Raw genomic sequence first — 72,089 nt, 5'->3', positions numbered from 1 at the left:
TTTGTACCCATTGAAGTTTAGATCTGGAGATTTTATGGCCTTGTTCAGCTAGTGCCTTTAGGAGAATGAGGGCATCTATAAGTGCTCCCTGCTTAGTTTGAATACAAAGTAAAAGGTCATCAATATAATGGACAAGCATGGAGACCTGGGTAAAGGCTATGGTTTCTAAGTTGGCTCTGAGGACTTGGGAAAATGTTGAGGGAGATTAACAATATCTCCTGAGGTATTCGAGTCCATGTTAATTGTCTCCCTTTAATAGAAATGCAAAAAGAAATTGTGAGTCGGGGTGCAATGGGATTGAAAATAAAAGCTAAACAGAGCTCAGTTATCGTAAACCACGCTGCATCAGCAGGAATTGAGGTGAAAATAATAGCTTGGTTTTAAGGGGGCGTCAGATTGGGAACACAGAAATCCAGAAGATCTTCTGGAGGGTCAGAAACAGGGAGCTGGGCATAAAGTGGAGTATAAAAAGGAAGAGAAGGGGTATTTACATCAGATTTGGTTTTTAATTTTTGTTCCAACTTCTATCTTTCATTTTATTAAGGGATTCCCTAAGGATAGCTGGTATGCTTTTTTTGTGTTCTTTTTTCAACTTAGTCCTCCCATAAGTACCAATGTGACAGCTGTTTATGATGAGAGCTCTCCAACATTTTTTTCAAATACAGAAGTTTTTCCAATTCAAAAAATTTGGCCATTGATGAGTAGGCTCTCCTTTAGCATATTTATTCCAATAGTGACTCAATTCAATAAGTCTTTTTATGGAAAGACCTAGAGGAAATTTTCCAGGCTTAGAATAAATCTTTACGATGGATGCAAGATGAGTTCCTGGAGAGGGTACAGACAATGAGTCCTCATAATCCAAACGTTCACTCCCAAAGTTAGTCTAAGAAAGCAAAGGCCTTCACTACCCGGGCGGTAAGGATGGTGTAGTAAAAACAGTGTCTCCAATCTCTCACAAAAAATGTGAGATGCCTCGAATTACAGACGAACTAATCTATGACACCAGGCAGGCACTACTGGAATGGGACCTTACCAGTACTGACAAGCAACAAATGATGATGTGACAAGAGCCCCTTATGGACTGGGACCCCTTATGACAAACACCCCTATGACCTGGCACGCTGGACAAAGAGAGTGCTGCTTATGACGCCATGTCTCAGAACCCCAGTCTATTCAACTGTCAACCAGATGCACCCCGATAAGTGCACCTTACAGATAATGGAGACCATAGAGACTGTTCTCACTAGTCACAAAGCCAAGCTCTCAGGACGCAAAATGAGATGGAAGGAAAAATCTCATCCAGTTTACATAGGGAACAAAGTCAGCAAAGTTTGTCTAAACAGACGCCATTCTGGTGAGAACGGTTAACTCACCCAGTCTGTGAGGCCAGCTCAAACAGCAAGATTATAAAGGGTTAATGCCTGCATTTTTCTCTATGATTCTTCCTCCTAATGACAAACAATACAACAGACAGAGACAAAGAAAAACAGTGACCGTCTCTGAAAGGAGAGAATCCATAGAAACCTAGAGTACTCATTTCCCAAACACCAGAGTTGGTAGGTCCAAGGAATCAGTTCCACAAATATTTTCTCCTGTTAATCTAAGTTTAGAAAGAAAGAAAAGGGACTCTCATGACTTTCCATTCCACCGGAGACCCAGGTAAGAACTCTTACATTCTGCCAGCCTTTGTCAGAGGTTTCAGGATTTCTCAGCTGCAGCACCTCAGGGGGGAGCCTGGTCCAGCCGATATCCTGCCCACTATGCCAACTGCTGGGGAAGGGGAACTTCCCCCACCCCCCACCCCTCTTGAGTTATTTTGGTTGGTCTAATAATTCAATTGACACAAGACAGGTTAACAGGAAGGAAAAAAAACCAGTTTAATTCATACACACGGAGGTGACATGGAAATGGGACTCCCAAGGTGAACAAGCTGGGTGTTTCGTATAAAATTTTTAGACAAAGAAACAATTATTTGTGAAGATTTAGCAAAAGGACTTGTGCTTGAAGCAGCAGACTAATAAAGAAACAACAAAGTTTGTTTATCCAGCTTTCTTAGCGTTCAATTCCCTAACTCTGGTAATAAGGATGCTTTCTATCTTCCTGGTACAGGGAGGATAGATTCACATGGGAGATTTAGTTTCCGCTTTCAGGGGCAAAGGGGTGGGGATTGGGGGTGTCAGAGTGTTTTATTAATTTTTTTTTCCACCAGCTATTTCTCAAGTAACTTTACTTCAAAATAATTAATATGCCATTATGGCATATCTTGGGCAGCCTGCTCTAAGGCCCAACAATTGCAAATATTTTCTCTCAGTCTGAGTGGTGAGTTTTCATTTTCTTCAGAGCATCTTACAATGAGTAGACTTTCTTTGGTAAGTTCAATTTACTTTTATTTTCTTTTATGGTTTGTTCTTTTTGTATCCTAAAATCTCTGCCTATCTCAGCCTCACTGTGGCAGACTGTAATTTCCAAATACAGCTGCAACAATATTTCTTATCCACGTGCTCTTCTACAATATGATCTTGCCACGCCTTCCATTTCCCTTAAATGCTTGAGAGAATTCACTGATGAGACCATCGGGGCCTCCAGCTTCTTGTGTGGAAAGTTTTTTTAAAAATTATTATTAGAAATTCAATTTATCTAATGGGCATAGGAATATTTATTTATTTATTCATTTTAAAAAAAATACATATTAGTGTATATATGTCAATCCCAATCTCCCAATTCATCACACCACTACCACCCCCCCGCCACTTCCCCGCCTTGGTGTCCATATGTTTGTTCTCTACATCTGTGTCTCTATTTCTGCCCTGCAAACCGGTTCATCTGTACCATTTTTCTAGGTTCCACATATGTGCATTAATATATGATATTTGTTTTTCTCTTTCTGACTTACTTCACTCTGTGTGACAGTCTCTAGATCCATCCACATCTCTACAAATGACCCAATTTCATTCCTTTTTATGGCTGAGTAATATTCCATTGTATATATGTACCACATATTCTTTATCCATTCGTCTGTAGATGGGCATTTAGGTTGCTTCCACGACCTGGCTATTGTAAACAGTGCTGCAATGAACATTGGGGTGCATGTGTCTTTTTGAATTATGGTTTTCTCTGGGTATATGCCCAGTAGTGGGATTGCTGGGTCATATGGTAATTCTATTTTTAGTTTTTTAAGGGACCTCCATACTGTTCTCCATAGTGGCTGTATCAATTTACATTCTGACCAACAGTGCAAGAGGGTTCCCTTTTCTCCACACCCTCTGCAGCATGTGTTGTTGGTAGATTTTCTGATGATGCCCATTCTAACAGGTGTGAGGTGATACCTCGTTGTAGTTTTGATTTGCATTTCTCTAATAATTAGTGATGCTGAGCAGCTTTTCATGTGCTTCTTGGCCATCTGTATGTCTTCTTTGGAGAAATGTCTATTTAGGTCTTCTGCCCATTTTTTGATTGGATTGTTTGTTTTTTTAATATTGAGCTGCATGAGCTGTTTATATATTTTGGAGATTAATCCTTTGTTTATTCACTTGCAAATATTTTCACCCATTCTGAGGGTCACCTTTTCGTCTTGTTTGTAGTTTCCTTTGCTTTGCAAAAGATTTTAAGTTTCATTAGGTCCCATTTCTTTATTTTTGTTCTTATTTCCATTACTCTAGGAGGTGGATCAAAAAAGATCTTGCTGTGATTTATGTCAAAGAGTGTTTTCCTCTAAGAGTTTTATAGTGTCTGGTCCTACATTTAGGTCTCTAATCCATTTTGAGTGTATTTTTGTGCATGGTGTTAGAGAGTGATCTAATTTCATTCTTTTACATGTAGCTGTCCAGTTTTCCCAGCATCATTTACTGAAGAGACTGTCTTTTCTCCATTGTATATTCTTCTCTCCTTTGTCATAGATTAGTTGACCATAGGTGTGTGGCTTTACCTCTGGGCTTTCTATCCTGTTCCATTGATCTATATTTCTGTTTTTGTGCCAGTACCATATTGTCTTGATTACTGTATCTCTGTAGTATAGTCTGAAGTCAGGGACTCTGATTCCTCCAGCTCCACTTTTTTTCCCACAAAACTGCTTTGGCTATTCAGGGTGTTTTGTGTCTCCATGCAAATTTTAAGATTTTTTGTTCTAGTTCTGTAAAAAATGCCATTGGTAATTTGATAGGGATTGCATTGAATCTGTAGATTGCTTTGGGTAGTAAAGTCATTTTCACAATATTGATCCTTCCAATCCAAGGATATGGCATATCTCTCCATCTGTTTGTGTCATCTTTGATTTCTTTCATCAGTGTCTTACAGTTTTCTGAGTACAGGCCTTTTACCTCCTTAGGTAGGTTTATTTCTAGGTATTTTATTCTTTTTGTTGCAATGGTGAATGGGATTGTTTCCTTAATTTCTCTTTCTGATATTTTGTTGTTAGTGTATAGGACTGCAAGAGATTTCTGTGCATTAATTTTGAATCCTGCAACTTCACCAAATTCAGTGATTAGCTCTAGTAGTTTTCTGGCGGCATCTTTAGGATTCTGTATGTATAGTATGTCATCTGCAAACAGTGATAGCTTTACTTCTCTTTCAATTTGTATTCCTTTTATTTCTTTTTCTTCTCTGATTGCGGTGGCTAGGACTTCCAAAACTATGTTGAATAATAGTGGTGAGAGTGGCCATCCTTATCTTGTTCCTGATCTTAGAGGAAATGCTTTCAGTTTTTCACTATTGAGAATGATGTTTGCTGTGGGTTTGTTTTATATGGCCTTTATTATGTTGAGGTGGGTTCCCTATATGCCCAGTTTCTGGAGAGTTTTTATCATAAATTGGTGTTCAATTTTGTCAAAAGTTTTTTCTGCATCTATTGAGATGATCATATGGTTTTTCTTCTTCAATTTGTTAATATGGTGTATCACATTGATTGATTTGCATACATTGAAGAAGGCTTGTATCCCTGGGATAAATCCCAATTGATCATGGTGTATGATCCATTTAATGTGTTGTTGGATTCTGTTTGCTAGTATTTTATTGAGGATTTTTGCATCTATATTCATCAGTGATATTGGTCTGTAATTTTCTTTTTTTGTAGTATCTTTGTCTGGTTTTGGTATCAGGGTGATGGTGGCCTCAAAGAATGAGTTTGGGAGTGTTCCTTCCTCTGTCATTTTTTGGCAGAGTTTGAGAAGGATGGGTGTTAGCTCTTCTCTAAATGTTTGATAGAATTCACCTGTGAAGACACCTGGTCCTGGACTTTTGTTTGTTGGAAGATTTTTAATCACAGTTTCAATTTCATTACTTGTGATTGGTCTGTTCATATTTTCTATTTCTTCCTGGTTCAGTCTTGGAAGGTTATGCTTTTCTAAGAATTTGTCCATTTCTTCCAGGTTGTCCATTTTATTGGCATAAAGTTGCTTGTAGTAGTCGGGCATAGGGATATTTAAATTTTCTGTTTCTTCTTGAGTCAGTTTAGGTAAGTTTTGTTTTCCAAGGAATGTTCATTTCATTTAAGTTGGTGAATTTATTGGCATAGATTATTCCATAGTAAACCATTTTAATTTTTTCATAGTCTGAGAATCCTTATTGACCTCCATCCTTTGTTCCTGATATTGGTAATTTGTGTTTTCTCTCTTTTTATTTTCTTGACGAATCTTATAAAAGGTTTATTGTTTTTATTAAACTTTTCACAGAACCAACTTTTGGCTCTGTTCGTTTTCTTTATGGTTTGACTATTGTCTGTTTATTGATCTTCACCCTTATCTTTATTATTTCCTTCCTTCTACTTACTTTGACTTTGATTTACCCATATAATTCTTATTTCTTAAGTTGGAAACTTAAATCATTGATTTTTAAACCCTTGTTGCTTTTCTGATGTAAACATTTAAACCTGTACACTTCCCTCTAAATGCTGCTTAGATGCATCTCACTGATTTTGCTGTTTTATAATTTCAGCCTTTATCATTCAGCTTTATTTTCTAATATATTTTCTAATTCCTCTTGTGTTTTCTTTTTTGACCCCTAATTTATTAAGAATTATCTTGTTTAATTTCCAAATACTTGGGGATTTTCTTTTTTTTAATTTATTTTAATTTTTTTAAAATATTATTTTGATGTCAACAATTTATAAAGTCTTTATTGAATTTGTTACAATATTGCTTCTGTTTTATGTTTTGGTTTTTTGGCCACAAGGAATGTGGGATTGTAGCTCCCTGACCAGGGATTAAACCCGTACCCCCTGCATTGGAAGGTGAAGTCTTAACCACTGGACCACCAGGGAAGTTCCCATTTGGGGATTTTCTAGTTATCATGTTGTTACTGATTTCTAACTTACTTATGTTATAGTTAGAGAACATACTCATAAGATTTCAGTCTTTCAAAATGTATTGAGACTTACATTATGCTCCAGCATCTGGTCTGTCCTGTTGAACACTCTGTGTGCACTTGAAAAGGACGTGCAGTTGTTGGATGTGATGTTCTATACATGAGTTTCTATCTAGTTGAACTTTTTTTTTTTTGGCCATGCTGCACAGCATGTGGGCTTTTAGTTCCCCCACCAGGGATTGAACCTGTGCCCCCTGCAGTGGAAGCATGGAGTCTTAACCACTGGACCACCAGGGAAGTCCCTAGTTGAACTTTTCTTGTACTGCAGTTTTGCAGGCAATGAGTTCTCTCAGCTGTCATTTGTTTTATCATTTACTTTTAAATGACTGTAATTTATCCTCATTTTTGAGGGGTATATTCACAGAATAGAAAATTGTGGATTATCAGGGTTTTCTTTCAGCCATCTGAAGATGTTATTCCACTATCTTCTGACCTCCATTGTTTTTCATGAGAAGTCAGCCACCATTCATTTCATTGCTCTCCTGTGTATAATGTGTCTTTTATCTGGCTACTTTTAAGATTTTCTATTTATATTTGGTTTTCAACAGTTTGACTATGATGGACCTGGGTATGGTTTTCTTTTTATTTATCCTGCTTGGAGGCTCACTGAACTTCAAGGATCTGTAGGTTGATGTTTTCATGAAATTTTGGGAAAATGTGGCCATTATTTCTTCATGTACTTTTTTTTTTCTGCTGCATTCTCTCTTCTCTTTTCTTTCTGAGATCTCTGCTTTTAACTATGTTAGTTATGGCAAGTAGATCTGGGGGGGTGGGGAGAACAGCTAGTAATTACAGTTTTCACATTCCAGGCAGCAGGAAAAGAAAGCAAAGAGAACTAGAGGCACAACTCATTTGCTTCTGCTCATACTCCCTTGGCCAGTTCCCTGGACAGCTGGGAATCCAAATAAAATTCTCTACCTAAAGAAAGAAGTGATTTTGATGATATCCCTGATGGAGTAACTGATATCAGATTCCCATCACCACCACCATAAACAACTATAAAACTAGACAAAATGTATGAGGCAGCTGTTTTCAGGCATTGGACAACAGGCAGTACCAGACTGCAATCCTGGACAGAAAGAAAACACATGCAGTGAATCCCACATTGGCCCTGGCTTTCTTCCTGGGGGTACCTCCTGGGCCCAGTGCAGGGAGACGCAGTTTATACAGAGCTAAGCAATCTGGCTGAGCTGAAGAGGGTAGAAATTCAGGGATGCTGAATTGGCTAAAATTTTCAGGGCAAGGTAACAAAGATGAGGGAGCTGCATGGGGAGAAGGGTGCTAGAACATTTACATGGGGGTTCTCCAGCGGCCCTTGACTGAGGGCTTGGCTGAGCACGTGCAGGTAGGACACCATGAGGCCTAGAAGAACATGGCTGCTACGGGGCTGCAAGCTGAATGGGAGTATCAGAGATTGCACGGTGTTGACAGATGGGGGAGTTCTAACCAATCCATGGTTAGGAGTGAGGACCATGCCCTAGAGTAAAAACAATTCCTTAGGACTAAGGACTAAGCCAAAACAGACCAAGCCTGAGAGTCCATAAGATCCATTAGTAATTTAACTGCCTTTCAGAACAAAAGGGGCAGAGTCAGAAGCCAGTAAATTAAAGGACAGAATTTTCCTGTGTAAAAACCATGCCTAAAGAAGGACTTTGACTGGTGACTTGCACATGGCACTGACAGGAAACAAATGGACTAGAAGCCTATTAACTCTTGGAGGGAATTTTATTGCCAAAAAATCCACAAGTGTGGCCTGAAAAAGCAGGTGATCGTTTTGACTCCTAAAGTAACTCCTAGGCCCCCAAAAGTCACCAGAGGAAACAGGCTGTGAAATCTACAAGCCCCCCCCAAAAGGGCATACTCTTCAGTGCCCACTTGGGATGACGCCATGGAGGATAACAGATAAGAAATAACCTTCCTGAAAATTAGCCTATCCCCTCTGGGGGGGGTCAATGGACAAGTGGCTACCAGATGGAGAAACTAAGGCACTAACTCCACTGCCAGGGAAGGGAGTGTTTATCATTCCGGTGTGGTAGGATTTGATAATTGCTCTGAACTAGAGACTGCTGTGTGTTTTCCATCCTTCCCTTTTCTGAGTGGAAGGTTTAATTTGGTATTCTGTTCTTTCTCCATAGGTGCATGTTGGGTATGTGTGTGATTGGAGAGAGATAGGTAACTTTTCTCTTTGTTTACAGGTCACCAACAATAAAGAGTCGCACCTGGACCTGCAGGAGAGAACCCTGCAGCACCCAGAGATCCTGAATTTTGAGCTGGAGGAGGGCAAGTACATTCTGTGGGTGAGATATATGGATATTTGGGTGGCTGCTCAGATGAAGACTTTCACAACCTTCCTTGCAACTGGGTGCAGCAAAGTGACCTAATCCTGGACAACAGCATGTGAGCAGATGTGATGTGTAGGACTCCCAGGTCATGCCCCTAAAGGGAATGGGGAGGGGTGTGCCTTCAATGTGTTGTTTTTCCTCTTCCCACTCGCTGGAATGCAGGATACCAGGAGCTAGAACAGATGTCTCAGACAGTGAGCTAGAAATCACATGTTGAGAACAGGAGGGCAACAAGATAGGCGCTTCAGTCCAGACCCCCCCAAGCTGCCATATCAGATCTGCACTGCCCACCTAGACTTTCATCCAACAGAGAAACCAGCTTCTATCTTTTTAAGGCACCATATTTTAGGATCTTTTTATTGCATTATCTTACCCACTATTTTAACTCAAATACTTCTCTTGCTGCTAATTCTCTGAGATAGCACTTGGGTGTATAGGAGGTGGGGTTTGTATGGTCTCGTGGTGAAGGTGTGGAAGGGGCCCTAAGTTTCTGAGCATAGGTACTTGTTGCCTCTGATTTTTGTAGCCATGTTTCTTGTTGGTCACTATGCACACACCTTGCTGAGGTTTGTGGCTTACATCTCGCTGACGTTTGTTGCTTACATCTCTGACTAATAAACTTGAAGTCTATCTTAGCTTCCTCAGAGTCCAGTGGTCCTTTCAATGGACTCTTCTCCACTTCAGTCCTACTGTTGCCCCGTGAGGCTTGGCTGCAACTCCAATTTGGCTCCCAGACTGGAAGACCTCTCAGTCCTCACCTATAGGGTCAGCTCTTCCTTCCCAAGGATATGCAGGAAATTCTGGACACCTTTCATGCCAGTGAATGCCAGGAAAGACTTTGGGTAGCTAAATGCTGCCCTTCTCTCTGCTTAAACAGAGAGAAGAATTGCTTCAGGACGGGTACGTGGTGAGGCTTCTCTTCCCAGAACCCCAAACGAAAATGGGATCAGAGACCTCTCTTCTGCTTTTGATGTCTCCTTCCATCTACCTGTCTACAACTCTGGGACAGTCAGGATGCACAGCTCTCACCTCCTCTTCTGCTTCTTCTCCCCTCCTTTTCCACCCATAATCCTCCCTGGAGAAGGGCTGGCTATTTTTCCCACTTCTACTTGGTAGTAGTTCTCCCTGCATAGACATTTATGATGAAGTCCACCCAGGTTGGTCCTTGATTTATTAAAGGGTAAGCTTCAGGATAAAATCATCCTTTCTCCTTTCTCTGCAAAGGCTGGCATCTGAGACCCCTGTCTTGCTAATGGGGTGAAGGAAGTCAGCTTTGAGACCCAGTTTCTCAAGGGCCTCTCTGCCCCAGGCAGTCCCTGCCCCTCTTTTTCTGGGCTATGAGTTTCATGGCTCAGCCTTGGAGGAGAGAAGCTGAAAGAGAGAGTGATTTATGGGGAAAATTAAAATACATGAGTTTAATATTGTTCCTGTTGCATATTTTATCTCATTTCATCACTCATATTTTCACTTTGTTTATGGTGTCTTTCAAGGACAAGGCTTTTTAATATTTATGGTGTCAAATCTGTTAGCTTTCTTTTAATGGCTTCTGGGTTTGGTGCCCAGCATAGGAAATCTTTCTTCACTCTAAAACCGAACAGAACTTTTAATGGCTGCAAAATATGCCATGTGAAAACATGCAAATGTGTCCTAATTTATTTACAGATGAATACTTAGTCTGCTTCTGCTTTTAAGATATCATAAATAATGTAATGAACATCTTTGTAAATACATTTTTTTCTTCTGTGATTTAAATCACTTCTTTAGGATAGATTCTCAGGAGGTTCATGGGTCTTTTTCACTATTTTAAAAGACTTAACAACAGTTAAATATTTACCTTTTATAAAGCTGCACAGGCAAACTAAATGCCAAATTCCCTTCTTTTGCATAGAATTGCAGCTGCTGGGTGGTGACATTTACATTTCATGTTGATTAGAAGATGTGGTAGTTGCTAGTGACTTTAATAAAAGAATGAGAAAAGCAATTATTAGTCAACAAATGCCGTTGGTTTGATATACTAAATCTTATCAAAGATAGGGGAAAACATTAAAAAGTGTTTCTTATTTTGCAGAGTCCAGAGAAGAAAAAAGATCATCTCAAAGATATACATTTAATTCCAAGTAATCAGCTTCTAGATTTCATAGTCACACAAATAAACTGATCAGCACCATCCCTGCCATCATCACATCACCCCTTCCACAGGCCCAGCTTCGCTCTAAGGGAGCCCACGCGACTCCCCCGCACCACAGCCTGAGCTGTGCTGTAGAGGCTTCATCACCCCCCCAACACACACACACACACACACACACACACACACACACGAGAAAAGAGAGTGCCAGAGATATGGGGTAGGTTTCTGAACCTGAGTCCAGTATCTTAGGAGATGCAGTACAGCACAGTAGCCAAGAAATTAGGTTCTAGAGTCAGACATTCTGGGTTAAAAGCCCCAGTACCCTGCATCTTACCAGCTGTTGGCCTTGGGCAAGTTTATTTAACTCCCTGAGGTTTACTTTCTTCTTCTATAGAAGGGAGGCAATGAGAGCACTTACCTCGGATGATAAAACGAAGTGATGGATATGAAAGAATAAATTACAAGATGACGTATAAATGGAAGGGGTTATCCATTCATAGCATTAACGTCTCCAGGCTCAGTGAGCCCATATGATACAAGCAATATAACAGCCACTAAGAACATTTTTCTTTAACGCTTCAATTCAAACTTACTCCTAGAGTTTGCCGTAACCAAATTTACCTCAGTAGGACCTTGTCCTGTGTGCTCACACAGGTGATCACACATTTATTGGGGGTCTTTGCAAAGCTTTAGCAGGACAAAGGTGAGCTCAGAGGCCAAGTTTCAGGGGCTGCGGGCCCCCTCCCCATGCAGTGTGTAAATAGATGCTCCAGGAGGTTAGATGAGCAACTAATCCAGTTGAGGGAAATCTGTGAACTTCTGCCTGAGTTCTCTTTTTAAAATAAGTAACTTCTGTGGTTTTAAGAGACTATTTTTTCTTGCAATAGGAGTATATGTTTATTGATGAAAATTCAGAAAATAGAGATAAGCAAAAAGCAGAAAATATCATTTGTAATCCCCTCTCCTAGGGAAAAAGAGTTGGTGTATTTTTTTGCATCTTTTTTTCCCTGTGTGTATATATGCATTTATGTTTTGTGTAAGACACACACTTTTTAAAAAACCAAAATGGGGGACTTCCCTGGCAGTCCAGTGGTTAAGACTCCATTCCAGTGCCAAGGACATGGGTTCGATCCCTGGTCGGGGAACTAAGATCCCACATGTTGCACGGCAAGGCCAAAAAAAAAAAAAAAAAAGCAAAACAAAATGGGGTTCATCCCATATAGACTATTTTCTCACTTTACCATAAACCTAAATATTTCTCCATGTCAACACACAATTCCTTACACCCTTGCCGCTCAGTGTGGTCCTGATGCACAGGCATCACAGGGAAGCTAGTGAGAAATGCAGAATCCAAGCCCCACCTCAGACCTGCTGAGTCAGAACCCGCAGCTGAATAAGCTCTCAGCAGAGGATGTGCCCCACACAGATTGAGGAGCATCATCTGATAGCACAGTGTTTAAAGGCCACAGTCTCCCATAGGATGGCCGAACCATGATCTATTTCACCTCTCACTGGTGGGGATTTTCCCCTGTGACAAGATCATTTCCCCTATGATCCCTGGAGGATCTTGGGCTCCCCAAAGCTGTCCTTGACCTTCTTCCCATCCTCCCTCTAGCAGGGTGCTCTTCCTTTGCTGTGGGTCCCCCCCACTTCCCAGGGGGCCCTCTTGGCCCCCTCAGAGGCCACCCCTAGGAGACTCCTGACAGCTGGGGAAGCACATCCTTGCACGTTCTCCATGGGCTGAACGCACACTGCCCACTTCTGTCATCACCTTCCTCCGCCTGGAACCCAGCCTGGGGTCCCAGACTTCCCTCAGGTCCCAGGCTTCGAGCAGAGCCCTTGGCAAAAGCAATGCCCACTCCCCTGCGGGGCAGACAGCCCAGGCTTGGCAGTGCCTCAGCCCCTCCTGAAATTCCTTTCAACCTGCTACTCTCACAATCCCTTCTCACTCCTGTAACCTCCAGCTCACTCTGAACCGCCCCCTAATTGCCACCCGAGCCTCCTCCCCATGCCCCCCACCCCCCACCCCCCGTCTCCCTATCCCACCCTCAACCCCTCCCTTCCTCTGGTCCCCTCTCTGGTCCGGAAACCTCCTCTCAGCCCCTCCTCTCCACCCCACAGTGTTCCTCTCCTCTGCCATTCCCCGCATCCCTAGAAACAGCCTCCCACTTCTCACCCGTCCCCTCACTCCTCCCTTTCCAACTTCCTCAATTTTCACCTCTCCCCCAAATTCCAGGCCTGTCCCTGGGAAAGGAGAAGCTCCTCTGGTCCCACCCTGCCTGTGTGTGGTCCGAGGTGGGGTGGAGGTCGCTCCCGCTCCCAGGGTGGGGAGGATGGCCCTGCCCAGTCCGCCCACCCGGCCTGGGGAGAGTGAATGGAGCCCTGTGTGCCCCTGCTCTGTGGGAGGATGTCAATGGCCAGTGTGTGACGGGGTGAAAAGAGGCCAGTGACAGCTGTGAGGCAGCTCTGAAAATCACCCGGCCCACCAGCCCGGGGGTGAGCCAGATGCGACTCGTCGGGCAAGAAAGAATGACAGTGAAAAGTAAACTATGACCCCGACCACCTCGCTGGGCTTCCGTGAGGGCTGGGATCCCCGGATCAGAGCCACCTTCCCCAGGGCGCCGAGAACCAGAGTCCCCGAGACCCAAAGGAGAACCAAAGGCGTATGGTCTGAGCTGCACCTGCCACGGGGCCGCAGGGAGAGACGATGGGTCCCACGGCGCCCTCCACAGTAAAGCTTTTTCCCTTTATACACGTTTGATAAGTAATTGGGGGAGATATTTTCAAAACAATACAGATAAGCTTCTATTTTCACCAATCAAAATAGTAAGGACTTTTTTTTTCTAACGAGAATATTTAGCGCTGACAAAGATACAAAGAAACTTAGTCAACCTTGCACTGCTGGGGGTGGGGAAGTGAATGGGCTCAACTCTCCGCAAAACGTAATAATATCCAGTACTAAGAGTCTTTGAATGCTCACACAGTTTGATACTGTAACTCCACAGGTGAAAATGTATCAGAAGGAATAATCCCAAATATTCCCCAAAGCACAGACGTTCTTTGTGCTGAAAAATGAGAAAGAGCTTATTAAAATTGGAATCAACATATTGGGAATTAGGTAGGTATATTATGATACATCTACAAGTTGGAATATCATTCTGTCATTAACAACATTTATGAAGAGCTTTTGATAACATGAGGAAATGTCTTCCCAAGAGAAAGAAACAGAATATAAATTCATATATACAGGATAATCACAAGTATACAAAATAAACATAGAAGACTAGGAGAAAATCAATTAAATGGGAGTGGGTGATTTTCCCCTTTACCTTTTACTGCTTGATGAATTATCTCAGAGATACATTGATGTATAGAGAATAATGTAGCCACACTGAGCATTAGAAATGCAACATTCTTCCTGATGCAGCCTGTCAGGGACTCTCCTTATTCCCCATCCTCACCCTCACCCCTGAGGCAAAACTCTCTATCCTTTTATTACACGTGAACAGATTCCTGAACATTATATAACACCGTTTTAAATATTTCAAACCTTCTTACATGGTAAAGTACTACTTGTATACTTCTGTGACTTGCTTTTTTCAGTCAACATGATTCTTTGGGGATTTATCCATCCTGACTCATTGTTGATAAAGCCAAATCTGGTTCACTCAGTAAATGAGTTAATAAGGAACTTAGAACAGGGTCTGGCACATGGTGCTACATGAGTTTTGGCGGGTTTTGATAAACAAAAATTTATTTCCCCTGCAGTATACTATTGTGTTAATATTTTATTGCATTTATTTATCCACTCTCCTACTGATGAAAAAATCAGACTGTTTGCATTTTGTCCTGATTACAAAACAATGCTGCTATGGACATTCTAGTCCATGTCTCCTTGTGCACGTGTGTGAGAGTGTGTCAGTTTCTATAGAGTACACTTCTAGAATTGGGGCTGCTGTGTTGCTAAGGATGCCTAGCTGCAACATGGCAAGTTACTGCCAACGGACGTGTTATTGTGTTTCCAATCCCCATCAACACTTGCTACGGTCAGATTTGTTCATTTTTTCCCCCAATTTCATGGGTTTGTAGTATATTTCTTTATGGTCTTAATTTGCATTTCCCTGATAACTATGAGATTAGAGGTTAGGTATCTGTGCATACATTTACTGGTTATTTGTACTTTTTATTCTGTAACCTCCTGTTCATCACCTTTTCCTATCTTTCTATTGGTTGTTGTAATTTTCTTCTTGATTTATAAGAATTCTTATATATTTTGGATATTAATGCTTTGTCAGCTGGAAATGTTGCAAATATTATCGTTCACATCGTGGCTTGCCGTAACTTTTTATGTTGTTTTAAGGCACAGAAAATTTAAATGTTAACATAGCCTTACTTACTTATTTATTTATCGTTTGTGCTTTGGGTGACTTGGTTAAAATACCTTTTCTTACTCCAAGGTCGTAAGTCTCCCTATATTTTCTTCTCAAAGTTTTAAAATTTTGTTGTTTTATATTTGGTCTTACATACATCCGCCTGGATTTGATTCTTTGTGAAGGTAGTTATGGAGGGAATCTTCTTTCTCATATGGATAACAATTGTCCTAGAATCATTTATTCCAGTCATCTGCAAAGCCAGCTTTGCCATAAATCAAATTTCCCCAATGTGTTGGTCTGTTTTAGGGCTCTGTATTTTGTTCCATTGGTGTATTTGTCTTCCCTGAGCAATACCACACTCTTTTACTGTAACTTGATAAATAAGTTGATTTCTGTATAAGCATGTATTCCCACATTTTTTCAAGACTATCTTGATGATTTGGGGCCCTTTACATTTTCATACACATTTTAGAATTAGCTTGTTTTACTAAATTCTTGTTGGTCTTCATTTTTAAAGTCTTTCATATTTTCCACTCTTTTTAAAAATGAAGCATTTAATATCTACAAAAATATACAAACATGTATATATATGGTATAAAAAATAATAAATACCTGTGTACCCATCAGCCAGCTTAAGAAACAGAGTATTGCCAGCATTTTAGAAGTCCCCTACGTACCCTCTCCTTCTCAAGGAATTTTTATTCTAAATTTTGTGTTTGTCATTCTCTTCCTCATTATTATAGTTTTACAACATAATGAAATGTTGTTAAGTTTTGTATGTTTCTGAGGTTTATATAACTGTTATAACGTAAAGAAAAATACAAATGTGTAGAATACAAATTAATGACAGTTTTATTTCCTTCTTTTAAATTTGTATTTCTTTGTTTTGCTTTATTATACTGTCTAGGACTTCAAATAATAGGTTAAATAGAAGTGGTGTAATTGGGAATTTCCATTGAGCCACCAGGGAAGTCCCAAGAAATATACTTTTGATTGGGAAAGCCCAGTAGCACTTCCAAATTGATAAAGAGAAAGGAAGAAATAAATAATAATGGGAATAAGCTAGAAAAAAGGAAAAAGATGAAAATTTAAAATAAATATTAAAAATAAAATAAGATGGGGCTTCCCTGGTGGCGCAGTGGTTGAGAGTCCGCCTGCCGATGCAGGGGGCACTGGTTCGTGTCCCGGTCCGGGAAGATCCCACATGCCGCGGAGCTGCTGGGCCCATGCGCCATGGCCGCTGAGCCTGCGCGTCCGGAGCCTGTGCTCCGCAACGGGAGAGGCCACAACAGTGAGAGGCCCGCGTACCGCAAAAAAAAAAATAAAATAAAATAAAATAAAATAAGATGGAAAAAATAAAATCAAGTATATCAACTGTGGCACTAAATGTGAATGAGCTGAATTTCCACATAAAATATAGAAATTGTCAAATTGAACAACCAAATCCAAATATATAATGTTTATAGGAAGCACACCTAAGACGAAGCGATAGAGAAAGGCTGATGATTAAAGAAATTCTAGACAAATGAAAACAAAAAGAAAGAAGAAATGACAACATACATGATCTGAAATTTAAGATAAAAAGTATTAAATAAGATAGAGATAATGTGTAATGACAAAAGGCACATTTTAACAAGAAGGCATTCTTCATAAACCTCTAAAACTAAACATCTTGGCAGCCAAATATATAATGCAAAAACTGTTAGAAATACAAGAAGAACCTCATTTTAAAACATGCATGCATGGGCTTCCCTGGTGGCACAGTGGTTAAGAAACTGCCTGCCGATACAGGGGACACGGGTTCGAGCCCTGATCTGGGAAGATCCCACATGCTGTGGAACAACTAAGCCCGTGCACCACAACTACTGATCCTGTGCCCTAGAGACCACGAGCCACAACTGCTGAGCCCACGTGCCTACAGTCCTGCTCTGAAACAAAGAGAAGCCACAGCAATGAGAAGCCCATGCACTGCAACGAAGAGTAGCCCCCGCTCACCTCACCGCAACTAGAGAAAGCCCACGCACAGCAACAAAGACCCAACGCAGCCATAAATAAATAAATAAATAATTTTTTTTTAAAATGCATGCATAATTACAGTAACAGATTCCAATATAAATCTTTCAAAATCTGACAGATCTAGAAGATAAAAATTTAGCCAGGACATAGAGGATCTGAGTATTAAATTCAACCAGCTCAATTTAATAGATGTGTATAGAACTTTGAAACCTACAAATACAGAATATGCTTTTTTTTACCTTATGTCAATAAAACATATATATATTTCAATGTCATGTATATTTCTATATCATACATATACATATATATCCATCATGTACTTGGCCACAAATAAAACTTGACAAATTCAAAAAAGTGAAGATTTTTGTAGGATATATTCTTCTGATCAATGTATTAGAATACAAATGAGTAATAAATAGAAGACCCCCAAACTATTAACTACTTAGAATAAAAATAGCCTCTAAATCCATACAGAAATCAAAATAGAAACCAAAAGCTATCCAGAAAGTAATGAAACTTACGTTTTGGTATGTTAAACCTATATCCCAGGGAAAATTAGTTTTAAATGCATTCAAGAAAATTGAAATTAAAGGAATCAAGAACTCCTCTTAGGAAATTAAAAATGAACAACAAAAAGTCCAGCCAAAGGGATTAATAAAAGTAAAAGCCAACAATAGTGAAATATACAAATAGCGGAAAGAATAAATAAATCCTAAATCTAATTTTTATATTGTGGTAAAATATACATAATATCTATCATTTTTAACAATTCATAAGTATACAATTCCATGGCATTAAATACATTCACAATGTTGTATAACCATCACCACTATCTATATTCAAAACTTTTTCATCATCCTCAGCAAAATCTTTATACCCATTAAACAGTAACTGCCCCTTCTTCCCTCCCCCCCAGCCCCTGGTAACATCTCTCCTACTTTCTGTCTCTATGAATTTGCCTACTCTAGGTACCTCAGATAAGTGGAATCATACAGTATTGGTCCTTTTGTGTCTCGCTTATTGCACTAAGCATAATGTTTTCAAGATACATCCATGTTGTATCATGTATAAAAATTCATTTCTTTTTTATGGTTGAATAATATTCTATTGTATGCCTATTCCACACTTTCTTTATCCATATTTTGGTTATCTGTTGACAGACACTTGGGTTGTTTCCACCTTTTGCCTATTGTGAATAATTCTGCTGTGAACATTGGTGTACAAATATCTGAGCCTCTGTTTTCAAATCTTTTGAATGTATACATAGGTGTGGAATTTCTGGGTCATGTGGTAATTCTACGCCAAATCTAATTTTTTTGTGAGATCAACAGATACCTCATGCCCACCGTTAAGACGGGAGAGATCAAATACAAACAATAGTAGAAATTAGAAAAGCCATATAACTCCAGATACAAAAGAGAGAAAAATAATCATAAGACAATATTATAAACAATTCTAAAACAACCAACTCGAAAATCTAGAGAAAATTGTTGAATTCCTGGAAAAATACAAATCGACACCAAAAGAAACAGAAAATTTAAACAGATCAGTTACTACAGAAGAGACTGGAAAAGTAAAAATAATACAGTATAGGAACAGAAGGACACTTCTTAACTATGATAAAGAATATTTATCAAAAATCAGTAGCAAATATCTTACTTAAACAGTGAAACCTTCAAGCTATTTCCATTAATAGTAAGCACAAGGAAGGGATACTCACCATGATCATTATTAGTTAAGCTTACTTTAAAGGCTCTATAGCATTATTAAAACAAAATGAAATTATAAGAACAAATTCTGACAGCAGAAAAAATTATCTATACTTGCGGATGATGTGATTGTATACTGAGAAGGACCCAAGGGACTGTAGTAAAAAGAAAAAAAAAATCTATCAGAGAAGAAATAAATAAACAAGGTGTTTACGGACTGTAATAACTACTCTGCAGGAAATAAACAGAGTAATGGTAAAGAGTAGCTATAGGCAAACGGCCCTACTCTAGACACTGTCCAGAAAAGACTCTTTTGTAGGGAGGCTCCTGAAGCTGGACCTGGGCAATGAGAAGAAAGAGCTTGGGGTGGCATTCCAGCCAGGGGGAACAGTGTGTACACCGGGAGTTTGTGGAACTGCAGGAAGGTCACTAGGGCAGCAGCAGGGAGGGAGGGGTGGTGTGAGATAGGGTGGGGTGGGGGTAGGAGCCTGTCGGCAAGAGCAAGGAGATTGACTTTTACTGTAAGTGCCATGAGAAGACATTGAAGGACTTCAAGCAGGGGAGAGATAAAGGTTTTTAAAATCTGATTTATATCAGTGTGAGTTGATGGATGTTCACTAAACTTATTGTAATCATTTCATGATGTATGTAAGTCAAATCATTATGCTGTACACCTTAAACTTATGCAATCCTGCATGTCAATTATATCTCAATAAAATGGGAAGAAAAAAAATTTTTTTATCTGATTTATGTTTTTAAAAGAACATTTTATCTGCTTTGTAGAGAAGAAGGCAAGACGAGCAAAGGGAGACCAATCAGAAAGCTATTGCTGTAGTCCAGGTGGGAAATCACCATGGTTTCACTTAGGGAATGGCAGTGGGTGAAGAGAGGAATGGGTGGACGTGAGATGTATTTTGGAGCTGGACTCAGGCTAGACAGATGGAGGGATGTTAGCTTTTCCCTGGTACATCTTCACTGACCTCTTTGTTTTCAAACTCTGTCATTTTGTTTTAGTTATGTGTTTTATCAACAGAAAATAGGTAGATGGGTTGTGGTAGGTTTTTACTGGGGGATATTTTTAAATATTGGGATTTAATCCATCTGAAGTAATTATGATCTCTGCTATGTAACTTCTACTTTTTCTTTTGTATTTTTTAGTTCCAGGATTTCCCTTTCCCCTGGTATTTTGTCCCTGATTCTCGAAGGGTTGCCTGAGTTTTCTTGATTTCTCCTTTTTTAAAGCTTTAACGATTTGGAAGTTTAACATCCTATTTTTAGTCTTGTGGTCTAGTAACTGTTCAAAGTCTCGAGTCACGTTAAGTATTAACCTTACCCCTCTGTTCGTCTCCACCATCCAACCCCCGCCCAGTTCCTTTTCCCTTTCTTTAGCATCCTCATAAACATTTGTGATCACTTCGAATTCTTTTTAGTAGTGAGTTTCCACAAGAACATGTGACGACGCTGCCTGGCATATACATATTCATTTCTCCTTTCTAGTCTCTCAAGGGGAATGAAGACCTGAAAGAGTGTAGGCAGAAGGCCTCCCCGCCTCCCCGGGTGGAGGCTGCCACCGCACCGTCCTCACTGCCCCCACCCCACCGCCCCAGCCCCGGGTCCGCACCCCCGCAGGGTTACCTGGCGCCCGGCTCTCTGCAGGCTGTGGGTGGGCGAAACACCCGGGTCTGGCGCTCTCGGTCCGTGTCTCCCCGCAGTCAGAGTACCGGGACCTCGGGAAATTCAGATCTTTCCCACTAGGGGGCAGTAGCGCGCTTCCCAGAAGAGACCGCCCGGGGGGCGTTTGGTTCTCGGTCCCCTCTCCAGAGTTCCACGACCGGTTAGACTGGTTCCGCCCAGTGTGGGAGATGCGGGGTGAAGGAGCTCACAGACCCCGCAGGCCAGGCAAAGTCGGGGAGGACGCGGAGACCAGGCACACCCCCTCCCCCCAACAACCCCCACCCCCACCTCACCCCCCGCCCCACGACATACACACAGGCATCTGAAGGCCCGAGTGGAGGAGGCGGGGGCGCGGGGCGACCCGCGGAAGAAGCCTGGTTAGGGATCAAGCCAAGAGCACGCGGTGGTTCTTAACTTGGAGGGCAGCAGGGGTACCTAGTCCAGTTTGGGACCAAAACTCTTCTCACCCCAGCCTCAAAGCAGTTCTCCCAGTGTTGCCACCATGCCAGAATCCCCACCATTAGAATCACTCCAATTATTACGGAAGACCCCAGTCAAATGCTCATGTGTTAAGAACTGTTACCCAAGGACAACTCATTAATCCCTTGGGACACAATGACACGTTAGCACAGATTAATTTTGCACTGAAGTGGGATTGGGGCAAGGAGATCTTTAGGCTGTAGGTCATTGGGGATGTTGTTATTATCTCAAGGATTGCAACGATGGTCATTGTTTATTTCACTTGTTCCTTGCCAGGCACCTGAGAGCTTTGTCCCATTATCCCTTCTAATAAAACAACATCTTGAGATCACTTGGTCTGCTGGGTTTTTCCGCTGTAAAGTTACTATTTTTCCCTTTGTAATTAATGAATATGTGGGGGGAGATACTTTGAGACTGCAATATTCTGTTTATCCTCAAATTTCCCCCCACTTCTCAGTGTCCTTGGACTGCCTCTGGGACACCTCTTCACGCTGGCATTGACGGTTTTTGCTCTTGGCTCACAGTTTCCTTTCACCCCAATCCTGCCTGAGTAAATCACTGTATTTGCATCTCCCTCCCCGTCAACTCCCATTCTCTGCTTAATGCCTTTCACCCTGCACCTGGCATTGGTACTCCCAAGTGTTTTTGACTTCCAGGCTCCTGGACCCCTCTGCGGGCCTCTTCTTCTTTCATCTAACTCCTCTCCTTTCCTTCCCTCCCCCCCCCGTCCCCCTCCCCCAGTGGATTCTTCCTTGGTAGCTCCTTCTCTGTTGAATTCCCACATCCTTCAAACTCTGCAAATAATATCTCTTGTCATTTTCTGGGAATAACCAAGCCTGGAGCCTGAACTACATTGTTGGGCTGTACCCGCCAGGCCTACAAGCCCTGTGCTTGCCCAGCTTCAAGACGGAAGAAAGAGCCCAGAGTCAGCGACAGAAACATCAATGGTTTAGTGGATGGGGGAGCTTACATGTCTGAAGCCAGGTCTGGGAGCGACACCCTACCCTGTGGGGTGGAGGGAAGGCAGGACATGGCGGCAGCTTCACTCCCGGAGGCAAGGAGAGATTACCAGTTATGGGGGAATTGACGTCAGGTTGTCTCAACAGTTACCAGGAAAACTAGCAGAGGGGCACGCCCCTTACTGCCCCTTTGATAAGCTATCAGGTGGAGATGTTCTGATCTAAAGTTAGAACAATCATTAGCTGGGTCAGAAGCAAGTATGTAGGAAGGTCAGTCAGGTGAACAGGGTGTAGGTGAAGCAAGTGCTGGTCAGCAAAAGAACAACCATCTTGGGTGGCCTGATCATTCGCTAACTTCCTAATTCTTCCTCTGTGTTTTCCAAACATCTCCACCTCCACAAAGCATCCTTTCCTCCTTTCATCCAATCTCAGACAACTAGGAAAGGCCTTTGGGGCCAGCTGGAGCTCTGAGACCTCCTGGTAAAGTAGAAAGAACACCAGCTTTGGAGAAAGTCAGATCTGATTTGGATCCTAGTGCAACCATTTACTAACTATACGACCACTGTTTTTTTTTTTTTCCTTTGAACTTTCTGAGCATCAGTGAACATTTCAGCCATGTCTGGATAGAAATACTAATTGTTAAAGATTTTAAGAATTGATATTTATGTGTGACAGGGACTTCCCTAGTGGCGCAATTGTTAAGAATCTACCTGCCAATGCAGGGGACACAGGTTTGATCTGTGGTCTGAGAAGATCCCACATGGCTTGGAGCAGCTAAGCCCCTGTGCCACAACTACTGAGCCTGCGCTCTAGAGCCCACAAGCCACAACTACTGAAGCCCCCGCGCCTAGAGCCCATGCTCCGAAACAAGAGAAGCCACCACAATGAGAAGCCCATGCACTGCAACGAAGAGTAGCCCCTGCTCGCTGCAACTAGAGAAAGCCCGTGCGCAGCAACGAAGACCCAATGCAGCCATAAATAAATAAATAAATAAATAAATTTAAAAAAAATTGACGTGTGACAAGTTCCTGAAACAAACTCTGACATGTAATGCTCAGTAAATGGTAACTATTATAATTATTCATGGTAGGGGTCCCTGCTCCCTCTAAAAACTTCATGCATTACCTCTCCTCTCTCCTACGTTTTCAACCTCTCACTCTCAACTGGTTTCTTCCCTCAGCTTACGAACAAGGTCAAACCTCCCCCATCTTTAAAAACAAACAAACTAAGTAAATAAATAAAAAGGAAAAAAACCCACCAGCTCCCTCAAGTACGTTCACACCTTGTCAGGAGAGGAGAACTTCCACAGGAGGGAATCCTTGGCTTAATCAATGCTTGGTTCTCCCAAATTCCTGTCTCCTGTGGGAATCTCTCATTTGGCTTTTCTGAATCAGAGGATTGGCTTAAGTCATCAGTTATGGAAAATTCTCAACCACTATCTTTTCAAATATTTTCTCTGCTCCATTTCCTCTCTCCCCTCCTTCCAGAACTCCAGTTAAATATATACTGGATTTTCTCACTGTATCTTCTATCTCATTTATCTTCTCATCTATATTTTTCATCTTTATGCCTCTCTGGGCTTCATTCTGGATGGCTTCTTCTGACTTATCTTCCTTTCCACTATGTGTTATTAACCCACTATTGCATTCTTATTGCATAATCATACTTTTCAGTTCTATAATATCTAGCTGATTCTTTTAAAACTCTGCAATGTTGCTTTCAAAGTTTCCATATCCTTACTTAAAACTTTAAATCTTGCTTTTATGTCCATGGACACAATAAGCATTTCTTTATTATAAGTTGTATCTAGTAACTCTAGTATCTGGGATCCTGGTGGGTCTGTTTCTATGGCTTCTGTTGATTCTGCCACATTTTTATTTTTATTTATTTATTTTTTTGTGTGGTATGCGGGCCTCTCACTGCTGTGGCCTCTCCCATTGTGGAACACAGGCTCTGGACGCACAGCCTCAGTGACCATGGCTCACGGGCCCAGCTACTCTGCGGCATGCGGGATCTTCCTGGACCGGGGCACGAACCCGTGTCCCCTGCATCAGCAGGCGGACTCTCAACCACAGCACCACCAGGGAAGCCCTGCCACATATTTTTTTGTTTGTTTTTTTTACATGCCTTGTGTGCCTGTGTACTTCCTGGACCTTTTATTTGACATTACTATTTTGAAAATTAATTTGAGACCTGGGCTCTTCTTCCAGAGAGTATCTTCCTTTCCTTCTGCCAGCATCTGAGGACACTCAGTCTAGGAACGGGCCCTGAGAATATTCTAGATGACCACAGAGTCAGTCCCTGACCCATTTCCAGTTGCAGCCCTTTGGGGTCCTTGTCCAGAGCAGAGAGTGGGCATATACTATGTTTCCACCATGATGGACGGTGAATACTGTCCCTGCAGCAGATCACTCACGTATCTTTAGGACACTGTGGAACAGACGCAATATTACCCCTCCCACTTGCCCAAGAAGCTTGGCCTGTTCATTGCCTTCTCCCATTGGGTGAACACATCTAAGATACAGAGCAAAGGGTCACCCATTTAGGGTCTTACCCCCTCCATGTTCTATTCTATTAATTCCTCTTTTTCTGTTAGGCCTTCAATGTTATTAAGAAGAAGTTTGGGGGCTTCCCTGGTGGCGCAGTGGTTGGGGGTCCGCCTGCCGATGCAGGGAACACGGGTTCGTGCCCCGGTCCGGGAAGATCCCACATGCCGCGGAGCGGCTGGGCCCGTGAGCCATGGCCGCTGAGCCTGCGCGTCCGGAGCCTGTGCTCCGCAACGGGAGAGACCACAGCAGCGAGAGGCCCACGTACCACAAAAAAAAAAAAAAAAAAAAAAAAGAAGGTTGATGTCTCCTCCTTTAACTTTTGTAGTTTCTTTAGAGGGAGGGTGGTTCATCCCTTAGTCTACCACTACTGGAAGCAGATGCCAGGGAATCTCTAATGCCCCTGTACCACTTCTTTCCTGGCTGAATCTAGATCCTTCCTTTTATTCATCCACAGTTGAGCTTTACATGGAGATAACAGGAGGGCATTACAATACAGAGAGCAATGTACAACTGGCCACTAGAGACATCCTGGTTCCTACCCCTGTATCCACTAGAGGCCAGGAGGCCACCTTCCTTTCTCCCTGACCATCCATCAAGATACATCAGCATCGCTGGTGTGAGTGCTGGGCTTCTGGTGTGGCAATCTGATATGGGTTTGATTCCGAGGTCTGTATAAGTGCATAGACAGGTTCTGTGTCTATGTGTAGACAGGTTCTATGATGAGCAGACCTCTCTGATGGGAGCCACCTGGGAAACAGGCCTGTTCTTAGGTAGGTAACATTAACTCAAACATGAAGCCTGCTCTGATTCCTCTCTCCCTGCCTTGTGTCCGTGGCTCTTTCTCAGTACCTGGTCTGGAGCCTACGTCACCCTCCACCTTGTATGATCAAGATTTTATGTGCAGGGCTTCCCTGGTGGCGCAGTTGAGAGTCCGCCTGCCGATGCAGGGGACACGGGTTCGTGCCCCGGTCCGGGAAGACCCCACATGCCGTGGAGTAGCTGGGCCCGTGAGCCGTAGCCGCTGGGCCTGCACGTCTGGAGCCTGTGCTCCGCAACGGGAGAGGCCACAGTGGTGAGAGGCCCACGTACCGCAAAAAAAAAAAAAAAAAAAGATTTTATGTGCACATCATGTCTTCCCTTTTGTGGTGGTGGTTGTTTCTGTTTCATTTTGTTTGCCTTGGTTGAAGAGGCTTGGATCATTCCTATTGCTCAGTCCATGCCATATTATTTTCCTTGGTCTGCACAGAGTCCATTAGTCATTTTATTAATTAACTTATTCTCTTTTATTTCTACTTCCTACTTTTATTACCACCTCTCCACAGGTCATTATTTTACTGTGTTAATGGACATCTTTATTTGAATGTGTTCTTGAAAATATGCATTGTTGATTTATATGTGTATATTTTTTTAAATGTGAAAGATACTATGAATTATATTCTATTCTGTTTCCTTCTCTCTGTGTTTTTAACATCCAACCATGTTCTGTACAACATCTAACTCAAGCCATCTAACCTCTGCATAACATCCCATCATGTGCACGTGCTCCACTCTCCCAGCAATGAACACTCAGGTTGCCTTCAACTCCTGGCCTTCAACTACTGGTCACTATGGAAATACGCTGGGATGAACATCTTAATGAGAGTTCCCTTATGGGTCTGTATGAGGACCTTCCTGGGATGTGTATCCAGGAGCAGGAATGCTAGGTTACAGAGTGTGCTCACGTGGGACTCAGTTTGACAAAGTAGAACCAGACTCCTTTCCAGAATGGCTGCACCTACCTACACTTCCAACAGTGATACATGATTGACTTCCATGTTACCAAATCCCCTCCAACCTACATTACCCAGCTTTCTAATTGTTGCCAGTCTAATAGGTGCCAAATGATACCTTTTGGAGTATTGAATTTGCATTTTTCTGACCATCAGTGATTTTAAGCATCCTGCCATATGCTTAGTAGCTTCTTGGGTTTCTCTTCTGTTGTTTGCTTGTCTATGTCCTTTGTTCATTTTTTCTGTTGAAGTTGCTGGATTTTTTTCTTTATTGATCAGCGTATTTCTTTGCATAGTCTAGAATAATTTTAATACCTTGTCAGTTTTAGACATTGCAAATGTCCTCTCCAATTCCACAGTGCCTATTTTTTTAATAAACTTTTTTAAAATTTATTTTTGGCTGCATTGGGTCTTTGTTGCTGCGTGCAGGGTTTCTCTAGTTGCGGCGAGCGGGGGCTACTCTTCATTGCGGTACACAGGCTTCTCATTGCGGTGGCTCCTCTTGTTGTGGAGCACGGGCTCTAGGGGCACGGGCTTCAGCAGTTGTGGCTCGCAGGCTCCAGAGCTCAGGCTCAGTAGTTGTGGTGCACAGGCTTAGTTGCTTCACGGCATGTGGGATCTTTCCGGACCAGGGCTCGAACCCCTGTCCCCCACATCGGCAGGCGGATTCTTAACCACTGTGCCACCAGGGAAACCCCACATTGCCTATTAACTTTTCTATAATGTCCTTTATAGAACAGAGCTCCTTCATTTTATGTAATCAAATTCATTAAATAAATTAATCATTTTCCATATGATTTGAGCTTTTGAAACTTTAAAGAGTTCTTTCATGCCCCTGGGATGTAATATTTTCCTCCACTGTCTTCTGCTAACTGGATCGTTTTATCCTTCACATTTAGCTCGTAACTCCATCTAGAGTCCACATTTGTATGTAGTGTTAGGTAGAGATCCATGTTTATGTTCCTCCCTAGAGTGAGTCTGTTTTTTCAACATCACCTGCTAAACAATCTATCCTTTCCTCTTAGATGTGTGGTGCTCCCTTGTCGATTAAGTTCCCATAGCAAGGCAGGCCAACCACAGGAAAAGAGCCTCAGCTCCGCCTCTAGTGCAAGTCCCCGTCCACGCCCACTCGTGGCTCTCACCTCCGCAGGTGTACAAAGACTAGGCTTGGGGTCTTTGGGGGGCTGAATCATCCCCAAAGAGGCCTGTGTAGCAGTGACAAGGCCCCTGCGTGGCCGGAGCTCAGCAGGGGCTGGCCTTGGCCCCCACGAGGCTCAGAAAGGCCACTCCAGAGCTAAGAAACTAAGGAACTGGAGCTAAGGAGCTCCAGAGAGGCAACTCAGGGTCTGAGGCAGCCACACTGGGTCAATTCTAAGATGAGCTCAAGGGAAAAAGAATAGAAGAGTCCATTCATAATAGAAAGGAGGGCAGAAAGGGAGGGAGAAAGGAAGGGAGGAAAAGAGACAAGGAAACGTATCTTTAGGCAATAGGGTGGGGCTGGGCTCAGGTAGAGATGAAAGCCCTTGCCTCAGGCAGGGTTCTTAGCCACAAACCATGAAAACTGGCTCTGGCAGATGTAACTAGAAAGGAGGTTTATTATAGGAGTCATTTGGAGGGCTAAGAGCCAAGGCAGAGTCCAGGGCAGGTGTGTAAGGCCTGTGCCCACTCCAAGGGAGGCCATGAAGGACGAACCAAGCATTTCTAGGTCCCTGTGGGGATCTGGGCCCTCCCCGCTACCTACCCATTAGGTGGAGAATTCCTTACATAGAGGAAGGGGGTTCAAATACTGAGCAGACAAACAGAGTAACTACGTCCACTAAGCTCCTCCTCTCCTCTACCCATCTGTGTCCCTGAACTGTGTGGGTGTGAGGTATGTCTGGAAAAATAAGAATTTGAACTTTGGTAATAGTCAGCGTTCAGAGATCACTGACACCCTGGAATCCTTGACAAGAGCCACTGTAAGACGAAACAGTATGACACCAAAGAGAATATTTGCTACAAAGGATATTTGCCACTCATCTTCAGACCCTGAGGGTCCACATGATAGCGGCTTCAGAAAAACTGGGAGGCTGGTCCTCAGCCTTCCTCCCCATCCAGCCTCCCATAACCACAGGTGTACACTTTGAGAAGACAATCTAGGTGGAGGACCTAGGAGAGTGGCCTCACAGAACAGTAAAGCCCCACAGAGCTCAAAGAAACTTCCTGCAGGGTCCCCCTCCAGTGGAAGAAGAGCTGTTGCCACCTCACTTGACCCGAGCATCAATCCCTGGGGAGAACTGCCAGAGACCTAAACCAACAAGACCAGGACCCTTCCTAGCTGTCGAGGCCATTGCCTTTGGAGCCCCAGCCCCAAAGACCCAGCTCAGCCAGCAGGAAGAGTGGGCTCCCCACAGCAATGGCAGCATCACAGGCCAAGACAGGGCTGGAAGCCTACAGCCCAGCAGGCTACGGAATCCCTGGCGGGCCGCTGACGGCGGCAGCTGCAGCATCAGTGCCCCGCACGCAGCTCGGGCAGTAGTACGTCTACACCTGACCAGCAACCTGCTGACAGAGCAGTAACCAGAGCTGACTCTTGGCAGACGAGACTCCACAGAAGACAAACTGTGCAAGATCCATAGACTCTCTGTGACCTTGCACACGTTGGGGGCAAAGAACCACTAATACGTGGACACTCGTGTTAATCAGACTGGACTTGTAGTCCCAGACTGGTGAAACCTGGTGTTCTGGTACCACAATTGCAATAACAAACGCAATTGTCATGTCATGTTGCATTCTCATGCATTAGCTCAATGCCGGGCAGACAGAGGCGCCAGTGAACGCACAGGGAGCAAAGTGGTATTACCGAGGCACCACCTCCTGCCCCCGGGAGCACGTACCTGAGCGGTGAGCCTACCTGTTCACCAATTGTTGGGCCATCGTCCGGCTCCTCCTGGTGGGATGGAAGGGGCAGTTGTCCCCTGTGAAGACCCCTGGGCTCTTCTCCTTAGGGCTGGCATCCCTACCCTGCTGGGCCCATGTCCTACTAAGAGACACGAGGGCAGAGGTAGTGGCAGCAGGTACCCCTGGAAGAGGTGGGGGAAGCAGTTGCCTTCTTAATACCAGCCATGCTAAGTTCTTCTGTTTTTCAAGGATAAAGCAGATGGCAATAGGGGACTAAGAAGAGGCTGAGGAGCTGGTCCTTCTCCATACGCCAGGGCAGCAAGGTACCGTGTTCTTCTTGCCGAGCATGTGGGGCCGTAATGAACCGGGCATGGCTGGCAGAGAGGCACATGAAGACGGGCTGGGCGGCTGAGGCCTTTGGTGTTGGTGTTCAGGGCACGAACAGCATGTCGATCAGCCACCTGGCTGCTGCAGTTTGTGTGATGATGTCCCTCCTACCCACCGTAGACCCTGAGCTTCCTCGCCACCTTCTGCCGCTGGCGCCTGGCCTTTGGGGCTACCGTGCCGGCACCATCTGCAGCCTCTGGCACCATCGTTGCCCCTCCGATGGAAGGGCAGGTGCCAGGTCCCACCATGCCTGGCAGGCCCCAGACGTAGAGCTCAAGAAGCTCAGGGCAGAGGTCATGCTGCAGGATGGGGCCTCCTGACTCAGACCTGTCCTTGGAGGATGCCCACACGTGGACAGACTATAGTGTCCTGAGAGCCACAGTTTGATTTCCTATCCCGTGAATCACGTTCTTGTTTCCTGGGGTTGTTTAGCTCCTGGGATGGCTTCAGGACCTGTCTGTCTATCTGTCTGTCTCACTGTATGGAGGTGGTTTCTGGGCCTTTCTGGAGGCTTGGGGGTTCTAGAGGGTAGGCTGATATGGAAGCGTGTGGGGAATCAGGGTAGGCCAATGGACACCCTGGCCCTGGGCACCTGGACGAGTCTTTCCAGTTATCACTGGCATGATTGTGACAGTGATATTTAGGGAAAAGGGTATGTGCAGAGCTGTCTCTGCATAGGCTCATCATTGACAACATGCTTTTGTGTCTGCATTTCTTCTCTCCGTCTTTTCTGAAAACACTGCTAACAGGTCAAAAGCAAAACCAACTTCCAGGAGGCAGATGCTGGGTGTGGGGATGCAGACTCTTTCTACTGATCCGGACAGGGTCTGGACGGAGAGAGAGGATTGAGCAACATGTCTGGACATGAGGTTGCGGACTGACTTCTTCTTTTATTGAAGCATAACAAAAATGCAGAAAGGTGGATAAATTGCAAGTGTGCAGCTCAATAGCTTTTCCCCAAATCACCTGTGTAACCAGCAACCAATCAAGAAATAGAAATGTACCAGAATCCCAGAAGCCTCTCCTGATTCTTTCATGTCACTCCCCCTCACGCTAACCACTATCCTGACTTCTAACACCTTAGGTTAGTTTTGTCAATTTGAGGACTTAATAAGAATAGAATCCTAAGATATAACTGATGGACTTTAAAGAACAGAAATGTCTAATACCTAATATTGGGCGTTTTGCTTTGGGATGATTTAATCCCCTACCATCATCATCCTCACACTTGTAATAAAGCCTGCTGCACAGATGAATGCCTTTTTTGTGTCTTTCGTTTTGCTTTCTAAAGGGTAGAGGTGAGAATCAGTGAAAGTGGCTGAGCCTCCCCTCTGGGCAGTACAGAAACAGAACAAACAGCGCTGCTGCAGACCGTGTTTATAGCAGGTTCACACACTCGGAGTCTGATGGGGGCCCTGGAATGCTCAGGAACCGTGGACAGAGAGTTGGATTTCCGAGAGTATGGGATGGGTAGGCAATGAGTCAACTTCACCTACATTTCAAAAGATAGGGTGATGCTCCGCTAGCATCTGGGTCACAAACTAGATAAGCATGACATTTTATTAGAGGAGATACAGAGAACCACCCATAGGCATCTCTATTCGACATTAGCTGGCAGGTTTATTCCCGTGTGAGTTACACATGCATGAGTCAGGTTTCAGGGCTGAAGCAAACCAAGCATATCCGAGTCTGGAAAAAGAGAGGGGAGGGAGGAGGTTCCAGCCACAGGTATGGAAAGGGACCAGAAAAAAAAAAAAACCCTGCTGGCAGAGGGGTAGCCATCCAGCCACCTATGCAGAAGTGCTGCAGAGGGCACGGAGGGGGTCTCTGGGGCCAGTCTTGGGTAGCGAACAGACCAAATCGCAAAGCAAAAGAGAAAAGTGAAACTTCTTTGCACCCACCTCCCACTCAGCAGCAGCAAGAGTTAAAACCAGAACAGCGCCCAGCTGAGCCTCCCAGGGGTGTAGGAAGCCAACTCGAGCAAGAGGGCAGGACCCGCCCTTCTGACAGTAACTGCAGCTCAGATAGCGTGAGGTGGTTCTCAGCCTGGCTGCAAATGACAGTCACCAAGGGAGAATTTGCTCTTCACTTTAAAAACAATTGTGGTAGAAAATACATAACATAAAATGCACCATTCTGAGGGATACAGTCCAGTGGCTTTAAGTACATTCACGCTGTTGTGCACCTATCACCACCCTCCATCCCCAGAACCCTTTCATCTTCCCACACAGAGATTCCATCCTCATTAAACACTAACTCCCCCTCCCCCTCCCCCAGTCCCTGGCAACCACCATTCTACTTTCCATCTCTGTGAATCTGGCTACTCTGGGTACCTCGTATAAGTGGAATCCTACAGTGCTTGTCCTTTTGTGTCTGCAGGGGAGATTTTAAAAGCATGAATGCCCAGGCCCAACAGCCCCTGATCAATAAATCAGAATTTGGGGTGAAGGCAGGAACCTCTCCCCATAGCAAATACATCTCAGCACCTGCTGGCTGATGCCTACAGTTCCTTTAGTTGTGGGTAAAGCTAAGGATTTCTCCTTTTTCAGCTGGAGATGAGGGGCTTAAAATGACTGATCGAGGTGTCACAGTGACTGAAACTCATCTGCTAAAATTGATCTATCAGTCAACAAGCATAAATGACTATTATCAGGCACTGTCTACTTTTGAGAGCCAGGAGCGCTCAGACAGCAGCAGACGATGAGACGGGGTGAGACAGACACACTGGAGACTCAGGGGCACTTTTGGTGGGGAGTGGGAATAAAGGTTAGTTCTGTTTACCTTTAGTTACCCTGTGGACAAAATAGGAGTTGGGAGCAGAGGAATGTAGGTCCAACGCAGCTGTGCACTTGCCTGGTTTACTGGAACGTGGCCACCCTGACATATGGTTCCCATCAACTGTATTTTTGCATGATTCTTGAATCCCTCCCCTTTTTTTTATTTGACTGCACTGACTTCATTGCAAAGGAACTTCACTTCCACGGGTTCTGAGGCATGACCAGTGCCTTGTTCAAAAAAGAGTCCCTTGTGTTGCTTGTTTCTGCAGAACTAGAAATACACAGAAAACAATCACATGGATTAGAGCAGGGGTCCCCAACTGCCAGGCTGCGGACCAGTACCAGTCCCTGGCCTCTTAGGAACCAGGCCGCACGGCAGGAGGTGAGCCGCCGCAAGCGAAAGAAGCTTCATCTGCCGCTGCCCATGGCTTGTGCTACCCCCCCGAACCATCCCCCACCCTCCTCTCCCCCGTCCGTGGAAAAATTGTCTTCCCTGAAACCGGTCCCTGGTGCCAAAAAGGTTAGGGACCGCTGGGTTAGAGAGACAGAGAAAGACAGGCAGAGATACAAACATATACAAAATAACAGAATGACAAGAAAGATTCACATCAAGCTCCTAAGACTGGTTCCTCCCTGTGAAGGGAGAAAGGTATGGGAAGGGGACTGGAAGGATTTGAATGTTTATTTATTTTTTAAAATCCTGAAGCAAACATGACAAAATGTTAACACTTATTCATTCTGTGTTGGCATTTGCTATGTTATATTACTCTTTTTACTTGTCTTTGTGCCTTTTGGTGTCTTTAAAAGTTGCCAGTATTGCAAATATACCTTTATAAATAATTGTACACATGAATATACATGTATAAAGAAATATTTTGATGACTAAAGAGAGTTCTTACAAAGTTTTTTATGTTGATAATTTTACCATAAAGTTAAATTAATAAAACCTCACAGAAAAGTTGAAAAATACCAAAAATAGAGACGCAAATTAACATTTCCCATAAAACTACCACCCAGAATTTACCACATTGTGATGTCTTGATATCTAAGCTTTTTCTCCATGCATTAAATCATTGCATCATTGGGACTTCCCTGGTGTCGCAGTGGTTAAGAATCTGTCTGCCAATGCAGAGGGCATGGGTTCGAGCCCTGGTCCGGGAAGATCCCACATGCGTTGGAGTAGCTAAGCCCATGTGCCACAACTACTGAAGCCCGCACACCTGGAGCCCGTGCTCCGCAAAAAGAGAAGCCCCAGCAATGAGAAGACTGCACACCGCAGCAAAGAGTAGCCCTCCTCACCACAACTAGAGAAAGCCAGCGCACAGCAACAAAGACCCAACACAGCCTAAATAAATAAATAAAAACCTTCATTAAAAAAAAAAATCATTGATTTCAAGTTTTCAGGTAGTCTCTGATTAAAAAAAATAATACTTGTTCGTTGTAAAATGCAGAAAAAGATAAAGAAATAAATTACCCATGATCTTACGACCTGGAGTATCCCTATCAACATTCTTTTTTTTTTTTTTTTTGCGTTACGCGGGCCTCTCACTGTTGTGGCCTCTCCCATTGCGGAGCACAGGCTCCGGACGCGCAGGCTCAGCGGCCATGGCTCACGGGCCCAGCCGCTCCGCGGCATGTGGGATCCTCCCGGACCAGGGCACGAACCCATGTCCCCTGCATCAGCAGGCGGACTCCCAACCACTGCGTCACCAAGGAAGCCCCCTATCAACATTCTTCATGGCAAAACCCCAAATCTGATTCTAGTTAGGAAGAGAAAGACATTACTGGAAAGATTGGAGTAGCATTCATCGTCAGTGTGGAGATGGGTTTACCTGTGTTTTTTATTTCATTCATCTCCTCCTCTGGTCTTTATGTGATAGAGTGACCCAAACATTCAGTCAGATTTTGAATGGCTGGACCCTAATGCCAATTTGACCTTAAATGTTATTTCTTTGATGGCTTACTCTGAAGGAGTCACTCACTATTGCAATCGCCTTTTTTTTTTTGGAGGGGAGAGGGCTTACCCTTTATCATCCTCTAGCATTTTTCTTCTTTTCTTGAGTATTTGTTTCTTGTCCCTCTTCTTCACTGTTGTATCCTCAGGGCCTGAAACAGCATCTGACATTAGCAGTATTCATTGTTGAATGAATAAATGAATCAAAGAGCCTTTGGTGGTCTTGCCTACGAAATACCTTCCTTTAACTGCCACTGAACATGTAGCCTAAGAAGGCAACCTGGTGAAGCACCGTGTTTCATCTGCATCCCTGCCCCCCACCTCCTTGTAGAGCAGCAATTCTACATCCCTGCGTCCACTAGCCACAGCCAACCCCATATCCCTCTTTTTTTGCCTGTTTGCCTTATGCCTTGAGGAGCCTGAAATATCCATGTGAAGCCTAAGCTTCCAGTTCAATGACATCATCAATGTGTCCCTTGATGAGTATATTCTTCCCTTTGGTGCTAAAACTTTTACCCTCAGGGTCTAGTGTTGCTAGGATGGGAAAAAATATTTTTTTTAGCCATTCACTATTGAAGCAGTCTTAAGATTTTTTTGACTTATCATTTATCATTCTTTACCACTTTTCTTATTTGCCACTGAGGAGTGGGAGGAACTATGTCATCCTCTGTGAGGAGAAGTCTGTATTCTTAAGGCCCCAGATAAGCTCCACCCCAGCCACCATGGCCACACCGTACATGACCCCACTGAGCACACACTGGGTGGAGGGGAAGGGAGCAGAATGCCATCCACAGAGTGGCCTGTCCTGGTCCCTGGTCACTGAAAGCCTCCACCGTGGGACTATTTTGTTCAGCATTCACATGAGATGCATATTCTGGGCCCATTCTGAGAGTTCAAGCCATTAACTCTTCCCCAAACTTTTTTGTCATAAATCCTCTAATCTTAGTTCTTCTAGGTCATTGATCATATGATGAGATTTTTAATCACACCCCAGGGTTTAGTGGTCCTTGAGCCATTCCAGAAAAAGTAGAAAATTTTTAAAAATTTAAATACTCTGTTCAAAGTTCTGCCTCCTGGAAGTGTTTCTTTCATCTGCTGTTCTTCAGGAACATCTGGAGCGGGACTATAGCACTGCTCAGGGCATCCCTGGTAGAGCCATCTGGAACCAAGCTTGAATGTTTCCCCCTCATCAAGTAGTCATAGAGAGCTCTACACATGGCCCTACGTGTTGGCTGACGGAGAAGAGGGCAGAGAAAGCATGCTGGGAATGTGAGCAACACTTTCACGCCATTTATTTGTGCTTTCAAGTCATGCTCAAACCTGGCCTCATTGTACCATATCTGTTTGATGATGGAGCATTGTTATGCATGCCTGACTTTAGACTGAGAAAGCACCCAGATCTCATGGTTACCTGATGTCCAATATGGAAAGTGTTCACTCTCTACAAGAGTCCAACAGCAAGCTAAGAACAGTTTCTCAAAATGAGGATGGATGGTCATTTGCCAACATAGTCATGGTTTTGCTCCAGCATTATGGCACCTTCACTGTGATTCTCCTATCTGGACTTGACACAGCCTCCAGGAAATTTACTACCTCTGGATCCACTAGGCAATAGTAAAGCTGCTTGTGCTGCAACCTGTGCCAGTTGGAAGGTCTTCCCTTACACGGATCTCCACCTAAAAACAAACATATATGGACACTACCCAACAACAACAGAATACACATTCTTCTCAAGTGCACATGGAGCATTCTTCAGGATAGACCATATGTTAGGTCACAATTCAAGTCTGAAAACATTTAAAAAGATAGATATCATGGGGCTTCCCTGGTAGCGCAGTAGTTGGGAGTCCGCCTACCGATGCAGGGGACACAGGTTCGTGCCCTGGTCCGGGAAGATCCCACATGCCGCGGAGTGGCTAGGCCCGTGAGCCATGGCCGCTGAGCCTGCGCGTCCGGAGCCTGTGCTCCACAACGGGAGAAGCCACAACAGTGAGAGGCCCGCGTACCACAAAAAAAAGATAGATATCATACGAAGTATCTTCTCCAACCACAATGAGATGAAGTTAGAAATCAGCTACAGAAGGAAAACGAAAATACAGAAATTTGTGGAAATTAGCACACTCTTTTATTTTTTTATATACAGCAGGTTCTTAATAGTTGTCTATTTTATGCATATTAGTGTATATATGTCAATCCCAATCTCCCAATTCATCCCATCATCACACGCTGCCTCCACTTTCCCCCCTTGATGTCCAAACATTTGTTCTCTACATCTATGTCTCTATTTCTGCCTTGCAAACCACTTCATCTGTACCATTTTCTTAGATTCCACATATATGCATTAATATACGATATTTGTTTTTCTCTTTCTGACTTACTTCTCTCTGTGTGACAGTCTCTAGATCCATCACGTCTCTAAAAATGACCCAGTTTCGTTCCTTTTCATGGCTGAGTAGTATTACATTGTATATATGTACCACATATTCTTTATCCATTTGTCTGTTGATGGGCATTTAGTTTGCTTCCATGACCTGGCTATTGTAAATAGTGCTGCAATGAACATTGGGGTGCATGTGTCTTTTTGAATTTTGGTTTTCTCTGGGTATATGCCCACTAGTGCAATTGCTGGGTCATATGGTAATCCTATTTTTAGTTTTTCAAAGAACCTCCATACTGTTCTCCATACTGGCTGTATCAATTTACAATCCCACCAACAGTGCAAGAGGGTTCCCTTTTCTGCACACCCTCTCCAGCATTTGTGGTTTGTAGATTTTCTGATGATGCCCATTCTAACTGGTGTGAGGTGATACCTCAGTGTAGTTTTGATTTGCATTTCTCTAATAATTAGTGATGTTGAGCAGCTTTTCATGTGCCTCTTGGCCATCTGTATGTCTTCTTTGGAGAAATGTCTATTTAGGTCTTCTGCCCATTTTTTGATTGGATTGTTTGCTTTTTTAATATTGAGCTGCATGAACTGTTTATATATTTTGGAGATTAACCCTTTGTCCATTGATTTGTTTGCAAATATTTTCTCCCATTCTGAGGGTTGTCTTTTCATCTTGTTTATAGTTTCCGTTGCTGTGCAAAAGCTTTGAAGTTTCATTAGGTTCCATTTCTTTATTTTTGTTTTTATTTCCATTACTCTAGGAAGTGGGTCAAAAAAGATCTTGCTGTGATTTATATCAAAGAGTGTGCTTCCTGTTTTCCTCTAAGAGTTTTATAGTGTCCAGTCTTACATTTCGGTCTCTAATCCATTTTGAGTTTATTTTTGTGTATGGTGTTAGGGGGTGTTCAAATTTCATTCTTTTACATGTAGCTGTCCAGCTTTCCCAGCACCACTTGTTGAAGCAACTGTATTTTCTCCATTGTATATTCTTGCCTCCTTTGTCATAGATTAGTTGACCATAGGTGCATGGGTTTATCTCTGGGCTTTCTATCCTTTTCGATTGATCTATATTTCTGTTTTTGTGCCAGTACAATATTGCCGTGATTACTGTAGCTTTGTAGTATAGTCTGAAGTCAGGGACTCTGATTCCTCCAGCTCCGGTTTTTCCCCCTCAAGACTGCTTTGGCTATTTGGGGTCTTTTGTGGCTCCATACCAATTTCAAGATTTTTTGTTCTAGTTCTGTAAAAAATGCCATCGATAATTTGATAGGGATTGCATTGAATCTGTAGCTTGCTTTGGGTAGTAGAGTCATTTTCACAATATTGATTCTTCCAATCCAAGAACATGGTATATCTCTCCGTTTGTGTCATCTTTGATTTCATTCACCAGTGTCTTATAGTTTTCTGAGTACAGGTCTTTTACCTCCTTAGGTAGATTTATTCCTAGGTATTTTATTCTTTTGTTGCAATGGTGAATGAAATTTTTTCCTTAATTTCTCTTTCTGATCTTTTGTTGTTAGCATACAGGAATGCAAGAGATTTCTGCGCATTAATTTTGTATCCTGCAACTTTACCAAATTCACTGATTAGCTCTAGCAGTTTTCTGGTGGCGTCTATAGGATTATCTATGTATAGTATTATGTCATCGGCAGACAGTGACAGTTTTACTTCTTCTTTCCAATTTGTATTCCTTTTATTTCTTTTTCTTCTCTGATTGCGATGGCTAAGACTTCCAAGACTATGTTGAGAAATAGTGGTGAGAGTGGATATCCTTGTCTTGTTCTTGATCTTAGAAGATATGCTTTCAGTTTTCCACCATTGAGAATGATGTTTGCTCTGGGGTTGTCATATATGGCCTTTATTTTGTTGAGGCAGGTTCCTTATATGCCCACTTTCTGGAGAGTTTTTATCATAAATTGGTGCTGAATTTTGGTCAAAGCTTTTTCTGCATCTGTTGAGATGATCATATGGTTTTTCTTCTTCAATTTGTTAATATGGTGTATCACATTGACTGATTTGCATATATTGAAAAATCCTTGCATCCCTGTGATAAGTCCCACTTGATCATGGTGTATGATCTGTTTAATGTGTTGTTGAATTCTGTTTGCTAGTATTTTGTTGAGGCTTTTTGCATCTATATTCATCAGTGATATTTGTCTGTAATTTTCTTTTTTTGTAGTATCTTTGTCTGGTTTTGGTATCAGGGTGATGGTGGCCTCGTAGAATGAGTTTGGGAGTGTTCCTTCCTCTGTCATTTTTTGGCAGAGTTTGAGAAGGATGGGTGTTAGCTCTTCTCTAAATGTTTGATAGAATTCACCTGTGAAGCCATCTGGTCCTGGACTTTTGTTTGTTGGAAGATTTTTAATCACAGTTTCAATTTCATTACTTGTGATTGGTCTGTTCATATTTTCTATTTCTTCCTGGTTCAGTCTTGGAAGTATATACCCTTCTAAGAATTTGTCCATTTCTTCCAGGTTGTCCATTTTATTGGCATAGAGTTGCTTGTAGTAGTCTCTTAGGATGCTTTGTATTTCTGCAGTGTGCGTTGTAACTTCTCCCTCTTCATTTCTAATTTTATTGAATTGAGCCCTCTCCCTCTTTTTCTTGATGAGTCTGGCTAAAGGTTTATCAATTTTGTTTATCTTCTCAAAGAACCAGATTTTAGTTTTACTGATCTTTGCTATTGTTTTCTTTGTTTCTAGTTCATTTATTTCTGCACTGATCTTTATGATTTCTTTCCTTCTACTAACTTTGGGTTTTGTTTGTTCTTATTTCTCTAGTTCCTTAGGTGTAAGGTTAGATTGTTTGAGATATTTCTTGTCTCTTGAGGCAGGATTTTCTTGCTATAAACTTCCCTCTTAGACTGTTTTTGCTGCCTCCCATAGGTTTTGGATCTTTGTGTTTTCATTGTCATTTGTCTATAAGTATTTTTTGATTTCCTCTTTGATTTCTTCAGTGATTGCTTGGTTATTTAGTAATGTATTGTTTAGCCTCCATGTGTTTGTTTTTTTACATTTTTTCCCCTGTAATTGATTTCTAATCTCATAACGTTGTGGTTGGAAAAGATGCTTGATATGATTTCAGTTTTCTTAAATTTACCAAGGCTTGATTTGTGACCCAAGGTGTGATCTATCCTGGAATATGTTCCATGTGCACTTGAGAAGAAAGTGTAATCTGCTGTTTTCAGATGGAATGTCCTATAAATATCAATTAAATCTATCTGGTCTGTTGTGTCATTTAAAGCTTGTGTTTCCTTTTTAATTTTCCGTCTTGATGATCTGTCCATTGGTGTAAGTGAGGTGTTAAAGTCCCCCACTATTATTATGTTACTGTCAATTTCCTCTTTTATAGCTGGTAGCAGTTGCCTTATGTATTGAGGTGTTCCTATGTTGGGTGTATATATATTTATAATTGTTATATCGTCTTCTTGGATTGATCCCTCGATCATTATGTAGTGTTCTTCCTTGTCTCTTGTAATATTCTTTATTTTAAAGTCTTAATGATATGAGTATTGCTATTCCAGCTTTCGTTTGATTTCCATTTGTATGGAATATCTTTTTCCATCCCCTCACTTTCAGTCTGCATGTGTCCTTAGGTCTGAAGTGGGTCTTTTATAGACAGCATATAGATGGGTCTTGTTTTTGTATCCATTCAGCAAGCCTGTGTCTTTTGGTTGGAGCATTTAATCCATTCATGTTTAAGGTAATTATCGATATGTATGTTCCTATTATCATTTTCTTAATTGCTTTGGGTTTGTTTTTGTAGGTTCTTTTCTTCTCTTGTGTTTCCCACTTAGAGAAGTTCCTTTAACAATTGTTGTAGAGCTGGTTTGGTGGTGCTGAGCTCTCTTAGCTTTTGATTGTCTGTAAAGCTTTTGATTTCTCCATCAAATCTGAATGACATCCTTGTTGGGTAGAGTAATCTTGTTTGTAGGTTCTTCCCTTTCATCAGTTTAAATATGTCATGCCACTCCCTTCTGGCTTGTAGAGTTTCTGCTGAGAAATCAGCTGTTAACCTTATGGGAGTTGCCTTGTATGTTATTTGTCATTTTTCCCTTGCTGCTTTCAATAATTTTTCTTTGTCTTTAATTTTGGCAAATTTGATTACTATGTGTCTTGGTGTTTCCTCCTTGGGTTTATCCTGTATGGGACTCTCTGCACTTCCTGGACTTGGGTGGCTGTTTCCTTTCCCATGTAAGGGAAGTTTTCGACTATAATGTTTTCAAATATTTTCTTGGGTCCTTTCTCTCCCTTCTCCCACTGGGACCCTTATAATTCAAATATTGTTGTGTTTAATGTTGTCCCAGAGGTCTCTTAGTCTGCCTTCATTTCTTTTCATTCTTTTTTCTTTATTCTGATCTGCAGCAGTGAATTCCACCATTCTGTCTTCCAGGTCACTTATCCATTCTTCTGCCTCAGTTATTCTGCTATTGATTCCTTCTAGTGTATTTTGCATTTCAGTTATTGTATTGTTCATCTCTGTGTGTTTGTTCTTTAATTCTTGTAGGTCTTTCTTAAACATTTCTTGCATCTACTTTTTTTTTTTTTTTTGCAGTACACGGGACTCTCCCGTTGTGGCCTGTCCCATTGTGGAGCACAGGTTCCAGATGTGCAGGCTCAGCAGCCATGGCTTACGGGCCTAGCCACTCCACGGCATGTGGGATCTTCCCGGACCAGTGCATGAACCCATGTCCCCGGCATCGGCAGGCAGACTCTCGACCACTGCGTCACCAGGGAAGCCCTCTTGCATCTTCTTCATCTTAACCTCCATTCTTTTTCCAAGGTCCTGGACCATCTTCACTATCATTATTCTGAATTCTTTTTCTGGAAGTTTGCCTATCTGCACTTCATTTAGTTGTTTTTCTGGGGTTTTATCTTGTTCCTTCATCTGGTACATAGTCCTCTGCCTTTTCATTTTGTCTATTTTTCTGTGAATGTGGTTTTCATTCCACAAGCTGCAGGATTCTAGTTCTTCTTGCTGTCTGCCCTCTGGTGGATGAGGCTATCTAAGAGGCTTGTGTAAGCTTCCTGATGGGTGGGACTGGTGGTGGGTAGAACTGGGTGTTGCTCTGGTGGGCAGAGCTCAGTAAAACTTTAATCTGCTTGCCTGCTGAGGGGTGAGGCTGAGTTCCCTCCCTGTTGGTTGTTTGGCCTGAGGCGACCCAGCACTGTAGCCTACAGGCTCTTTGGTGGGGCTAATGGTGCACTCCAGGAGGGCTCACACCCAGGAGTACTTCCCAGAACTTCTGCTGCCAGTGTCCTTGCCCCCGCAGTGAGCCACAGCCACCCCCCACCTTTGCAGGAGACCCTCTAGCACTAGCAGGTACATCTAGTTCAGTCTCCAATGAGGTCACTGCTCCTTCCCCCTGGGTCCTGATGTGCACACTACTTTGTGTGTGCCCTCCAAGAGTGGAGTCTCTGTTTCCCCCAGTCCTGTCAAAGTCCCACAATCAAATCCTGTTAGCCTTCAAAGTCTGATTCTCTGGGAATTCCTCCTCCCATTGTCAGATGCCCAGGTTGGGAAGCCTGACGTGGGGCTCAGAACCTTCACTCCAGTGGGTGGACTTCTGTGGTATAATTGCTCTCCAGTTTGTGAGTCACCCACCCAATGGTTATGGGATTCGATTTTACTGTGATTGCACCCCTCCTATCATCTCACTACGGCTTCTCCTTTGTCTTTCGATGTGGGGTTTCCTTTTTGTTGAGTTCCAGTGTCTTCCTGCCGATGATTGTTCAGCAGTTACTTGTGATTCTGGTGCTCTCGCAAGAGGGAGTGAGGGCACGTCCTTCTACTCCGCCATCTTGAACCAATCTTGAAATTAGCACACTTTTAAATGACCAATGGATCAATATTATTAGTCTGCTTGGGCCACCATTACCACAGACTCAGTGGTTTAAACAGCAGATATTTATTTCTCCAGTTCTGAAGGCTGGGAAGGCCAAAACCAAGGTGCTAGCCAATTCAGTTCCTGGCGAAGACACACTTGCTGGCTTGCAGATGACCACATTCTCTGCTGTGTCCTCACATGGCAGACAGAGAGTTCTCATCTCTCTTTCTCTTCTTGTAAGGACATTAATCCCACCAGGGGGGGCCCACACACATGACCTCATCTAAACCTAATTGCCTCCCAGAGACCTCACCTCCAACCAACTACCATCACACTGGGGGATTAGTGCTTCAACATATGAATTTTAAGGGGACACAAACATTCAGTCCATAACATTCTGCCCCTGGCCTCCCTAAAATTCATAAAGATATACAAAAATATCCATCCCATCCCAACAGTCCCAAAAGTCTCAACTCATTCTAGCATCAACTCTTAAATCAAGAGCCTAAAGTCTTATCTAAATCAGGTATGGGTGAGATTCAAGGTATGATTCATACTGAGGCAAAACTTCTTTCCAGCTGTGAACCTGTGAAACCAGAAAAGTTACCTGCTTCCAAATACAGTCCTGGAACAGGCATAGGCTAAACATTCCCATTCCAAAAGGGAGAAAGTGGAAGGAAGGTGTTATGGTCTCAAGGAAGTACAAAACCTAGCAAGGCAAATATTGTTACATCTTACAGCTGGAGAATAATTCTCTTTGGCTCTATGCTCAGTCCTCTGGTCCATTGGAGCAATGGTCCTGCCTTCAGGACCCAGTGGATTGGCAACGCCATCCCTATTGCTCTGCGTGGCAGGTTACCACCCCCTGCCTCCAGGTGGCCCCACCCCCAAGGCTCCAGAAGACCACTATCTGACCTGTTGAAACTGAGGTGATGCCCACCCCTCCTACCTTTTGAAACCAAGGAAGCAGCCCTGATGATCTCTGAATTGCCTTCAGGGTCATTTTTCCCTTGTCTTGAAGAATAGCACATGTTCACAGCCAAATAACTTTATGGTCCAGTCCTGTCTATAGGATCTAACAAGCCCAATAGCCTTCCCTCATTTGGTCTGAGCTCCATTCCTTTGGGTTGAAACTGGCAGTGTTGCTGATGGAGTGGCTAATTAGGTCTGTAGTCTATTCCCATACTAATCCCCTTATCAAAGGGTTATTGGGCCCCACCTTACTGTTCTCTTCAGAAAAACTTTCTCATTTTTTACAATATGGACAGGGTGAGAATTTTCAAAACCGTAAGTTCAGGATCTCTTTTTTTTTTTAATTTATTTTATTTATTTTTGGCTGCGTTGGGTCTTCGTTGCTGTGCACAGGCCCTCTCTAGGTGCAGCCAGTGGGGACCATTCTTTGCTGCGATGCGCAGGCCTCTCATTGCAGTGGTCTCTCTTTGTTGTTGAGCACGGGCTCTAGGCGCAGCGGGCTTCAGTAGTTGTGGCATGTGGGCTCAGTAGTTGTGGCTCACAGGCTCTAGAGTGCGGGCTTGGTAGTTGTGGTGCACGGGATTAGTTGCTCCGCGGCATGTGGGATCCTCCTGAACCAGGGCTCAAACCCGTGTCCCCTGTGTCGGCAGGCAGATTCTTAACCACTGCGCCACCAGGGAAGCCCTCAGGATATTTTCTGCTTAACAATTGCTTCTTCAATGCATTCCTTTCTTTTCACATTTTACTATAAGCAATCAGGAGGCACCAAGCCTCTCCTTCAACACTTTGCTTAGAAATTGCCTCAGTTAAACATGCATTTTCATTTCTCACAAGTTCTACCTTCCACAAAACACTAAAACATGAACATAATTGTGCCGAGTCCTTTGCCATTTTTATAAAATTTATCACTTTTTCTCCATTGTCTTATAACATGTTCCTCATTCCCATCTGAGACTTCACCTGAACAGGCTTTATAGCCCATATTTCTACCAACATTCTGTTCATGACTATTTATGCTTTCTCTAAGAAGATGGACATTTCTCTATAGCTCTCCTCTTTTCCTTGTAGGCCCTCAGCTCAATCACCTTTAACTGCCTGTTCATGGCAACCTTGATCTTTTCTAGCATGCACCTCCAAACTCTCCCAGCCTCTACCCATTATCCTGTTGCAAAGCTGCTTCCACATTTTTAGGTATTTGTTACAGCAGCATCCCACTTCACAGTACCAAAATTCTGTCTTAGCTCAGTCTGCTCTAATGAATACCGTAGCCTGGGTGGCTTAAACAACAAATATTCTTTTCTCACGTTTTATAGGCTGGAAATCTGAGACCAGCGTGCCAAGATGGTTGGGTTTTTGTTTGTTTTGTTTTGGATGCATTGCATGGCATGCAGGATCTTATTTCCCTGACCGGGGATAGAACCCATGCCCCCTGAAGTGGAAGCGCGGAGTCTTAACCACTGGACTGCCAAGGAAGTCCAGATGGTTGGGTTCTGATGAGTGTCTTCTTCCTGACTCACAGGCAGGCACCTTCTCGCTGTGTGCTCACATGTCCTTTCCTCAGTGCATGCCCATGGAGAGAAACAGCAGAAAGAAGATAGGTAAGGAAACAGAGGACTTGAACAACACAATAAACCAACTAGATCAAACATATATGAACACTCTACCCAACAACAACAGAATTCACACTCTTCTGAGAGAGCTTTGTCTCTCCTCCTCTGTCTATAAGGACATTAATCTCATCATAAGGGTCCCACACTTATGACTTTATCTAAACCTAATAATCTCCCAAAGGCCCCACCTCCAAAAACCATCACATTGGGGGTTAGAGCATTAATATATGAATCTTGCGGGGAGACAAATTTTCAGTCCATAACATGTATCATGCTGATTTTATTATTATTCGTTTGCTTACCAGCGAGATTCATTATCTTGAATTTCATAGGTTTGTTAAACATTTATAGTTTTTTTAGATGAGTAGCCAGTTTATGGCCTTTGCCCATTTTCCTACTGAGGTGTTCATCTGTAACTTCTTGATTTGTAAGAGCTCTTTATATTGTAAGTAGACTAACACTTTGTTACATATAGAGTAAAATTTTACAGTTTGTTTTTCTCTTGAAATTGGTTTTTTAACAGTAACTTTAACATATAAATAAATTATTAATCTAATTTCTATTAATAAAAACTTTAAAAATTTACATATAATTAAGCTTTTCACTTTTTTCTTTATGATTCCTGCTTTGGTATCATTCATAGAAATACTTGAACAACTTCAGAATCATAGGAATTTAGCAAGGAATATTAGTAATAACAATAGCAAAATTACTAATAATCACTGTCAGTTTTTGAGTATTTATTATGTATAAGACACTCTACATACATTATTCTACAGGGATACCCCAGAGGTATTGCAGGTTTGGTTCCAGACTACCACAGTAAAGTGAATATTGCAATAAAATGAGTCATGGAAATTTTTTGGTTTCCTGGTGTATATAAAAGTTATGCTTGGGACTTCTGTGGTGGTACAGTGGTTAAGACTCTGTGCTCCCACTGCAGGGGGCACGGGTTGGTTCGTCAGGGAAATAAGATCCCACGTGCTGCACGGCACGGCCGAAAAACAAAAATAGTTATGCTTGCACTATACTGTAGTCTATTAAGTGTGCAATAACATTATGTCTAAAAAAAACATACATACCATAATTTTAAAATACTTTATTACTAAAAAACACCAAAACAATTACAATAGCAACACCAAAGATCAGTGATCACAGATATAATAATAACAAAAAGTTTGAAATATTGTGAAAATTACCAAAATGTGACACAGAGGCACGAAGGGAACGAATGCTGTTGGAAAAATGGCACCAATAGACTAGCTTGATTCAGGGTTGCCACAGATCTTTAGTTTTTTTAAAAAACACAATATCCGCAAAGCCTGATAAAGAAAAGTGCAATAAAATAAGGTATGTCTATATTTAATCCTCACAACAAACCTAGGAAGTAATGATTATTCCCATTCTACAGATCAGGAAACCGAGTCTCAGGAAGGCAAAGTAACTTGCTCGCAGTCATGTGAGTTGCAAGTGTTGGAGCTGAAATTCAGTCACTGTGCTGATAAATGAACAGACCCGGTCCCCATCCAGCCTCTGCTGTGCTGGCTGCTAGAAGGGACTTCATGCATGTCCCTTCCCCACCCCACCCGCCAAGCCTCATGTCACCTGTAAAATTTGTTTAGCAATAACTTCCTTATAGAGTTGTTGAGGGATTTTTTAAATTAATTTTTATTGGAGTATAGTTGCTTTACAATGTGGTGGTGTACAATGAAGTGTATCAGCTATATGTATACATATATCCCCTCTTTTTTGGATTTCCTTCCCATTTAGGTCACCACAGAGCATTGAGTAGAGTTCCCTGTGCTATACAGTAGGTTCTCATTAGTTGTCTATTTTATACACAGTAGTGTATATATGTCAATCCCAATCTCCCAATGTTGATGGAGTTAAATGAGAAAAAAATTATGTAACATGCCTGACACCAAGAGACCGTCAGTGGAAGAGAAGTCTCTTTCCTGGAGAACCTAACTCTTTCCCTCCCCTCTCCTTGTGGAGGGGTGGGGCAGAGACTGTGAGAGAAAGGGCAAACCAGTGCCTACAGTGAGGGGCAGAGGTTGAAATCCCAGGCCTAGCATCTAAGTAAGGAACAAAGTGTGGTGCAATGCACGCACGCCCACCATCACGCCTCCGAAAGAGGTCCCACCCAGGAGTGACTCAGATGCTTTGGACACCTTTCCCTGTGTGGGAAGCATGGGTGGGGCTGGATCGGGCAGATCTCCCTGCTGTTCAAAAGTAGCCACTCTTGCTTGTGAGGGGTGCCTGCGAGGTTGCTGCTCATCTCCCGCTGTCGCCCTGGTGGCCCTGACATACACACTGAGACCATGGGAACCCTCGGGGGACACCTGGTAGCAGGGATCTTCTTCTTCTTCTTCTCACTCTACTACTCGGTGCTGGTGTCCTTGGCCCTGTTACGGGGACAGAGGTTCCTCAAAGCCCCTCTGCCCCCAAGGGAGAAGCGAGGGCACAGGTGGTGGCAGCTGGTCCCTGTGGAAGGAGTGGGGAAGGTGGTTTTCTCCCTGATTCTCATCTTCCCCGAGTTCTTCTACCCGCCAGGAACAAAGCGGCTGATGATGGTGGACTGGGAGGCCCCTCGGTGACCGTTCACGTTCAAGGACGAGTGGCGGCACTTCACCACGTACGGGTCCTTCCTCCTCAGTGGCGTGGTGGACATCGCGAGCCAGGCGTGCGAGGCGTGTGAAGCTGGAGCAGGCGGCCGAGGCTCTGGCCTTCCGTGCGCTGGTGCTGCTGGTGGTGACCCACGCCGGGCACAAGGGCGCCCTGGAGACACACGTGCACACGCTGTTCACAGTGCCTGCCTTCCCGGTCGGCCTGGCGCTCGCCATCGAGATCTGGGTCCCCAGCTAGCCCCAGCTCTGGGTGCTCAAGACTTGGATGGGGCTGGTGCTCAGCAGCTGGCTGATGCAGCTAAACATCCTGATGTACACGCCGCCCTCGGGGCAGCCCTGGAGAGGGGAAAACCCCACGGACCTCACCTTCCTCACCATCTTCTTCTGCTGGCACCTGGCCTTAGGGGCTGCCTTGCTGACCACCATCTATGGCCTCTGCAGCCTCTGGCATGATCGCTTCTCCCCCTGGAGAAAGGTCCCAGGTGCCAAGTACCACCTGTGACCCATAGGCGAGGGCAGTGAAGAGCTTGAGAAGCTCTGGGCAGGGGCCCAACTACGAGATGGGGGTGTCTAGGTATAGAATCTGTCCCTGTGCTGCACCCTTTGTAATGAGAGTTTTGAGGATGCCCACTGTGTGCCTAGTGCAGAAATGTCCTGGGATCTGCAGTGTGGCTTTCCATCACAGGGGTCGCCTTCCTTGTTCCTAAATGAACCTTCCAGTCCCTAGGATTCCTGCTATCTCTCTCTCTGTTCTCTCCAGGCCTGTCTCTTTCCTGTCTCGCTATTCAGTATGGTTCCTAACCATGGACTTACATGAAGTGAGAGCAGGAGTAGTGTTTTTCTTTGACAGCTTTTGGGATCCAAGAGGAAGAAATGAAATGAGGGAACAGAGAGAGATGGAGGGTCTCTGGGGACTCGGTAGGGCTCTGCGTGTCTGAGGCGGTGCTGGCTTAGCGTGTGCATGTGTGTGCTGCCAGCGGCTGAAGGGGTGAAATGTGTGAAAGGGAAGGGGCTCTGTTTTCACATCGTGGTGAGGACTTCTGTTTTCTTCATGTCTCTCTGTTTTTTATTCACACTAAAGTGTAACAGGAAGAAGAGCTGGTTTTGTTGTTGCTGTTTTCTAATCTAAACTGGATGAGGCTACTTCTGCCTCAGGGAGTAAGGGATGAGGGGAAAGGGGGTGGCAATCAGTTCAGCAGGGCTCAAGTGAGGGCCTGGGTCTAAGGAGAAGACGTCTTCCTCCAGCCCTCCTTTAGCAGGGAGAAAGGAGGCAAGGGAGGAATTCCCAAAGGTGGGTGTAAGAAACGAGGATTACATTTGTATAATTTTAAGTTGTTTGGGTTCTGCTGTGACATGAGACAACTCCACTGCTTATGCAGAGTCTTTCAGTAAAGCCTTATGATACACGTACATGTGTCTTGTGTGAGTGATTCTGGGGCAAGACCAAAGAAAGGGCCCAGATTTCAGGTGGTGGGAGCAGAAGGGGAAGAACCGCCATGAAACATGGGGCACAGATGACCTCAGTGGTTCTGGAGATGAAGGGACTTGGAGCCAAGAGGGAAACTGCAGCCCCTGGAACCTGTAGAACTTTCCAGCCAGTCACTGAGTTCCTCCCAGAATGAGGAGAGGAGGTGCTAACAAATTCACATACTCAGTGAAATATATGAAAGCAAACTATATAAAAGTACTTATCCCTGGGTACAATTAGAAAACTGCTTCTGATAGCATGTGTCTGCTTATGTGAGATGATAAACGTAGCATTTGGAAGCCTGAAGAGGCAGGAAGACAGGAGGAGATGCTGGCCATAGATGTGGACAAAGGACCACAGAGAAAAGTGCCCACACATGAAGCAGTGGCAATTCTGCCATGGCACACACAGTCAGAGATGCTGTCCTCAGAGACAGAAAATCTCTATGAAGCACAGAGAGAGATTTGCATTTGCAGATGGAGGGCAAGATGGGCTACACATTGTCCTCTGAAATATGCCTGGACACTCCCTAAAGAAGCAGGGTGCAAGAGTGTGGAAACAGGCCCTGGAAACAGTAGGACAGGGGTTAAAGCAAAGAAGGGGAGCAAGGGAAAGGATGGAAGTGGGGCAAGGGTCTGGCAAGTCACATGGGCTGGGCTTGCAGAGGAGCGACATTCTGGGTCTAAGGAGAAGACGTCTTCCTCCAGCAGCTGGAACCAGGCCAGCCTCAGCTTTCCTCCCGACCAAAGCAGGAACCAACCTAAGGAAAGGTCAGCACCCTTCTTTCTGTCCCCACCCTAAAAAGCCCAGAAACAGAGTCAGCTTTTCCAGCGGCTTGTGCACCCCCAGCAGTGAAAGCACCGAGTCCTAACCACTGGACTGCCAGGGAATTCGCAGGGCCCCTCACTTTATATCTTCTGCCCAAAGCCCTGGGAGAGGCCATAACAAGGGGTCCATATGATCGCTTATCACTGAAAAATAGCAAAAGTTAGATATTTCTGTATTCTTTTTTTCTCCATAAAATCTGGCTGCACCCTCTCCCTGAAGACTTAACACAGATTTACTTTCAGGATGCCTTATGATAAACACCTCTCTTTCCCTGTTAGTAGACCATGCTTTATTCAAGAATAATGGTAAGACTTTTACTTCTTCAGCTTGGAAACAAGAAGCTTAAAATGCTAATGACATCACACACTGGCTGAGAACCACCTGCTAAAGTAGAATCCCTCAGTCAACAAATGTAAATAAGTCTTATCAGATGCTGGGCCTGACTTAAAGAGGAGTAATTGGAGGTGCAGAAAACCGATGGCTAGGAGAGAGATGGGAAGTAATTTACAGAGGTGGGTCCTGTTTATCTTCATTTGTGCTGTGTGCGGGAATTCTTGTCCTGCACATCTGGCCTTTGCCCAGCGAATCAGTCATGACTCTCTAGGGAATCAGAACCAATAGGATGTGGATAGACATACAGAGAATTTAAGGAATGGACTCATGAGAACTTGAGGACTGGCAAGTCCAAAATCTTCAGGGCATGCCAGCAGGCTGGAGACCCAGGGGAGAGTTGATGTTGCCATCTTGAGTCTGAAGGCAGTCTGGAGGCAGAATTCCTTCTTCCTCAGGACACCGTAGACTTTTCTTTTAAGGCTTTCAACTGATTGGATGAGGCCCACCCACACTATGGAGAGTAATCTGCATATTCAAAGTATACTAATTTAAATGTTAAACACATTTGTTAAAAATACCTTCACAGGGGGCTTCCCTGGTGGTGCAGTGGTTGGGAGCCCACCTGCCGATGCAGGGGACATGGGTTAGTGCCCCGGTCCGGGAAGATCCCACATGTCGCGGAGCGGCTAGGCCCGTGAGCCATGGCCACTGAGCCTGCGCATCCGGAGCCTGTGCTCCGCAACCAGAGAGGCCACAACGGTGAGAGACCCGAGTACCGCAAAACAAAACAAGAAACCTTCACAGGGATTTCCCTGGTGGTCCAGTAGGTAAGACTCCACGCTCACAATGCAGGGGGCCCCGGTTCAATCCCTGGTCTGGGAACTAGATCCCACATGCCACAACTCAAAAAAAAAAGATCCCACATGCTGCAAGGAAGATCCCTCATGCAGCAACTAAGACTCAGCACAGCGGGCTTCCCTGGTGGCGCAGTGGTTAAGAATCCACCTGCCAACGCAGGGGACATGGGTTTGACTCCTGGTCCGGGAAGATCCCACATGCCGTGGAGCAACTAAGTCCATGCGCCACAACTACTGAGCCCACGTGCCACAACTACTGAAGCCCGTGAACCTAGAACCCATGCTCCGCAACAAGAGAAGCCACCACAACGAGAAGCCTGCGCGCCACAACGAAGAGTAGCCCCCACGTGCCGCAACCAGAGAAAGCCCGCACGCAGCAACGAACACGCGATACAGCCAAAGATAAAATAAATAAATTTATTTAAAAAAAAAAAAAAAAGACTCAGCCCAAAAAATAAATAAATATTTTTTAAAAAATACCTTCATAGCAACATCTAGACTGATGTTTGGCCAAACAACTGAGTACCGTGGCCCAGCCAAGTTGATTAACCATCACACTCAGCATGATGGAACGTGGCCACTCAAACGTGATTTATGTCAACTGTGTTTGTCATGATTGTTGCAGACCTTCCAAAAGAGTAACAGTGACTTCATTTTAAAGGAACTCCACCATTATTGGTTCTGACTGCAGTCTGACTACAACTATACAATGTTCTATGGACTTTATCCTTTCCCTGTATCCTCCAGAAGGAGAATGACAGAGTGACGGGTGTGCAGGTAGGTGACACTTGTTTTTAAATTAAAAAAAATAAGCTTAGAGGCTTTTTTTTTCTTTTTCATGTTACGTATTTTAGACGTCTTAGAAAATAACAAAAAGTAGTTTAAAGTATTTTGAAATCTACCATAATGCTCTTACCCAGAATTAATTACTGCCTGGCAGGGCTAAAAGGGTAGAATGTATTTCAACACACTAAGAGGTTGGATGGGAGGGTATACATATCAGAGAAGAGGCCTTTCCTGCTGAAGTTGACTGATGTGCCTGACGACCAAGGCATGGCTGACTGAAAAGTGTTGCAGGTGAAGGTCACTGAAGATAAGGAAATCCAGAACTGGGAGTCTAGTGCTGTGGGAAGGAACTGAGTAAGGATACTGACATGCTCGGAAGATGGCAACCTTGGGCCGGAGAAGAACTCAGAGCCCAGTCTGCGGCGAATTTGGAGGAGGGGGAGGTGGTAAGGTATCAAGGATGGCCAGAAGACAGAAAATGTGACTAATATCAGCTTCAAAGGAGGAAGTGATCGGGGTTAAGCAGACATGGTAATACCTACCCCACAGAGGTACTGTGAGAAATAAATAAGGTTCTGCATAAACAACACTTAATACGCAGTATGGTGTACAGTAGATGCTCAATACATATTAGCTTGAGATTCTGAATACACATATGCGCAATGACCAGACCATATATAAAAATAAAACTCTGACCCACAACCTGCAGCAACCAGCCCAGGAAGCCAGCCTGCTATCTATAAATCAGACTTGTAGAAAGTCAGCTATCACGCACTACTAACCAGTCCAGGTAGCCAAATAACAACCCCTATAACAACTGACCCAAAATGGGAAGGACCTGACTAATAATGAACAGCTTCCCTAATTTTTGCCCTGCTTCCAACTTAGGACCAACCAAAGAAAGCCAAATATGCACCCCTAAGCAATCACATGATACCCCACTTCTAGTTAGCCAGCCTGCAGCTTCCCTATGCCAACAGCCTCCAATCAAGGCATAACTGATGCCTTCTCTTTTTTTTCCCACTATGAAGCGTTCCCATTCCTCTGCCTGTCTTTGAGTCTTTGCCAAAAAGCAAATAAAGGTGGCTAACTCCCTTGCTATAGCAAGCCCTGAATATAAAGCCTTTGCTTGTTCTCCTTTGATTGGTTTTCATCTATTTTCACATGTTCAATTCTTTCATTTACTCATTCAAGCAGTTATTCAATATTTATTGAGCATATATTGATACTATATGCCAGACCCCATGCTGGGACATGAGAATAATGACGTGACCCAGATGCACAGGTCCCTGCCTTCAAGCTCATTATGGTTGTGGGAGAAGAAAGGCAAATAAACAGCAAGGTAAGTACAGTCTGAAAGGGACTGTGATGAGGGGCAGCTAATCCAGACTTGTGAATCAGGGAAAGCTTCCTAGAAAAGTGATGTCACCACAGGGACCTGAAGGATGAATATGGCCAAGGGAAGAGCTGTAAGGGAAACAGTCAGGAAAAAGGGAAACGGCCATAGGAAAAGTCCCCAGGTAATTGCATAAACACCGAAGGAAGTGAATGAAAGTGGGATGACTGGACCTCCGTGTTTGAGCTTGGAGTGGTGAACCATGAAGGTGGAAAGGCAGACAAGGGTCAGAATCCTTCTAGGCCACATGAAGGCATTTGGCATTTATCCTAAAGCTGACAGTAATGATCAGATTTCCATTTTGGAAACATCACTCAGGCTCCATGTGGAGTGAGGCCTGGAGAGCAAACCTGGAAGCAGGGAGACCAGTCAGGAGACTAACAGGTGATGGTGGCTGGATGAGAAGAAAAGTGCAAGGACTAGGAAGCTGATTTAGAGGTTCCCACTCAGGACATCACGGCTGGAGGTCAGTAGGGTCGGGGGGATTGGGGACGGTGGGACAAGCCAAAGCTTGTACAGCTGAGGAAGAAAGTAAATGCAGTCACTGAGAAAATGAAATCCACACTGGGGTCTGGAGAAGAAGAGATGAATTCTGGATGGAGACATGAAGTTCAAGGTGTTGTTCTGGAAGCAGGTGGATGAACTTGTCTGGAGCTCAAGAGAAAGGGGTGGGTAGAGAGGGCAATCTGAAAGTCATAAATGGGCATTAAAGCCATTTATGCGGATGGGTGAGATTGCTGAGGGATAGGGTACGGGGAAGAGGGCTTGGAACGGGACTCTGGGAGGCACCACACCTAACTGGAAAAAAGAAGGCAGGCACTCATGAGGCAAACCAAGAAAGAGTAGCCAGGGAGATGCGAGGAAAACCAGGACCTTGCTGTAACATAGATACTAAATATTGATATTGTTTTAATAAAGGGAGTAGCAAACAAAGCCTTTTTTCTTATTCCCAGTTCCTCCTTCCCCTTCCAGAGAAGGATGGTCCCCAGGACACTGGGAGGGAACTTACTCTACGAGTTACTAGTGGAACTGGTCATGCATTGCCCCATAGTGTTGCCCAAGCTGCATCAACAAAGTGCTAGCGTTGGTACACATCATTAAGTAAAACTGGATGATGAAATCATGGGAAGAAATGCACATGCTTAGGACAAGGACGTCCCCCTGAGGTAGGAGATAGATAGCCCCCTTCCCCCACCCTCCCCGCCCAGGGTAAACAGCTGGAGTTCGTTCCCTGTGGACCGATACTCGAATATGAAAATAGCAGGACAATTGAGAGAGGAGGCTGGGCCCCGCCCAGATAAGAGATAAGAGACCACATATTTCTCATTCTCAAAGTCAAGGAGACCTTCCCGACTAGAAAGCTCCTTGGAGGTCAAAAGGGAAGTGATGCTAAGCTACCCATAGGCCTCTTCTCTGGAAGCCATCTTACCTGAGAGATGCGAGAGCACACATGGGAGGATCCTGAGATATACCAAATACAGACTCAGAACCAGGCAATTTAAAATGGTTGGCCAGGGCTTCCCTGGTGGCGCAGTGGTTGAGAGTCCACCTGCCGATGCAGGGGACATGGGTTCGTGCCCTGGTCCGGGAAGATCCCACATGCTGCGGAGCAGCTGGGTCCGTGAGCCATGGCCGCTGAGCCTGCGTGTCCGGAGCCTGTGCTCCGCAATGGGAGAGGCCTGCGTACCGAAAAAAAAAAAAAAAGGTTGGCCAAAGGAAACCTGGAAGAAATGCCCCATATAAGTGATTTAAACTACCATGAGGGCACGACTCTTTTCTCTGAGTCCACCTGTGTGTCTATCCACCCGTACTGTACTCCTTTTCCTCCTAATAAACACTTTGTTTCACTACTCTCCGTCTTTGTGGGAATTCTTTTCTGCAAAGCTGAAGGGCCATGGCCTTGTCACTGACCACTGGTCTAGTGGCTAGGATTCAGCTCTCTCACTGCCGTGACCCAAACTCAATCTCTGGCCAGGAACCGAAACCCTGCTTCAAGCCACTGCAGGCCGAGGCCACCTGAGATCAACCTACATCACACCCACCTGAGGATTTTACTAGTATCTTGGTTAGGTGGGACTGGAAGTTAATTACAGGACCACAGTGGGCATTATTCCAGTTTGATGGTTGAACAGTATACAGTTAACTATCTAGTTCATTAGCCCGGGTTACTGAGTGTCTACCATCATATTTCCTCTCTCTTCAATAGCCTGTGGGTACAAAAGGGACCACAGGAAGGATAATGGTTTATGTTTCAAGTCCCCAACCTCTTAAGCCCCCTCTGAGGTACCCCTCCCCATCCCCACAAGCCTCTCTCTCTCTCCCCGCCTCCCCTTTCCCTCTCCCTCTCTCTTCTCTCCCCTCACCCACAAACTCTGGGCCTTCCAGTTTCCAGGAGAGTCCAGAGATTACCCTTCCGCCTTCCTCACTGCCAACGGTGTCCCTGGTAACGAGGCCGCTTTCCTCTCTAATTCGCAATTCTTTAAAGACTGCATAGAGGCCCTCCTCCCCCAACCAGGAAAAAACGTCCTTCTCCCAGCACTGTGCGCCCGCCCTCGGGGGCCCTCCGCCCTCCTGAAAACAGTTCCTTAACTTCCCCTAGCAACCCCACTCTCCAGGGACACAGTCCTCAAGGACCAATCTCCGCGTGGCAGCATCCTCACTGCCTAGCGCATCAACCTGTCCTGGTGTCTTGGGACAGAATCTAGGAGCGTGGGGACTGGCAGACAGAGTTGGGAGAGACATTTAACTTCCTTTGTACTTCTGATTGTTTTATCATGTACAAAAGAAAGAACACGGGTAATACGCTCGATTTTTTTTTTCAACGAAATCAAAATTAAAACTGTACTAAGGGCACAGAACTATCTAGTAAACCGTGAGGAACGCACGGAGCCCAGTTCTGCCAGGCTGCCCCCGGCTGTGCCTGATGTGCTCCACGGCCACCCTCTTGTTAAAGGGGTTCCGGCCTGAGAATGGCCGGGGTGCCAGGGCCCCTCTCCCCTACGCAGTTCCTCTCCCCTCCTAGGGACTGGGGCGGAGGTCAGGAACTCAGCCTGGAGCCCACCTCTGCGCAGGCGAGGGGCTGCGGGGACGCTGCGGCGCGTGGCGTGTCTGCCCGCCCCAGCGGGCGCCCAAGGGAGGGGCGCGCCTCCCACCGCGCCGCACTTTCTTTTCCTGCCTCAGCCTGGAGGTCCGGCCTCGCAGCTCACTCGGAAGAGTGTCCAGACGGGGTGGTGTACCCACCCCTCCTGGATCGTTTGTATCCTCAGCGTCTGGCACCACACCAGATTCGGGAGGCAGAGGCTGCGCGGGGGAGGAAGCTTCGCGTTCTGCCTGGGTGCCCAAAGCTAGGCCCCAGCACTGCTGAGCCTTCTTATGCCACGCCCGGCCGGACGAAGGCAGACCGGCCCCAGGTACCCAGAGGTTACACGCCTAATCTGGGGAAATGAGGAGGGAGATGGATGAGTCACTGATGGATGGACGGATTCTTAGATCTTTTCTGCGTGCACTATTTCTCCAGCTCCTTCTAAGCACTCGGGAGGAATCGGCGAACAAAACAAAGCTCCCTGGCGCTCTCAGATCTAGAGTGGGAGGTGACAGTGACCTGATTAGTTCATATATTGATGTTTAGCCCTAAGTGTCTACACCACCTCCTCCTACACCCTATTAAAAGCAAACTTTCCTTGACAAATTGCTCTCCATTGTGCACCAAGGCAGCCAGCAAGTGGCAAAAGCATGCTGATTGGGGGAGGGTGTGGGCAGGAAGAAGTATGAAGTTGGGAAACACAATGCCTACGTTAAGCAGAGACATTTTTTTCATTCGTAAAACATCATTTATCATCATCATTGGGGCTTCTCAAAATTTCCTAAGTGCCCCCAACCTCTTTTTTAGTCGCTAACATTTGAAAAGAAAGAAAGAAAGTTTCATTCCGCAAGGTCATAAAAACACTTCTATTCACTCGTTATTTAACAGTTTCTGGCAAGATGGTTGAGATGCCAGATGTGGTGACAGTTCGTCAGAAGAAAAAGCACAAGTTTGAAAGGCAAATGATAGGGATACGTGAATGTCCTCAATGGGAATAACAAGGTTTAATGACCAGACAACTGTGCCCCAAATGTCCGATTAACAAGAAGCACGGAGCAATGACAAAGGGATCAAAACCAGAGCACTGCCAGACAAGAGGAACTCCAAACAGGCCCTTCCCAGGCATGTTTCTTTTCTTTCTTTCTTCCTTCTTTTCTTTCTTTCTTCCTCTTGTGATGAAAACTTTTAAGATCCACCCTCTTAGCAACTTTCAAATATACAATACAGTATTATTAACTGTACCCCCATGCTGTACATTACATCCCCATGACTTATTTATTTGATAGCTGGTAGTTTATATTTTTTAACCCTCTCCTCTCATTTCACCCACCCCCTCGCTGGTGACCACCAATCTGTTCTCTCTATCCATGAGCTTGGATCTGTTTGTTTTTTGTTTGTTTTTAGATTCCACATGTAAGTGGGATCATACGGTACCTGTCTTTCTCTGTCTGACTTATTTCACTTAGCGTAATGCCCTCAAGGTCCATCCATGTTGTTGCAAATGGCAAGATTTCATTCTTTTTTATGGCTAAATAATATTCCATTGTACATATATACACTGCATTTTCTTTGTCCATTCATCCATTGACAGACACTTAGGTTGCTTCCATATCTTGGCTATTTTAAATAATGCTACAATGAACATTGGGGTGCAGATGCCTTTTCTAATTAGTATTTTTATTTCCTTTGGATAAATACCCAGAAGTGAATTATTGAATCACATGGTAGTTCTATTTTTAATTTTTCAAGGAACCTCCATATGGTTTTCCATAGTGGCTGCACCAACGTAGATTCCCACCAACAGTGCACAAGTGTTCCCTTTTCTCCACATCCTCGCCAACACTTGTTATTTCTTGTCTTTTTGATGACAGCCATTCTGACAGGTGTGAGGTGATATCTCATTGTAGTTTTGATTTACATTTCCCTGATGATTAGTGACGTTGGACACCTTTTCATTTACTTGTTGACCATCTGCGTGTCTTCTTTGGAAAAATTCAGATCTTCTGCCCATTTTTAAATCAGATTGTTTATTTTTTTTACTATTGAGTTGTATGAGTTCTTTACATATTTTGGATATTAGTACCTTATCAGACTTATGATTTGCAAATATCTTTTCCTGTTCGGTTGGTTGTCTTTAACCAGTCATTTTTCTTAAGCTGCAAAGCAGAGTAGGTTGTGCCGTATTTAGTTTCAGGACTTGTTTTTCTTTTTTTGTAATCTGACACTACCTGCCTATTTAAGTGACATCCTGTGTGAAACCTACATTCACACACAGGATTTATATGCAGACAAAACAGCATACCATGATTTACCTGTAGACAGAGTCAAGTTCAGAAAATTACTATCAATGATCCTACCAAACTCAATACCCTCTTTTTGTAACAAATACTTTGTAAAGGTCCTTTACTATCTTGAACTGAAATTCATAGATAATATAATCTGTCTACATACATGATTGCAAAGACTAGAGATAGATAGATGATATATAGATAGATGATATATAGATAGATGACACTATAATATCTGTCAATGCCTCCCAGCCAGAGACCCTCAGGAACACACTTACAGTTGAATAAGTTAAATCTATTGTTCTTTGCAAGGAGGGAGAATATGCACCACAGGGAAATGTGGTAGAAGGGACTTGGAGGATTTAGGTTTGTTAGGTGACCTTCAGGAGGATTCATGGAAGTGGTGCTTTGCTTTGGATTAGATGCTGCTGAGAAGTGGGAATCATTCTACAGTTGGGTCTTTTGATAAAAGTGACCCAGAAGGAGGGTAGATTAGAGTAAGACTAAAGGTATCATTGTAAAGGAGCAGCAGACACATGTCCTAGCCAAGATAGGGAGATGTTTAGTCATTTCTCTGGTTTGGACCACGATCACATTCGTCTGTGTTCAGACATGATTACAGGGTGTTCTTGTTTTTGTCTAGATCCATCAAGGTCTCAGAGTGGCTTCGTCTCATACTGGCGATCTGTGAAATTGTTGATGTGCAACAGGAGAACACAATGCTGAGCAGTGAGTGCCAGGCCAACTCCCAGGTGTCATGGATGGCTTTTCTCATTTTCATATCCTAAGTGAAAGCAAAAGGAGAGATAAAAATGATCCATAATGAAATAATGTACATTTTGATATATAAATGCTCCAGCATAACTATATTAGAATACATAATAGAGTCAGACGATTGCACTCCCTTATATGAGGCAGTTTGGATTTAAAAGTAAGAATATTGGAAGCGTTTCCTTACAATAAATGCAGAAGAATGAAAGAGAGTGGTTCCAATTATCATCAGAATTTAAATTAGTGTTAAGATATATAATAACACACCAGGCTCATTTGTATATGATAAGAGAAGGAAGAAATAACCTCAATGGAAACAGGAATAACATGTTAAGCAAATCATAGGCTGTCAAGGCAGAAAACATAAAGAACAATCTTCTCATGGCATTAGCCTTACTGTGAGTACTGAAGAAAAAAAAACCTTTTTGTATGACAGGGAGGAAAAGAGTGATGAAATATCTCAGAGATCATATCTCCTGTCTTGAAATTTCAATACCCATTCAGTGCATGCATATTAGTATTTTAAAAGACCTTGAAGATCATATACAATAAACCCAAAGATAATGCATATTTTAATATAATGGGATTCTCTCCAGGCCCCTGACCAACCCTTGTTGCCAAACCTGAGGCAGATGAAAAGGATAGTAACACTTACCCTACAGGGTTGGTGCTATGATTAAAGATAATGTTTGGTAGCTCAAACAACTCAATAACAAAAAAACAAACAACACAATCAAAAAATGGGCAGAAGACCTAAATAGACATTTCTCCAAAGAAGACTTACAGATGGCCAATAAGCACATGAAAAGATGCTCAACATCACTAATTATCAGAGAAATGCAAATCAAAACTACAATGAAGTATCACCTCACACCAGTTAGAATGGCCATCATTTAAAAGTCTACAAATAATAAATGCTGGAGAGGGTGTGGAGAAAAGGGAACCCTCCTACACTGTTGGTGGAAGTGTATATTGGTGCAGCCACTATGGAAAACAGTATGGAAGTTCCTCAAAAAACTAAAAATAGAGTTGCCATATGATCCAGCAATCCCACTCCTGGGCATACATCCAGACAAAGCTATAATTCAAAAAGATACGTGCACCCCAATGTTCATAGCAGCACTGTTTACAATAGCCAAGACACGGAAGCAACCTAAGTGTCCATCGACAGATGAATGGATAAAGAAGATGTGGTACATATAGACAAGGAATACTACTGATACTAAGTCATATAAATGGATGAAATAATGCCATTTGCAGCAACATGGATGGACCTAGAGATTATCAGATTAAGTGAAGTAATCAGAAAGAAAAAGACAAATACCATATGATATTGCTTATATATGGAATCTAAAATATGACACAAATGAACTATTCTATGAAACAGAAACAGATTCAGACATAGAAAACAGACTTGCGGTTGCCAAGGAGGAGGTTAAGGGGGGAGGGATGGATTGGGAGTTTGGGACAAGTAGTTGCAAACTATTATATATATGTATAACTGAACCACTTTGCTCTACACCAGAAACTAACACAACATTGTAGGGAATTCCTTGGCAGTCCAATGGTTAGGACTCTGTGCTTTCACTGCCGACGGCATGGGTTCAACTAAGGTTTCACAAGCTGCAGCAGCGTGGCCTAAATTAATTAATTAATTAATATTTTTTTAAATTGTGAATCAACCATGCTTCAATAAAATAATTTTTTTTTAAAAAAATAATGTTTAGAACATGTATAGTTCACGGTGCTCTAAAGCTAGCCATTGTCATCAGTTTAGTCTTTGGGCCCCGTGTGCACGCATACGTGCACACACACACACACACAAAGATGGAGAGATAGGATGTGTGCTTGCTTGAGTCTCCATGATTACATGGCAGGTGCTTGAATGAGTGTGTGTGGTCGAGTTTGCAGGAGAATCCCAGGCAACGCTGTTGCAGGCTTTTGACAGTGCAGGCCAGGTATGGGGGGATCACAGGAGATGGAGAGGACAGGTTGAACATAACTGAGTTGGAACTTGCTCAGTTGGGTATGTGGATACTTGTGTACAACATGCTTCAATATATTTACATCTGTGCCTTTTTTTGATAGTACAGACCTCTGGGAAAATAGTTTTTATTAACATCGCAAAAATGCAGGGACTTCCCTGGTGGTCCAGTGGGTAAGACTCTGCACTCCCAATGCAGGGGTCCCGGGTTCAATACCTGGTTGGGGAACTAGATCCCGCACGCATGCCACAACTAGGAGTCTGCATGCTGCAACTGAGACCCAGCACGGCCAAAATAAATAAATTTTTTTTTTAATTGCAAAAACTGCAGCCCTACATTTTACATGCTTGACTTTTGGACCCCATTTATTTCACTGTGGCCTGGGGTTCTTTCGCTTCATCGGGTGGTGGAGAATAGAAGCTGAATTGGAAGAGTAAACACGAGGTCTTAGAGAAGTTAGCATTGGGACTGTATCAGCGTAACAGTGAAAATCCTGAAAAACGGCGAGGAATCCAAAATAAATAAAACACAATTTTCTTTGCATTGTGCTAAACATCTGTTGCTAATTTTTTTATCATTTTTTTAAAACATCCTTTTTGGAGTATAATTGCTTTACAATGGTGTTAGTTTCTGCTTTATAACAAAGTGAATCAGCTATACATATACATATGTCCCCATAACTCTTTCCTCTTGTGTCTCCCTCCCTCCCACCCTCCCTATCCCACCCCTCTAGGCGGTCACAAAGCACCAAGCTGATCTCCCTGTGCTATGCGGCTGCTTCCCACTAGCTATCTATTTTACGTTTGGTAGTGTATATAAGTCCATGCCACTCTCTCACTTTGTCCCAGCTTACCCTTCCCCCTCCCCATATCCTCAAGTCCATTCTCTAGTAGGTCTGTGTCTTTATTCCTGTCTTACCCCTAGGTTCTTCATGACTTTTTTTTTTTTTAGATTCCATATATATGTGTTAGCATATGGTATTTGTCTTTCTCTTTCTGACTTACTTCACTCTGTATGACAGACTCTAGGTCCATCCACCTCACTACAAATAACTCAATTTCGTTTCTTTTTATGGCTGAGTAATATTCCATTGTATATATGTGCCACATCTTCTTTATCCATTCATCAGATGATGGACACTTAGGTTGCTTCCATCTCCTGGCTATTGTAAATAGAGCTGCAATGAACATTTTGGTACATGACTCTTTTTGAATTATGGTTTTCTCAGGGTATATGCCCAGTAGTGGGATTGCTGGGTCATATGGTAGTTCTATTTGTAGTTTTCTAAGGAACTTCCATACTGTTCTCCATAGTGGCTGTACCAATTCACATTCCCACCAGCAGTGCAAGAGTGTTCCCTTTTCTCCACACCCTCTCCAGCATTTATTGTTTCTAGATTGCTAATTTTTTTTAATGGCCTACAAACCTATGTTGTCAGCAAATTATAGCTGAGGCTCAATCTGTGGCACATACAATGATATTGGAAAAGGGAATTATTGTTTCTATGAAATCATTTTCAAGGGTTTCGTTTTACTGTCAATGCCTCTGTATCAGTTGTCATTAACTTTGAAAGTAAATTTCCACTGTGGCTTTTTTATCCCTTAACCTCATCCATATGCGCAGAGCGCTTCCTTATCCCCCAGGGGGCTCTCGTCCACTAGAAATCAAAATTTCCTAGCCTGAGTCCAACTCACAGCTGATGTTCAATAGCTTTCACCATCTCTGATTTTTCTTAGAACAGTATCATCAGAATTCAGTGGAATAAAAATAACATTTCAGTTGGATTTTTTCCTATCATCGTTCTCATAACCTCTCGTTTGCTGGTAATTTGACTTTTTTTCCCCTACAATGTGTTGCTTTCCCTATTTTGCAAGCCTTTATATTATTTCAAAATTCTAGCTTTCAAACTTTTCCTTTAAATCTCAGAAGTGTGATATGCTATCAACTTTATAAATGTGTTTCTTTGTAAAATCTTCACTTTATCTTGATGGGGGAGTCACTGTTTATTAGAAAAGAACTGCAGAGTTGGCATGTTCGCAAGGGTTCAACGTGGGCAGATATAAAACCAAATTTTCAATATTCAACTGAATATTGTTGACTCTTTTCCTTTATATTTGACATTTTGTCATACAGGCCAAATCACTATATTCCTATGTAAATGCAGAATTACCATGAAGATGACGGTTAAAAGGCGGACAGATTTGGTGACTTCAATAATACAAGAGGATTGCTGTCAGCAACTTCTCAAAATGGTGAACTGAAATAAAACACAGTACAATCTTTCCTTGATGTATGCCATTGTTGCTTCCCAGGAAATCTGCTATTTAACTAAACCTTGCCAATAAAACCAAAAAGCATGAAAACACTTTGTGTTGGTTTGTAAAATGGAATTAGTTCTGGGCTCAAATAATTATAAGCAGGTTTTTCACCTACCTAATTCCAGGTTCAGTTAGATTCTAGAATTGGATCATTATAAACAGGTTTTTCACTTCTATTTAAAAGTCCTGAGGGACACAAGAGAAATCTTTTGTTGTGCCAGTGTGGCCCCACTAAATGCCGGCAGTAACCCCTATTCATTATGACCAAAAAAAAAAATACAAATTTCCAAAATTCTCTGGGGAGCAGTAGCGCCCTGCAGAGGACCATTAATTTTTATGAAGATACAATTGCACATCTGTGGTTTATGATCTAAGTTACACCTGATTTACATAAAAATATGGTCACTCAAACATGATCAGGGCTGTTTTAAGAGCTTTATGAGGCTCAGTCCCTTACTTTGGAGGCCCTACCTTAATTATATCAAGCATTTAAAATGCACCTCATCCTACAGTAAATATACTAATAGCAAGACTGGCTATGTGCCATGCACCATTCTAAGTATTTTACAACAACCTTCTGAAGTAGGCACTATTATTATTCCCATTTTGCAGATGAGGAACAGGCACAGAGAGGCTCAGTGACTTGCCCCAAATCACACAGCTCCTAAGTGGGGGAGCCAAAATATTATACAAAGCTAGGCACTCTGATGCGGACATACTATGGCCTGGGTAATTCTTGTAGAGTTTGTATTTAAGAATAATTTAAGACATCACTTATGAGTTAGTTGAGTTGCAGATGACTTAACCTTTGTCAATTTCAGTTGTGGAGCTTTTGTTTAGTGTTTTGAGCCAGTCATTTAATTTGAGGTCTCAAACATCCTTGTAAGGTCCTTAAAAGGCCCCCAGACCTCATACTAAGCCTGCACTGTTGAAAGCCTACAACAGCACCTTCCATGCAATCAGGGAGACCCACAGCAGCACTCACCTCCTCTCTCCTGGTTTTTAGTGTGTAGCTTCTAGAGTACCATGATCCATGCAATTGTTATCTCTAATTTTAGCACCCACCTGTAGGATAAATGTTATTATCTCAATTATGGAAGATGAAACTGGTATCAGAATAAGTGACTCATTCAATATTCACATTGCCTAAGAAATGACAGAGCTGAGAATTCAATCCTGGTCCTTAGGGGTCCAAAGTCTCAGCCCCCGTGATCTCAGTTTTGGCCCCATGGGGCTTTCCTGTCTCTTTGCCTAACACTCTTTCCCTAGTAATGGAACCTCAGCAGGTTTCCAAATGTCCTGCCACGCAGTTCCCATCAGCAAGAGGCACAGCTAGTAGTTCTTTCCCTACAGCCACTGTCGTTCCATTTCAGAGCCAATTAAGCCCTCAGACTCTCATTAGAGCAAAGCTAACTACAGAGGTGGTTCTGGATGGGGAACTCCAGAAGATGATTTTCTCAATGCCAGACCTCACCTGCTCCTCTTTTCCTGGGCACGAAAATCACCCATCACTTCCCCTGACCATGCTTTTTTTTTTTTTTTTTTTTACAAACAAAAAAATTTTATTGAAGTATAGCTGAATTATAATGTTGACCATGCTTCTTAGAGTTCCCTTTCCCCACAACCCCAGAGGCCATGACTGCACCAAATTTCCCCTCATCCTGGTTGCCTGAACCCCCGAGGGTCCAAAGAGCATGGGGAGCAGATGTTACCAGCTGGTTCCTCTTGCTCGAGACTGAGATGGGCTCCACGGGCCCTTCACTTGGAGGCCTCTGAGAATGAGGCTGAAACAGCCAAATTTTATTGGACATGTGGTAGAGAGAGCTGAGAGAAGCTAGGAAGTGGGGACACAGGAAGAGAGAAGCAAACAAGAGATCCCTTGCAGAGCCAGAGAGAGGGAGTGTGCATGTGAACAAAAACAAGAGAGAGAAACTCAGTCCCCGCCTTTCTGGTCCCCAAATCCTCCTGAGGTCTGCCCTTCCAATCCTTAGGCCTCATGAAATCTGCCAGTATCCTTCCAATAGATTCCTTTCTTGCAACCAAAGTTCCCTACATCACCTGCTGAGCGCCACTGCAGCCTCAGGTGCTGAACCCCAGGGCAGGAGCAAAAAGGACCAGCTCATCAGTCCCAACCCTCTCACCCCCAACCGGATCTGGGATCTGGAAGGTGGTGGCACCTAAGTGAGTTTTCTAAGAGCCTGTCACCTGTTCACCTCTGAGTTGCAAACACTCCAATAAATGATATGGAGTTGAGAGTGTGGGAACAATCTATTAAATATGAAAATAGCAATGCCATAAAGGCTGGACTAACCCTGAAAAAAAAGCTAGAAGCTAGGAGACCAGAAATTTCAGTACAAAGTGAAGATGCTCCAAAATGAGACTAGGAAAAATTTGACAAAACATAGCATTTTCAAAGAAACACTTCTGGCGTTTAATTGCGTTTAAGGGCAGAGAAAACCTTCAGAAGTTTATTCCAAGGGAAAAAAAATAAAGAGGAACCAAATTGGGATAGGTGTTGGGACAGTAGAAATGAAAGGGTTAGGGGTATGGAGTTTGAACCTTAATGTGGCAGACATAAAAATAGAATATAGAAGAGAACTTGCATATGATAAATACATTTGGGAACTATCAACTTGAAACCATGAAAATAGATGTATTCTACCTGAAAATAAGTATGGTGTGGTTTGTAATATTTTTTAAGGTTACCAACATTTGGAGAATGTGATGAACAGTATAAATCTTCTTCCGAGGTTAAAAAAAAAATACTCATAACACAAAAATACACATAATTTTGCACGTAATTTCAGGAGGTACTCAGACTCCAAATACAGCAAAGACAGTCGGGAATTTATAGCCAATGAGCAGAGTGAGGAGGTCAGTGGATAAAAAAATTACTAAGAATAATATGATTGGATATCAAGGGTAGAAGTATTCTTTTTTTTTTTTTTTTTTTTTTTAATTAAAATGTCTTGTAGCCATTTTCAGGGACCTTAAAGACTTCAATGTCTTTAAGGCTCGTAACATGGCTTTCCTATTGCCAGCATTTTCTAAATTTCTGCAGAAACACATTCAGGTAAGCAGATTCATTGGCTGGCTTAGGTAGAAGTATTCTTGATAGGCAAGCCAAGGCGATCAGATACCAAGGATAGGGGTATTCTCAATACATTAACTTAGAGTTTCCCTGATGGCGCAGTGATTAAGAATCCGCCTGCCAGTGCAGGGGACACGGGTTCGAGCCCTGGTCCAGGAAGATCCCACGTGGTGCGGAGCAACTAAGCCCGTGCACCGCAACTACTGGGCCTGCGCTCTAGAGCCCACGAGCCACAACTACTGAAGCCTGTGCGCTTAGAGCCTGTGCTCCGCAGCAAGAGAAGCCACCGCAATGAGAAGCCTGCGCACCGCAACGAAGAGTAGCCCCTGCTCACTACAACTAGAGAAAGCCCACACGCAGCAATGAAGACCCAATGCAGCCAAAAATAGATAAATAACTTTATTTTTAAAATAAATAAATACACTAACTTAGTAGATTCTTTGCTAAAACAGGGCCTTAACTGGGGTGCTCTACCTTATAGCCCCTCCAGGATGCCCCAAGTCTAGCCCCACTGTAGACCCCAACCCACTTTGCTCTAGCTAAGCCCTGTCTGTTGAGTGCCTGAATCTGCTCCCTGAGGTCCTCCTTTCCATGTTCACTTTGCCACTTCCAGACTCTGGAGACTCAGCAGTGACACAGATGGTTCAAGGCCTGCCCTTCCCCACCCACTGGATGGTACCTCTCAGTTCAGAGGCTTATCTATTTACCTGAGCTTGCTGGGCCCGCACAAGGGAACATCACACAACCAATAAAGTGATGATCGCCTGAGGATCTGGAAATATAGTCACAAATCTACATCATGGAGAGCAGGTATGTAGATACTCTTGTAACTAGACATGTCTCCACAGGAAACAGTCCAGTAAGCAACATGGCTGAATTTTCTTTCTGTCTCTTTTTTGGCTTAAACATTGTTCTGGTTTTCCTGCTCACCAAAACTTGGATGAATTTCACAGAGACAATGATAAAGAAAGCAGACACCAAAGAGCAGATACTATATAACTCCATATATGTGAAATTAAAAACAAGGAAAACCAATCTATGATGATAGGAGTCAGAATAGTGGAATTTCTGTGTTGACTGGGAATAGAACAAGAGAGCCCTCTGGGATGCTGGAAATGTTCTCTCTTGATCTGGGGCATGATCACGTGGGTTTATACATGTGCAAAACTTTCTCAGGTAGTACCCTTAAGATTAGTGCACTTAATTGCATATAATTTATACCTCGATTAAAAAGCACAGAAACATTTATTATGGGTTCTTCCCTTGCACAACAGTGTTTCCTGACTGGGTATACGTTTCCCCTTGCTGATCTGTCTTCTGGAATTCCTGGGTCCTTTTCCTCTTCCCTGAGCCTGGAGATTTTCCTTTCTGGAAGCCCTGTCTGGAGCTGAGAGCTACCAAATGGAGTTAAAATACTCTCAGTCGAGGGACTCCAGGTTCTCTGTTCCATGTGCCAGTTATCAGGTTATTGCCTTTCAGCTCCAAGACTGTTCCTCGGTGATAATGCACCTGGACCTTAAAGTATTTCTCCTTTGCCAGCTGGCCAGATGCTAAGCTTTCTCAGTAGTGGGCTCTGGAAAGAGACCGGGGGAGGAGGGAGCCAGCTTTCCAGGTTCCAGTGTGCTCCCCTGGGCAGCCTCCCGCAGCACGAGGCTTCTGCAGCACCTGGTCCAGCTACATGCATGGTTTCCGTAGAACCTAGCAGCCAGCAGCACCGGCACTTCTACCTGGGCAGCTCCCCTCAATCCCCAGCGAACTGTTCCTCAGTGACTCCAGCTAGCACAGCACTTCAGCAGACCTCACCATCCAGTGAGCCCTGGCTGCACCTTCTTCAGTGAGGTCTGGATCTCAGCCTGTGGAGGGAGACCCTCTTGCAGATTGCTCCTTCTTTATGTCTCTCTCAGCTCTAGGTGTAGTGACTGCTCCCTATATCCGCTACTACTGTATTCATCTGAGTTTTCTCCACCAATTACTAGCCAGCCTTTCTTTATCCCAATCCCCTGTTACAGTTAATGATTCTTTATTATTAAACTTTCCCTGTTCAAGTCACTGTGTGGTTTCCATTTCCTGATTGGACCCTGACTGATACATTCCCCTTGTGGGGTTTGGGGGTGTGGGGTTTTTACAGATAGAAGTAGCAATTGTCGGAGTAGTGATGCACTGAGGTAAAAGGCTCTGCTACCAAATTGCTGGGTGATGCTGGGTATCTTAGTCCCTTGGGCCGCTATAACAAAATACCATAGACTGGACAGCTTAAACAGCAGACATTTATATCTCACAGCTCTGGAGGCTATAAGTCCAAGATCAGTGCCAGCATGGTGGAATTCTTGGTGAAGGCCCCCTTTTGCAGATGGCCATCTCCTTGCTGTATCCTCACATGGCAGAGAAAGAGATCATCTCTCTTGTGTCTCTTCCTATAAGGGCATCAATCCCATTCATTAGGGCTCCACCCTCATGACTAATCACCTCCCAAAGACCCCACCTCAGAATAGCACACTGGGGGTTAGGATTTCAACATATGAGTTTTAGAAGGGGACACAAACATTTGGTCCCTAACACTGGGAAAGTCACTTTTCCTTTCTGGCCTCAGTTTCTCCTGGGATAAAATGGGGAATGTGTCTGTTCATCCTCCACTACCTTCACAGAGAGGTTGTGAGAATAAAGTAGAAGCACTGTGAGTTCCTCGGTGGAGAGGTGCTCCTAAAATTCCTGGAGCTATTCCACCTACTAAAGTGGCTCGTAAAATTGACTGTTACGTAAAGATCTCTGCATTAATCAATTGCTACCCCTCCCACTGCAGGGAGGGAAACAGGGGTGGAGGAATACAAGAAGGCCTAGAGACTTTTGGAGGTAAGCAGGGGTGGCAGGACCTCTGGGAGGTTCAAGGCAAGGGCAGATGTTGACCTACACCCTGTCTCTACCCTCAGATTAAGCCAATAGTTGGGATTCACTTAGCATCCTATCGGTAACACTGTTCCCCAGCACACATTTGACACTGACCAGTGCTGAGATGTGATTCTCTTCTACAGGATCTCTGCGCTGTGCAATTCCAGGTGGTGCCATGCACGTCACAGTTTTGCAAATGTGACAGTTTTGCAACACCCTCCCTTGTGTTGTGCAATGTACAGCCTGTGCAGCCATACGCAGTAGCCCTGCCCAGTTGAGGGAGGCTGAGGCCGTGGCCACACACTCCCTGTGGGTCATCTTCTCTGTAGTCCTGAAGGGAAGGCCCTTCAAGCAAACTGATGCCACAAGGAACTTGCACCAGGCCTCCAGGGGCCACAGAACAATCATACTAATTTCCACCTGACTGTCCTTTACCACCCAAAGGGCAGCATCTTCCCTGGTTCCCATCCCTGCCTGTAGTTCTTCCACCAGTACCTCCAACTTCGGGCTTACAAAATTCCTTATCGATTAGCATGATGTATCACACGTCATTACTTCAGAACGAGGAGCCCATCTTATGGCAAAGGAAGTGTGAAATGGACATAGGATCACAGGATCTATTGCTCTTACTGTGTTCTTAGCATCTGGAAACAAACATCGGAAGAGAATGTTGGAATGGCCTGTTAAAGTCTCATTTAAGGCACAGGTTTCAGGACAACACCCTGCAGGGTTGAGGTGCATCCTCTAAGATGAGGTATAGGCACTGGCCAGTGGATGATATAGAATTGTTTCCTCTGTAGCTGTTCAACATGCATCCAGGAACCAAGAGGGAGAAGTGGGATTGACCCCACCCACCATCACTCCCAGTGGCCTACTTTCAGACTTTGTGATTCCGGTACCTACAACCTTATGCTCTATTGTATCAGAAGATCTGGCACTCATAGTAGGGGAAGGAGGGCAAAACTTCAGACAGGCATACCATAGGGTCTGAAGCTACACCTACTACCTGGACCCTTGGGAATCCCATGCTGGTAGACCAATAAGGATAGGTTGCGGGCAGGAAGGGGTGACGATTGACTCTGAAAGCCATGAAGAGCTAAAGTAGCTATATGATGGGGGACAGAAGGACTACAACTGAAACACAGAGGTTCCATGCCCAGTGATAATGGTAAGCAGTCAATTACTGCAACCACTGCCCGACAAAAGCAAGGAAGCTAAGGCTCAGATCCTTTGGGATGAAGGACTAGGTCTCCCCACCAGGCAACCAACCCACACCAGTCAAAGTGCTGGCGACAAAGAGGGAAATCTATGATGGTGATGGAGAAGGAGATGATAAATACCAATTTCAGTTTGGGGACCAGCTGCACCAGTGGGGACAACAGCTTGTTCTACTGACACCCTTATATTATGTACTTGCAGAGATTGTAGCTGACCACATTTGATGGGGTCTCTGAGGTGGATTGGATTTGCTGGAAGGCAAGAACAGATCTGAGTGATACAGGAGCCCTCTTGTGCTCCACTTCAAATCCTCTTGGCCACAACTCTTACTCCAGCCACTGCTTTGGCAACCACTTTTGCACAGACTTCACCCAGTTCTTAGCCTGCGCAACCTGACTGTGCCTTGCCTTGTGCCCTTGCTCCGTTACTCTGAAAATCCTTCCACCCTGTGTCTCCTGGACCCTTCTCCTACATTTCTGCCCTCTCCTTCTCATGCGTTCTTTTGGTTCCTCGTGCCCTGTAAATATGGGTTCTCCCCAGAGTCCACTCTTTGGCTCCCTTCTTGGTGTACACATTCTCTCCACACGAACTTGTCTATTCACATTGCTTCTATCTTTATTTTTATTAAGCTATTTCCCAGATCTCCAACTTTACTCCTGTATTTCAGACCCATGCTTTCAACAGCTGGCTGGAGACCTGCATGAGGAAAACCAACCAACATTCCAACTCAGGTAGTTCTTGCCAGAGAATGAGTATTCTTTTGTTTATATGAGAGTTGTGGATTCTACATATTTAAAGTATTCTATATTTTTAATAAAATTATAAGGAAAGCACACAAACACACACACACACACACACACACACACACACCACTCTTGGGATCCTGAGCCAGGGGAGCTGGCAAGCGTCCCTCCAGCACCCAGAATTCTCAGTACCTGATTTTGTTCTCTACCCTTCCTCCACCACGCATTTCATAATCATTCTGTAGATTTACGTTCACCAGTAA

At 43.7% G+C, this 72,089-nt stretch overlaps 1 non-coding gene and 1 pseudogene across 1 annotated transcript; one reads left to right on the top strand and one right to left on the bottom strand.

Moving 5' to 3' along the window:
• Window positions 1-47,470: 47,470 nt before the first annotated feature.
• Window positions 47,471-48,350, top strand: LOC116752863 (annotated as a pseudogene).
• Window positions 48,351-66,855: 18,505 nt separating this feature from the next.
• Window positions 66,856-66,985, bottom strand: LOC116753718. Its single transcript, XR_004349820.1, has one exon. It is a non-coding gene; the product is annotated as a small nucleolar RNA SNORA33 (small nucleolar RNA).
• Between the last annotated feature and the right edge of the window lie 5,104 nt (window positions 66,986-72,089).

This window comes from Phocoena sinus, chromosome 4, assembly GCF_008692025.1.
Source record: "Phocoena sinus isolate mPhoSin1 chromosome 4, mPhoSin1.pri, whole genome shotgun sequence".
In the NCBI taxonomy this organism is placed as follows: domain Eukaryota; kingdom Metazoa; phylum Chordata; class Mammalia; order Artiodactyla; family Phocoenidae; genus Phocoena; species Phocoena sinus.
Note: the sequence above shows the minus strand (reverse complement) of the source record. Positions and strands in the feature narration are given on the sequence as shown.